General features: G+C 40.4%; 2 protein-coding genes and 1 long non-coding RNA gene across 8 annotated transcripts; 1 reads left to right on the top strand and 2 right to left on the bottom strand.

Moving 5' to 3' along the window:
• The first annotated feature begins 19,062 nt into the window (after positions 1–19,062).
• Positions 19,063–35,233, top strand: LOC147882040 (uncharacterized). 5 transcript variants are annotated; one of them, XM_087402031.1, is made up of 11 exons: positions 19,063–19,957; positions 20,352–20,485; positions 20,682–20,744; positions 20,843–20,932; positions 25,158–25,323; positions 26,275–26,467; positions 32,405–33,258; positions 33,388–33,473; positions 33,582–34,029; positions 34,404–34,469; positions 34,553–35,233. In XM_087402031.1, the coding sequence occupies exons 1-11, from the start codon at positions 19,424–19,426 to the stop codon at positions 34,658–34,660; spliced, it is 2,742 nt and encodes a 913-aa protein (XP_087258157.1). In that variant the 5' UTR covers positions 19,063–19,423; the 3' UTR covers positions 34,661–35,233. The 5 variants fall into 5 exon arrangements, with proteins under 5 accessions (XP_087258157.1, XP_087258156.1, XP_087258154.1 ...); XM_087402030.1 differs by having other exon boundaries at positions 32,405–32,527; positions 32,609–33,258; positions 33,388–34,029; XM_087402033.1 differs by having other exon boundaries at positions 19,658–19,773; positions 19,899–19,957; positions 33,388–34,029.
• Positions 35,234–35,878: 645 nt separating this feature from the next.
• LOC147882041 (uncharacterized) lies at positions 35,879–36,414 on the bottom strand. The gene is made up of 2 exons (XR_015543937.1): positions 36,307–36,414; positions 35,879–36,209 (listed from the first exon to the last, which is right to left on the bottom strand). It is a non-coding gene; the product is annotated as an uncharacterized LOC147882041 (long non-coding RNA).
• Positions 36,415–48,145: 11,731 nt separating this feature from the next.
• LOC147882042 (bidirectional sugar transporter SWEET5-like) lies at positions 48,146–50,194 on the bottom strand. 2 transcript variants are annotated; one of them, XM_087401990.1, is made up of 6 exons: positions 49,819–50,194; positions 49,632–49,668; positions 49,278–49,494; positions 49,001–49,162; positions 48,707–48,826; positions 48,146–48,474 (listed from the first exon to the last, which is right to left on the bottom strand). In XM_087401990.1, exons 1-6 carry the CDS (start codon positions 49,853–49,855, stop codon positions 48,226–48,228), a joined length of 822 nt encoding a protein of 273 aa, XP_087258116.1. In that variant the 5' UTR covers positions 49,856–50,194; the 3' UTR covers positions 48,146–48,225. The 2 variants fall into 2 exon arrangements, with proteins under 2 accessions (XP_087258116.1, XP_087258117.1); XM_087401991.1 differs by having other exon boundaries at positions 49,621–49,668; positions 49,819–49,839.
• Positions 50,195–59,163: the final 8,969 nt, after the last annotated feature.

The following is a 59,163-nucleotide window of genomic DNA, read 5'->3' on the forward strand; positions in this document are numbered from 1 at the left end:
CTCGAATAAGGAAGGATGGGTGTGAGTAGTTGATAAAATTACATCTAAAGTGCAAATTTGGTAGGGGATTTGGCTGACATTATCTCAAAGAAAGTTTGTGCTCAATCATTACATCTACTTGTCTCTAATTTATTTTATTTCTTGTTGGTTCCCGTCAAAGAAAGGTTTTGATCAGATAAATAGCCTTTCAGGACCTTTCTCTCAGTACCATGAGGTTTTTGATAATTTGGATTGACATCTTGCTACCAGACATCTCGCTAAAAGGAGCCATAAGGCTTAACAAAAAGGGCATCAAGGTCTAGGATGATATCTGGAATAGAGGCCATAGCAGATGGATTGAAGATGAAGTCCTCCAAGTCAAGTTCAGACTAAAGAGAATTTTGACCTTCTACTACTCTAGGAATGAAGGAACCTTTGGGAAAGGGATACCCTTCCATGGATGGGGGGTCTGCTTCAATCTTCTCTAAGAGAATTTAGATGGATAGGCCAAAATTTTTTTACCTGGTACTAATCTTTTTTGACCACCAAGCCTTTATAGTAGATCAACTCATTAAAAAATGGCTCAGGTGTGACTATGAAAAGTTCTAAACTCAAAGATTTGCGAGAATGTGGGACATGAGCATCCATGAGAAATTATCTTATCTGTTGTGGCTAATTATGCACAAGGCAGTTTGGATGGCAAGCCAGGCTAGGTGAGTTAGGTAGGGAGATGGATGGTGCAGAAAGTGTCAGACAGTACACGAAAACATTCATCATATCTTCCTTAACTACCCCTTCTCAAGGACCCTTTGGGATCTAGTGAATAAAACGAGTCACCCTTTTTCCATGTAATTTGCTTATAGGGCCCCTCCCAACTAGAATATCATTTGGAGTGTTATGTTGTGGAGCATCTGATACCAAAGCTGTGCTAAAGTTTTCTCTAAGGAAACGATTAACACATGCTCTTTTTTCACATTTGATGATGTCATCAAGGTTGTGGAGACAACCTCCAGTTCTTGGAGCTGCTCACTAAACAGTGCAGGCTTGTATGAAAAAAGAGAAGGAATTCACAAAGAAGCTTTGGAAGAGGCTAAGACGAGAGGTGGATATGGATCCTCATGCCATAGAACAGTCAGAGCCTTGGAGAGAAGGCCAAATCGACACCCTCCCTCGGACAAACACCGCCCCTCTCCACGCCAATGTTCCCTCAATGATTTCCCCACCTCAGAAGAGATTGGACCCACCCACACCGCTGATGACCTCTCGAAATGCACATCAACAGGAGAGAAGCCTAAAGTTCAATTCAAGCGATTAGTCTCCCAAAATGACCCTACAAGTGCATCCTATAATTTACATCACGAACCTGCTACTCCGAATGTTCCTATTGTACCTGCTACTGCTAATGCTAATGCTATTGTAGCTGCCACTAATCCTCACTCGACTCAAAGTGCCTTCTAATGGACTTCAAGTGAATAAGATTGAGGCATGTACAAAGTAACGTACCCATAAGACAAAGGCAAATACTGTGGGAGCATGTCGATGTGTATTTTTTGATACTCATGTATGAGACGCGATGGAAAACAAGAAAATATGCATGTCCAATGATGCAAGTGGTTTCTGATGGACATGATACTTTTCATAAGACTTAAAGTAAATAATATTAATTTGTGTGAAAAGTACCGTTCCCATCTAACAACTGATGCATATTTTTTGATACTCGGGTATGAGACGTGGAGGAAAAAAAGAAAATATGCATGCCCAACCATGCAAATGGTATTGGATAGGCATGATACTTTTCATGAGCCTTCAAGTGAAAAAGATTAAGGTGTGTACAAAGTATCATACCCATCCGACAAATGCACATGCTATAGGAGCACGCTGAGGCATATTTTTTGATACTCATGTATGAGAGACATGGTGGAAAATAAGAAAATATGCATGCTTAATGATGCAAATGGTATTGGATGGACATGATACTTTGCACGAGACTTAAAGTGAATAATATTAAGGCATGTGGAAAGTATCGTACCCATCAGACAAAGGCACACACGATGGGAGCACGTGATGCATATTTTTTGATACTCAGGTATGAGACGTGGTGGAAAAATAAGAAAATATGCATGTGTGGAAAAACAAGAAAATATGCATGTCCAATGATGCAAATGGTTTTTGATGGGCATGATACTTTGCACAAGACTTAAAAATAATAAGATTAAGTCATATGCAAAGTATCATACCCATCAGACAAAGGCACATATGATAGGGACATGTTTTCTTGATGCTCGTGTATGAAACAAGGTGGAAAAGAAGAAAATATGCATTCACAATGATACAAACAGTATACGATAGGCATGCTACTTTGCACAAGACTTCAAGTGAATAATATTATAGCATGTACAAATTATTTTATCCATCCCACAAAGGCTCATACGATAATATAGCACAACCTCAACAAAGCTATAAAACCATTATGCACAAATACAATTACCACATGCATATCACTTTGCCCACCACAATATATGAAAGCCTCCTAGATCGCATCTAGACAAACATACCACTACATCAAACCGCAACTAGAACAACATTTGCAAACCACTCCATTACTTTCATATCTACATAGGTTTTAATCCTAGTTACCACCAATCCCTAATTTGTAGGGCCTATGTGACTTTGCCACCTTGTTTTTTTGCAACAAGAGTTAGAATTTATTACTTAGCACCCAAAAAAAGAAAGTGTAGCCTCATTAGAAGGTAGGCAGTTCAAGTGGATGCTCAAAAATTTATATCTTCAGACTGACTTGCCTAGAGCTTTCCTTATCTCTACCAAAAACTCTAAAGGCAGCCTTATTAAATCTTCAAGCTCCCTCTACCATAATCCCTTTTATAAACCAACTTATTTCTATGTGGTGTAATGACACTTCTCTGAGTATTGGAAAAGTGAAATAATGGGTGAAATGCCCATGGATGGGAGATATGGGGGAAATTCCATTGTGCCATTCTAGGGTGGAAGTGTGCATGGGCAATACTGTATCTAGATGTGGGGAAGTAGCCTCATGTGGGAGTCTATGCATGTGGATGTGAGTCCATAGGTAAAATGTGCACTTATGTATCTCTATATGAACACTTGTACCCAAGTTTCTTCCATCTTTCTTCTAATTTCCCCATGGCTACACCTCTTCATCAAGCTTCATGGTTCACATGGTTGGGTTCTTCCTATTATAGTTACACCATGACTAAAGTCTGTGCTTAATTCCCAATCACTAACTGAGCTTCTTTAACTCACACTTGCTTCAACATCTCCAACTTGCTTGCCACTTGGAATAATTGAGTATGTTTCCAAGAAGAATTGCAATTACTCCGCTTGATTACCCAGCTTTAAGCCAATCATACCCACCAAGGGCATAACGACTTCTCATCCAAATGCAAAGTTGAAGGGCATTAGTCAGTCACCGCCTTATAACTATGGGATACACCCACAACGTAATTGTCAGTTTATTTTCCTAATTGTTTCTCAACTTGTTGGTTGGTTTGTTTGAGAACTTTACTCCTTGCTAGCTTGCCTTGGAGAATTACCCTTACTTGCATTACTTTTTGGAGGACATGATTTATTTGTTTTGAGTCCCACTCAATCTGGGGGATTGCCTTCTTGAATTGTCAAGATTTGTTTTTATGTTCTCTCACCCACACTCCAACCCTCTAGTAGTCTTCCTATGTGTACAATCCGATCATTAGTAGCCCTTGTTTCTTTCTCTTTTATAACCTTGTAGATGTCACATTTATCAATCTTGGAACTCACACTGGCTGTGAGTTTCTACTTCATAGTAGGTAACTATTTCCTGTACTTTGATCACAAGTTGTGGTCAAGTGGTGCTGCTATAGTTCATTGCTGCAAAATCTCTTTGCTTACCTCTTGTTTTCCCTTGTTGTTCATGCCAGAACTTGCTTCTCTAAGGAACAAATTCAGAGCTTTGTGTCTCTAAATTCTCTCTACAAGAGATACATCTGCTCATGGCGGTTGAGCTTGTTTTGATGTATTTGGAAATTCAAGGCATGCGGGGGGGGAGGTGTCAAGATTGAAGGAATGGAACATTATGAGAGTTTCCTTGTTATAAGAGTCGAAGGATTGGAGGTAAGAGGTTGCTTCTCCATGGTGGCCTTAGCTAACTTCCCCTTTCTGTACCCTAGTCCTTGGAGCTAGGTTGGTGGAGTTAGCCTAGCTCAGGGTCAATTAAGGTGAGTTACCTCCCTAAACAAGGCATATTGAGGTGGATTGTGGTTGAGGCAAACTGTGACTGAGGCGAAATGGTGTTGAGATGGCTAAGGTGACTACTTGTAGTGGTGGCATTGAGGCAAAGGGGCACTTGGAGTATTGAAGGTAGCTTCGAGTACTAAGGTGAGCAAGAGATACTATCATAGACAAGGCTGAGGGGAGCGACGAGCTACAAGCTATGGGTTGAGGGCTGAGGGACTGAGAAGCGATGGGCTAAGAGAGAGAGAGCCAATGGGTTGAGAGATTACTTGTTCATAAAGGATTTGTAGTAGTATTTATGGGTCCAACAAAGTCAATGCCCCACTTCTCAAAGGGTTGGTCGGACGTTACATTGATCAGGGGGGGACGTTACATTGATCAGAGGCATTTGATCTTTCTAGTGGGTTGTTTTGGCTTTTTGGCATGGGTCACAATGCTTCATAAACTCATCTGCATATCTGAAAAGAGCACTTTTTGAGCTTTGACCTTTACTACAAAATGACCTCCGATGATGCCTGAGTGAGCTTCTTCAAGTATTTCTACAAACTCATCCTCTATCATGCACCTCTCACTAAGCCATCTTTGCCCATCAATAGAGTTGGACCACCCTACGAGTTGGTATGGAGCTATGTTCTTGATACATCTTTTAGACTCTATCCTTGCTGAGGGGTTGATCTTGTGGAAATCCATTTGCTAGATAGTGACGTATTTCCTCCACCCATTCAAGAATCAAATCCACTAGAAACAAAGAGGCATCAGGTAGATCATCATCAACACTCGTGGATGGCTCTCCATTAGGGATCTTAGATGTGTGATCGACAAGAACATGCCTTGATCGCTTTCTACTGCGCTTGTGAATTGGAGCTCTAGAAGGATCAATATCCATCTAGGGATTCATCCTATCATGCAAGGTTTATTTACGAGTCACAATAGGGCTTGGTGATCCACGAAGAACACAAATTTGTTAGCCAATAGGTAATGCTAGAACTTCTTCACACCATATAACATGGCCAAACCCTCATGTTCCGTGGTTGTATAATTCATTTCTTCCCCATTGAGTGGATGAGTAGCAAAATACATGGGGTAATCCAAATTGTGCTCGCTAGGTTGTGCAAACATGCATCCAAGGGAAAAATTTTGAAGCATCAATGTGAATGTGGAATATTATGTCCCAACTCAGTGCCCTTAGGATGGGAGTAACCACTGCGTGCTTCATCTTCTTATAAAATTTTGACATTCCCTTGTCCAAATGAATACCACTAGAAAGTGGTATAGATGTCATGCAATATTTGCATAAAAGAGTCAAAGTATCATGCCCATCTAATACCATTTGCATCGTTCTTATTTTCTCCCAAGTTTCATACATGAGTATCAGAAAATATGCATTGGAAAGCTATTATCGCATGTGCCTTTGTTGACAGGGTATGATATACACTTTATAGTGGCTCGCGAGATGTTGCGTGTCTTGGAGCTGAGTAGGTACTTCTCTAAGCTCCAAGACACTCAAAGCATCTCTAAAGCTAGAATGTGGGCTTCCTTTACCTAGGTTGAGTTCTTCTAGTGCCTTGAAGAAAGCTACAAAAGTTATGCTCAATTATGAGGTGCTCATATGGTCTCTGGCGACTCATGGATACCCTAGCATAGGGAGATATGCAAAATGAGGAATGTCGAGAGTCGAGACAACCAAAATCAAAATGATAAGAGAGCTCAATGATGATGAGAAGTAATGGATGCTCTTGAGATCCTTGATGTGATCTAGGTGGTACTACCATATAATGACTAGTTTGGCAAGGCAGCTTCTTGGGCTTGTATGCAATTTTATATCCTCGAGGTATTTTTTGATTATTTTTAGTGCATTTAATTGCTAGTCGCATGTCATTAAATAGCAGCTTATTGAAGTTGTTCATCATAAGCATTTCCTCCTCCCCATCACCTGCCTCATAACTCTCCTCACTAAAAACTCACATCAATACATGGCAAACAAAAATCAGAAATAGGCAGAGTACTTGGAGTCTTGTTTTGCCAGTATTTTGAGATAGTGAAGCATGAAATTGATATCATGCTTCTACCAAGAGCACACCTCAAAGCCCACTTTCAAAGGTTCTATTGACATCAATCGCAAATACATGGGGATGCCTGAGGAAGAGGTGCTGGAGATGGACATAGAATATTTAAAGGATATAATTTAAAAGGAGAGCCACACGCCCAATGCCAAACCTACCTGCAAGCCCCCAAAGTATAATAAAAACACCTCAAATACCCCAAGCTCCACGTCTAGCCCCAAACAAGCGTAGCTACTTTTATTTTAAACTTTACTCTACTTTAAGAAGTACTTTTGTAACAAGAAATAAACCCAGTAGGGATGAGCCTTTGATAAAGAAAGTAACCCCTCCATTTGTTCCTTTATCGTTGTAGATTTTTTATATAGATAAACGTTTAATTCTCTTTTCTTTTGCCTTGCTAAGGATCTATGGAGAGTTGGGATGGTTTTTTGCTAATGAGGGCGGATTTCGTGAGCATATGGCCATTTTAGTTGTGTAGTTGAACATGTGGTTAGTGTTCTTAAGTATATACGGTTAATCATGTTTTTAATACTCTTTTGTCTTCATTTGCTTCATTTTTTGTCTTCATTTGTTCTCACAATGAGAAAGAGTACATTATATTACAAATAAAGAGAAGCAAGATACCGATCCCTGGGATCAGAATTGTATGTAGGTGGCTACATCCAATTTCAATCCTAGGGGTAGAGAGAGAGGGATGGAATTATAAAATCTATTCTAGCTATCATTAAATATGTCCAAAACAAGTCTTGTACTATAGCATAGATCTTTCATGATCTTTGTGAAGAGACCTTGTATGCCATGAAGACTATTGTGTGAGGAGCTCTTGCATGTCATGATTTCAAGATTAGGGGAGGAACGATTGTGTGAGGAGCTCTCTTCAAGACCGAGGGAGGAAAGATTGTGTGAGACGCTCTCAGATTGTGCAGAGGTAGAGAAGCAGGGTGACACGTTTGGGAGGGGATTTTCATAGTGATATTTGTTTAATTGCTTGTTGGGAGGTAGAGGTTTAATGCGGTAAGCCAGCCCCGTGTTAGATCATATCTTAGTACTTCTAATTTAGATGCAATGATGTGGAGAATCATACTGCATAATTTAAAATTTTCAATCTTGAAATTATAAAGTCCAACTGAGTGAAGCAATCATAAAAGAGAAAACCATCATATCTACGGATCGATAAATGCAAATACAATTTATTACTTTAAAATTGAAGTTATATAGAAAAGCCAAATGTATTAGAGGGGTAGTCAGCCCCTAAAGAAGACCCGGGTAATATACATCCAAGTTTTACTCTTCTATGTTTAAAATGAGACAACTATCATATCCAAGGATGGATAAATGCAAAGAAAATTTATTACTTAAAACTTAGTTTAGATAGAAAGGTTGAATGTATTAGAGGGATGGTCAGGCCCTAAAAAAGACTAAAGTAATATGTATCCAAGTTTTACTCTTATACATTTCAAATTGGTTTCACTCATAATCAAAAAGTGATTCTAAGATTGAGTCAAAGCAAAAAAAGAAACCGGTGAATTCAAAAAAATAGAGTAGCCAATATTCCAAGAGATCAAGTCTAAAATCTCTTATATTTAGTAAGAACTTGTGATGTACGCAAAGCTTCTAGGACATAGGCTTGAGATAGAGCATAGTGGGAGCCTTCAACTACATACTTCACAAACTGTGGGTTCTTATAATATTGAATGCCTTCCCAAAGTTCCTCCTGCAAGCAATCCATCTTGCAAATGACAATCTCGGGTCAACATTATGGAACACAAAGTTCCTCCTCCAAGAGCTCCATCTCGTGAATGACAATATTGGGTCACCAATCCATTTCGAAAGGGCTTCATCTTCCATAGGATAATAGTTAGAAGAAGTCTTGTTGCTATCATGGCTTTCCATCACCAAACCTAGTGACTAAAGTGAGTCCATAAGGGATGGCTGTGAGTAGTAGTGAAGAAAGATGACAGAGGTGGCCAAAAAGAAGAAACCAGAGAGAGAAATAATAGCCAAGGGAGAGTGCACTTCATAGTGGCTTCTTCATAATTGTTTGAACCCATTTAGAAAAAGTCTTGTTGTTGTTGTGGCTTTCCATCACCAAACCCAATGACTAAAGTGAGTCCGCAAGGGATGGCTATGAGTAGTAGTGAAGAAAGACAAAAGAGGTGGTTGAAAAGAAGCAAGCAAAGAGAGAACTAATAGCCAAGGGAGAGTGCACTCCACGGTGGCTTGTATGTAATTTAATTAACCAGTCACACCATTATGGATGCTCCTTCATGATTATTTGAATGGCACCACCTGGCTTGCCATGCGATCTAAGGGTGCATTGAATGCATCTATGACGTGGGAAATCTTGCTCAAGATTGCCCACGTCACGATCAATCTTGCCCATCCATATGCTCCTTCATGATTATTTGGACATCCTGGCATGGTGGCTCCTTCATGATTATTTGGACGCCACATTGTAGTTAATCACCTTTCACCATGGTTGCATGTGATTGCATGAACAGCTTGCATGCAATTATTTTTGGGGAAAAATCTTTCTAGTACAGTTAATAACAAGTCATCACCGTGTTAATAACTAGTTGGAAAATTTTTAGTGCAGTTATAACCAGTCATCACTGTGTTGGCTCAGATTTTGATTAATTTAATGTAGCTTATTAAGATGGCTCATGATTATTTGGATAGCACAACTGGGCTCCCGAGTCACCGCGGTGGCTCAAATTTTGATTAATTTAAGGTGTATTTAACAGTGGCCCCGAAACATGATTTGACTACTTTGCTCTCATTCGCCCTTGCTCTGGTCTTTTGCTACAGTCTCTCTCTGCCCCGAACCTTCCCTCACCATTCTATTTTCCTAGTAACCTCTTCTTCCCATAGATCATGGCCTACTACCCAAGAACTTTCAACGTCTAGTTTCTTGTAATAAGGTGCCTTCTGGATGAGCAAAGGCAAGAACTTGATCCCATGAAATGGGACTACAAGGAGATCATGTTGCATACCTGGTTGTTTGATATGAACATCATGGAGAGGGTGAATGTTCTACCCTTTTTCCTAGATTCATGTATCATGTCAACCAGCCATAAGCTGACTTATGATATAAGATTTTGTGCAGGACACAGCACGACGGGCTTGAAGGTGTATTGAGAGAGAAGAAAAAGATGAGGAAAGTAAGGATCACAAGAAGGAGTTGCTGAGCACCTATAACAAGGCAAAAAATTGTAAGAAGTTAGTGGTGAGACTGTTGAGGAGTGTGCGAATTGCTAGAGATTGGTATCTATCATCAGCCATCTTTAGAGGTCACTCGAATAGTCAGGAATTTAAAATTTTCCTGATATGTGGGCTGACTCAAAGAGAGGCCATATTTATTACTTCCATGTTTGCTCGACTTAGGACGGATTGACTTATGAGCAATGTGGTATGGTGACCTTTGGACTTACGTGGGTGGATCACTGATTCAGAGATTACTCTCTCTATTTGGTTTAGCCTGCCAGTAAAGTTGATGTGCTTCCTCACATTCCTAGTTTTGTTAAAGATCAATGGCAAAGGTATGTACCATTTGATAGGTTGGAGAATTTATCGCTTAGATTATCCCAGCTGTGGATTGTCACACCACCAGTTTAGCTTCTTCTCATGTTGTTGGGGGGGGGGGCAGATTCTGAGTCCTACATTTGTGCACAGTTGTTGGTCTCTCCACTGTCTCCTCCATCAGCTCCCCAAAGTCAAACGTAGCGAGCTGGGGTGGCCTTTATGAATATATTATTGTACAATGGTCTATCAGCTAATCGGCAATACAATTATCCTCTTTGCAACTTTTGCTCAATCAGCCTCATAACCACTCCGCAATGGTTGAGTGGTTATCCTCATCGGATGTTATCTTTTGGGCTCTAAGGCTCTCAGCAATTGCTAAGTTTTTATAAATATAATCTCTTTTGTCCAATTTTCGCTCCATGAGGCTCTCAACAATTGCTGAGTTGTTAATTTTTTAAAAATGTCTTTGGATGTAGATGTAATTGTTTTTGTTTGATTTTTGATTGATGAGGCTCTCATCAATTACCGAGCTGTTATAAGTTGTCTTTGGATGTAATCTCTTTTTTTAACTTTTTGTCTCAGTAATGGTTGAGGTGTTATACTCACTGGGTGTAATCTCTTTAAAGTTTCAACTTTAATATAAATAATACTTTTATCATAGTCATTGATGGTAGTGGTCGTTGTTGGTTGTAGCAATTAGTACACAAGGAAACACATTTTCCTTGGTTTTAGGATTAACTGCAATGGCTGAGTTGTTATACTTGCCGTGAAACATGAATAACAATTCTAACACATACAATATCACCAAAAATTGAATATGCATGGAAACTCATGAAAAGACAAGAGGCAATCACTGGGTACAATCTCCTCCCTCGAGGTGTGTGGCTCGTGATCCCACACCAAGAGTATTTATAATATTGAAATAAGTGGAAGGCTTTTAAGCACTCTCCCTTATCAAAAATGTAATGACCCTTGGCCATTTAATACATTACATAGCACTAGCATAAAACCATGGCATTTAGACTTTATTCCCTTGAGCTTGTTTACTCCCATCCGTCCATGTCATTTCCTATACTCAATAAACCAATCCACCATTAGTCAAATACTTAGCGCAATGATATACATCAAATGATTAGCCAATCATGCTAAGTAATGGTCTTTACAAACGACTACCCATAATGTGAGTATTTCCAAATGGCATCACCCATGATGCTTATTAATGGCACACATTTAGTTAGGCATCCTTGACTAAACCAAAGTATTAAATAGAACCCTCGCCACGTCTAGTACGATCCTATTAATATTTTACGTCGTTTTGAACAAGAGCTTTGAGAAATACTTTCTCGTAACATGCTGGGTGTAATCTCTTTTAAGTTTCAACTTTAATATAAACAATACTATTATCACAATCATTGATGGTAGTGGTCACTGTTAGTTGCAGCAATTGCATCCAAATCATCTCTAGCTTTCCCCAGAAATTTAGTATACTTGACATTCACAGTCGCCATGGGAACTGCAATGACCGGAACAACGGAACCTGTCCACCTCCAATTGGTGAAGATTGTAGAGTGGTGAACAAACCTCGTATTGTCGACGAGACGTGTCCCGTATTTTGTTATGATGATTCACTCAGCACACACCTCAGCACACACCAACAACGTGAAAAAGGGCGAATAACAGATACCAAACTCAAACGTCGCCCTGGAAATATTGGAGTGTCCTCCCCTCTTTCTGTGGGGGGTGTTTTGGTTCAATCTAGGCACCACCATGCTCCAGAACGGCTCCTGCGACATCTTCCAAGAACCTCTCCCTCTACCAAGGGATCTTCGTCAATGAAAATGGACCGCCTAGATTGTCGGGGTAGCCTCATTATCGGAACTAGGGGGTCCAAGGGTCCTTACGACCTCATTTGCATGCATGTCGTTGGTTAGTTATGTGATTCAACATGACATACGATTAATCTAAGCATGCATATGCCAAACCAATTCGCTAGGGAAGCATCGATCACCGAATCAAGCGTGTTGTAGCCTGGTATTCACAGCAAACAGGTCTGTGAATTTGCTATGGCTTGCCGTTATTGCGTGCTTGCAGATCGGTGACAAAAATCGTAGGTCGTGGTCGAGTCAAATGTTGCCTTGTGCGACAATGCAGACACGATTGGTGCGCCATGGGGCTTGACACCCACCCCGCATATGTAGAGAAATTTGTGATTAATTGTGGTCACCAATGTGTAACTCCCAAAGTGGAAGGATCTACGGGATACACAAAACACATACTCACGTGCATGCGAAATACAAAGAGATACAAGAATGCGAAAAGAGACACATCTATGAAAAATCCAAATATGTGAATAGATACATGAAATAATCAGAGACACTGGTCTCATGGGGATATACAACATGCGGTTGCAATCGCCATCCGCAAATGTTGTGAGTACTTGCACCTCTAGGAATCCACGCCAACTCTGCGATAACCCCGCGCACTGTTAATGCCTTAACAATAGACACAAGACTCAAAGACAATGACATTGCAAATCCTCGTACAACATTCAACCAATTCAAGTAGCTACCTTTGCAAACAATAGGCAAATGCTTAGCTATGCAAGGGCCCAAGACAAGCATTCTTACAACAGCAAAGCGGCAAAGCACTTCATCGAGGACTCGAAAAATGACAAGCAATGGATTGAGTGAACACACAGATTGCATCGACAAGATACAATGACATGCAAGTGCATCAATAGGCACAACATCGAGGCGTTAACAAATCAACGCCAGTAATGCACTATGGCAACTCAAGCTGACAAGGCTAGCTACACACGGTCGGTATCAAGATGACATAGATAGGCCGCAAACCACCAAGAGAAGCTGTAGATGCGAGACAAAGGAAGATTCTTACAACTATAGACTTGCTGAAGCTTCCTCAATCGGCACCAACAACGATGATTGGATGACAGACCCTATGCAAGCATTAGCTATAGGAAAGACTCGTCAAGTAGTGACAACTTCAACAACTAGCAGCTAGAGCAGACACATCTCATATGATAGCTGCCGCAACTGATCCACAGCTTCGACCACACATTGACACAAGGGCGACAAAAGGCAACACAAATGCACTGGACCGTAATACACAAAGGAAAGCACGTAAAGCGGCAAGGATGGAGGAATTGACCAATAAGACGAAATCACAGAAGCAATGACTCCACCGTGCTATTGTCGAAGAAGAGCACTACTGCACCATTGCGGTTCTATTGTAGGCCTTTCCATATCAAGGTCTCAGACCTTAGAAAATGCAACGTGGAAGATAGGGTAGTTAAAATTTTAATTGTCTTATGTTAAACTATGGTCATTGGTGGTCAATAGATTGCCACGTGCCACATAATCTCATCCTACCATGTCAGTAAGACATGTGGCATGGAAAGATCATCAATGTCAAGTAGGCACAACAATCTCTTGCCAAGCATAATTCTCACACAGCATGTGAGTGCACACTACCACATCATGAATTAGACCCCTCTTCTTGATCACAACTTCGATAAGCCATAACTTTCAATCCAAGAAGAATTTTCGTGTGATCCAAAAAAAAAAAAGATCGCCTTTTTGAGCCCTGCACTTGTAACATTAAAACCAATGTATGCAATTAGACACTACTAATATTGACAGAAATAAATTGGTAAGATCTTTGCAACAAATGACAAAGCAAAGCATGAATGCACAGATGAAAGCAAAAGTGCATGAGATGACCATAGCACAAAACATGGCATCCACACATAAAGCATTAAAGCCACATGAAGAACAAAGCATCATGCATCAAGCTAAATCAAACAAAGATGAGAACATCATTCACAGAATCTATTGAGAAGCAAAGCTTGCCACCTTTAGCCCATGTTTTTGTAAGGGTCACCAAATGAGTAGACCTTGGTTTCTAGGTATCAAAGCTAACCACCTGAGAAGTAGCTATTGATCATGTTGTAATACCGTACTTGATCACCTTAAGTATCAAGTATGCACTAAGTGGAGGTGATGGACCTTTATTCACATCTGCCCATCTTGTAGTAGCCCATGCATCATGGCACCAAGGAGAGATATGTTCCCATGTGCACATAATTAGAGGCAGAGGTATGAGCTGAGGTATGGTGTTATATGAATTAAAGTAGCCACCCAATAATGTGGACTACATGAGAAGATGATGTGGAGCAAGAATTACCACTAGGTGAGATGTAGATAAGAGGATCCCACCTGGGATGACTATTTTAAAGGCTCTCTCTATATAAGAAGCCTCTCTTGTATTGTTGATAAGGAAATTTGGAATACATTGACTTGAGTGTGCCGATTTCTCTTATGGAGTTTCTTATATGGTTTGATCCCCCTTGATCTTTTTGCTAATTCCGTGTTGCACTAAGAGAGCATGATCGGCATTTTCAAATCCATCACTCTCCTAAATCTATAGAATCATCCTTGTAGAAATGACTTTTGACAACCTAAATTTGAGCATCGAGCTCATGGCCTCTTCGAAAGTTGATGCAACCAAAGAAAACGTCACTTCTCTACCGGTTCAATGCAACCAAAGAAAACCTCACTTCTCTACTGGTTCAATGCAACCTTAGCATAACTATGTCTCCCATTTTTTAATCTTTAGACTCCAAAGCCAGCATCTAGCCTCACAACCTCAAGCGCCTGTTTTTTGCTAGAGGCATAATGTACCCCTTCTTGAACTTCCACTTGATCTTGATTTGGAATTACTAGCCAATCGCACATGGCCCAACAAATCAAGCCTCCTCTAGTTCACAGAGCTTCCCTAGCATTAGTGGCATAATAATATATATGCCCGATGCAATTAGAGGAACTCAATATGTCAAATGGGCAAATCAAACTAGGTTGGGGTCTTTATGGGGAGTTGGCTTCAAATGTTTTGGAGTTGCCTCTGGTTCCTCATAAAAAATGAAAACATGATTCATATTTGATTATGGTCAAGGAATTTGATCCCCTCGAGACAAATACGACTACACCTTATGAAAAATATCAAGGATTCCCACAGGAGAATCAGTTAAATTGATTTTTGGAAAGGATTCTTTTGTTCATGAAAATGGTCCCTATGTCTAAAGAAAACTATGCACTATTGGGTAGAAAAGTGAGCTAGGAAAAATATTTGCATGGTAAAATCCTAGGCACGTTTCTTAGAAATAGAAGAGAAAGTCCCTTAAAAAAATCTAGATTGGGCTCATTCTTGCATGACCTATTTAATTTTGACAATATCCAAGGATCGACAAAAAATTCCCACTGGAAAAACCAATTAGTATTGAAATCTCAGAGGACGCGGTGACTTGCCCTTATTGCACATAAGAGTTCAGATTTTGTAGATTTGTTATAATTTGTGGATACTCATCAAAAGGTGCCAAGGTTGCCCTTAAAAAAATACAGACATGAATCCCCATTGAAAGGACCTATGGTCAAATCTTATGATAGACAGTGTAGTAACTACTCAACTAGCCTTGCAATCACAATTGCAATCTAAGAAAGTTATCAAACTTCACTTGAGAGGTGCCTTGCCCCTTACTCCTATAGCCTTTATAGGATTTGGCAGGCCACAATCTCCTCTCTTCCTCATAACAATATCAAAGACATCATGGAAGAAGTGACGATTGGGAAGGCCACTGATGCCTTAAGCACCTTACACAATTTTGTTCAACATACCTTACAAAAACAGACAGAAACAAGAAAGATGCACATCAACAACAACAGAAAAGTAACCTTTTACAAGAACAAGTCCAATAGTGGAAATCCAATATGTCCAAGCAAGCAGAGCAATACAATCGACAGGTCAATGAGCTGGCAACCAAGTTATCTACCAAGTCCAAATCCTATGCCTTAATCCAGCCTTGATTGCACGAAATGCAAAATAAGTTTTTAAAATAATTTGGATACTATGGATGAGAAGAAAAGATCCCTACAAACTGAGACAATCTTGCTCGCAGACAATTGTAAGAAATGATGAGCATGGTGGATGCATGAGAAGGAAATGTTGACGTCATTTTTATTACCAATCAAGAATTGCAGGATATTCAAGAGAAGCTTATCTAGCATGGACAACTGATTTGGACAAACATAAAAAGTAGGTTGCACACTATGGCAAGCCAGCCACTTGAAATATATGGTAAATATGATAGTGATGTTGAGAAATCTGGTTTAATCCCTTGAGTCTTACTTGATCCAACTTAGTCAAACACTAACTTCTTACAAAACAAATGACCAGGTTGTTTTGTAGAACAATAATTCAGCGATCATTGAGAACACCATGTGCACCCTTTAGCAGGATTGTGAAAACATGGTGATAGATGACTCGATGCCTTTAACAAATGAAACTAATATTACTGCTCAAATAAATGACATTGCAAATGAACCTCAGCATGAGGTAATCGATCAAAATCAACTAGATGTTTCTACTGAAACATTTGTGTCCATTACTGAGAGACTTATAATGCATAATATGCATGCCCTATATCCTTTGGTGGATTCAAGTGCATCTTTTGTCAAAGTCCACCGGGTGAGCTAGGTGTTAGGTGTCATCCTAGCTGCCTTATTTTGCATTTTTGAATTCAAAATATAAAGAGCTCAGAGTTAGTTTAAAGTTAGTAATATTCAAGTTCCAACGGTCCAAAGAACTCGTGATTGACAATTTCAAGATAATGTTTCAAGAACTGACTCTATCTGCTATAAAGTTCCGACGATCCCAAGAACTCCTAATTGACAATTTCAAGATAATGTTTCAAGAACTAACTTTGTCAGCTATATGTATGGGCTTTTTCCCATTTTGCGGCAGATTTGAATACAAAACAATGTTTCTTTGTCCAGGATCCTTTTTCTTCTATAATATTGTTATTAACATACTCGTAGTCTGAATTTTGACTTGTCTTTTATGCACCCCACCTCTATGTTTAAGAGACTCTGAATATTGTTTCAGCATTACCATAGAATTTTGCATTGAAGGGAGTTGGTTTCCCCTTAACATTGGTGCATCTCTTCTCTAGACCTAATAAAATCACAACGTGGATACTAAAATAATAATCACTAGCAATGCAATGCTAGTTTTATAATGACTCTTATTGGACCTATAAATGTTCTTTTTGCAAAGCATGAGATTCTTATGTCAAGCACAAAATTTGGTCATTAGGAGAGAGAATCATTCCTCACCTGAGAAATGGTAGAAAGCATTTGCAAATGGGCCCCCAAAAAAAAAGATGGTAAAAGAAAGATCTTTCAACTAGGAGTAGGGCAAGTGGAGACAAACTAGGAATGTGGCAAGGGGAGACTTAACAATGCATTCTTGCCTTCATTGCAAATGCTAATATGAAACACTTGCTAGCAAGGCCTTGTGGTTTGCATACTGGAGCGGTCGGTACTCTTGTGGGCTGTAGTTTTTGTAAGTTGCATAAGAATGAGTGATCCAAACCCTCTATCCACCCCCTTGGGATAGTTTCTTTTTAAGAGACTACTAGTTGGTCTCTTTTTTACTAGACTACCCCACTTTTGAACATAGGATGTCCACATTCCTAGTCCAAATTTGTAGGCTTGTGTGATAGCATACGAGAAAGAGAGTAAAGTTAACGCATGTTGTGGATGGCGTTGGGTGAAATGCCATCCATCACATATTGATGATGTATGGGGGATGGATTGAAGTACCCTTCCACCTCATCCTGGCATATCTTGGGCTCCATCTAAGACATGGATGGTCTCTGCATGTTGTGCCCGTGTGTCAGAGTCTATTAAATGTTTTATAGATATATTGGGTGCCCCAATCCCCAAGTGCTTGAGCTTGGGTCCTCTTGGCTTGCTTTACATCTTTAATCTTTCTTTTTGCCATGGAGCATTGCAGCTAAGAGGCCCATCACTAATAAGTAATTCAAAGCAATGAATGTTTGAGCATATTCCCTTGGCCCTTTGATATCCATAGCCTTCTTAAGATCCATTGTCAACAACAACGTTGCAGATCTCTTACACTCAAGACTCAATCAAGACAATCATCTCTTTCCCATATTGCAACGCATTTGCTAGTTGTGAAGTTTTCTAGTTGATGGAGATCAAATCTCCGTTGTTCAATCATGGCAATCACCCTCCTAGAAACTCCAAAGCATGATTTTTTGTTAATATGCTGTGGTACAGAAAAGAGCATCTTTTGCAAAGAGAAGGTGGCATTATATGCATGGCCTAGAAAATCGTCATCATGTACTACGCTCTCAAAAAAGTCATTGAGAAATTCATTGTTTCTTGAGATATGGGACCCTCCTTTTGCTACATGTATGGTCCAAAGTCAACTAAGATTTTAGAATCTAAAAATGCTCACACACTCTTAGAAATATTTAGTTGTGGGAAAAGCCCAATGCAAGAAGCTTGACCAGGATTGTACTGAAGGGCCAAACTTGGGAGTGCCTTTAGGACTCCATTTTCTAGCAAATGGCAACTCAAGGTGAGCCATTTGTTGGGAAAAGGGGGGACCATACGTATTTCCAAACTTCATGGAAAGGAATCATTGAGAACTTCTAGAATTTATCGTCTGCACTACATAAACAACTTGAAAGGTGAACGAGGGACGAAGACGTCGTGGGTAAATTGAGGAACTAAACCAAATTGTGTCTCAAACTAAGATGGTGGATTGTTGCATTCAGGAAGTGACCACCTTGATCACTCACCAACTCGATGGGGCAACTAGAGTGGGTCATGATTGGTCATCCTCCACCCATTTGGTGAGACTTGAGCTCAAAGGGGGAAGAGGAGGTTAAGATTCCACTCACCCTCTTAAGGTTTGTGCACACGCTCTTTGAGGTGAGAGTAAATTTCGTGACTTGACTCGCGGGAGTAGCAAGTACCTCCCAAAACTCTCAGAACACAATTTTTTGAAAAAATTGCAACCGCCTCCCCACCCGGTGGTTGCCATGGCAAGCGTTCGGCGCTTGTGGTCAGCCATTTCCGGGTCAAAAAAATGCTCGGCCAATGGCTCGTGGTGGCGGTCGCCGAACGGTTGCCATGGATCGGGCACTTTTCTTCCCGGGAAGGCTTGCATGGGTGCTGATTCCCCGATACATTCCGGACCATCTCGAATCGCATCTGGTGCGTGAGGGGCTGAGAGAGAGCCAAGGGGGAAGTGTGAAGTGAATATATATATATATATACGTCTTGTACGTGGAATCTTTGTGTCCAGGTTCCGAAGGGTGTCCTGGATTCTGGGGCTCGGGCTGACGTTCAGATTCAGATTCCTCGACGGCCGTACAGTGACGGATCTCTGAATCTGGTGTCCAGACAAAATTTGCTCACCACCAAATGCTCCCCTGCGAGCCTTTTTGCTCCTCGATTTTTGAATTCCTTCATCTCTGGCTCGCTGATTAAGTCTTCCCGACGAAACTCCGCTTCCCAATCCCAATCACACTCCCCCAAATTCTCACGCCCAATCGCTAGCACCATCCCAGCTGTTCCAGAATCTCTTCACTCCATGGAAGTATTCAGTCGTGGCAATTTTGGGTCCTCCACGGCCGCAGCGCAAGAGCTTGCTGCTGCTGCAAGCTCAACCGGACTTTTGTGACGATGCTTCCATAGGTCGACAGCTCAGCTCTCGGAATTTGGATGGCTTGGAACACAGCGTTGAACATAATTTTGCCCCTTTTTCTTCTCATTCATCTAGTGTGGATGTTCTCAAGTTCATCTTGCCAAGTTATCCCATGCGAGCTCCCACCAGAAGATACTGGCTTTGTGCAACATACGAGCGATTTCTGGGCATACGATCGAGATTCGAAGAGCTGGGAAAGGGTCGATATCACCCAATTTCTCCATGGCATCAGCGCGCCAATCGCGTTCACAGACAAAGCGATGAGTTCAGATGCAAAACCGTTGGTGGAAGGCAATCCACAGTCACAGGATGCAACGAAGGGCACGCCATCACCTGTTTTGTCTGTCAGAAAGAGGCTGTCCATTCTGTACGTATCCGAAACATCTGTATGGTTTACAGGGGAGAGTGGCTCCATTTACGAAAGATCCTGGAATGGATTGCAATGGGTTTTCATACCACATGATTTGCATGTCATGGCTGGGTATGCGACAGGACTGATCACGGTCAACCGTACAATGCTTGCGCTATCAGAAGCGGGCTTGCTATACCAGGTTACCAACCAAAACCCAGCTTTCATTATTGCACCATCCTTACAAAAAAGACAAAGAGAAGAAGAGAAGAAAACTGTAACCTTTTCCAATCGTTAAGAGCCCGCTTCATTTTCCCCTTTCCATCGAACTCAAGAAAGAATTATACGCTATACGCAAATAAGAGAAGAAGTTGCACTTTCCACGGCAAGCTGGCCGCATCAGACTAGGAAAACACTCACCCTCTTTCTATTCACTAAATGAAGACCATTGAGACGAAACTGCCTTTACAAAGAGTATTTCGGCTACCCTTCAAAACTCATCGTTCGACCAAAGCAGAAGAAGCAACTATTTCGATTTGTATTCACTTTAAGTTATTTTAACGATATTGAATGCGGTTTGCCATTCCATGATCCAGCTACAGCTGGATGCGAACGGTCGGCCCTCTTGGGCTCATTGTGGACCCTGGTTACTTGCGTCCCCTGCAAGTGGCGTGGAGATGTCGAGGAATGCAACATTACTCCGACCAGGGGTTGTATCTGCTGACGGGAGGTAAGCAATAATTCTCACACCTGTGGCCCTATGATAATCGCTTCCGCCACAGGCCAAATGCGTAGCCTCTTCCAGAAGGCATGCCATGCCAAACTTTCAATGTGGCCTTTCAATAATTGTTGGGCCATCAGTCAAAGCTATTTGCTCAAGTCTACAATCATAGTCTTCTAACATGTTCTGCAATCTTGTGTCTCAGATCTGTATTTTTTACCACTTCTGATGGCTCCTTGGCAGAACTCTCTGCAGTGCAACCTATAACGTAAGTTTTGAAGAGAAATTTCTATGTTTCTGTGCCGATATATGCTTAAATAGATTTACTGTCTGGCCTAAATTAGTGATGTGAGGTCTTTTGAATAGGTGGGTAAACCATGGTCATCCTCGTGGTGGGGATGTCGCAGCTGTGGCTGATGCTGGCTTTACAAGACCAGGAATCGTTTTTATCGTAAGGTATTGCAAGAAATGCTTTCATTTTATTATAAAGCAAAAATGCATTTCATTTAATGGACCTTGGGTCCATGTGTGTGTGCATAAGTGCATGCATGAGAGAGAGAGAGAGAGAGAGAGAGAGAGAGAGTATATCAAAATAGGATCTATGGGACAACGAATGGTCCTGTATCGATAGCAAGTTCTACAGGTAGCTGTCAACATCATACTTTCATGCATTTGTGTTTGTGACCAATCTTGGCAAGATGCGTGCCCTCTCCAAGACCCCAATACAGTAAGACTTATTGTGCTGGAATAAACCATGTTATCTGCTGCACTGTAGACTCATGGGAAAAAGATTCTGTATCTTCAATTCCTCTTTGATAGGCTAATATTTTTGGCATACTACAACTACATGGTGTTTATCGTCAATGTAACCTGATAGTGGTAACTCGCATACGACAAATGCATGACGATCCTCAACATGACCTGATGGGCATATTTTGCATAGTCTGTTCTGGTAATTTTTGAAGAGATAGATGTTCTTGTTGACATACTCTATCTTGCTCTGTGTGTGTGTTTGGGGGGCATATTTTGCATACTCTGTTCTGGTAATTTTTGAAGAGAGAGAAATGTTCTTGTTGAGACACTCTATCTTGCTGTGTGTGTGTTTGTGTGCACATGCACTACACGTGTGTGTTTCATCAAACACTCCTCTCGGTGGTGGCACCAAAGATTGTGCTTCCAAACTTCCTCTTCGGCAAAGGTTCTTGTGGCAAATTCTACTTGGAGTTCTCCCATTCGGACAGCTTCTGGCTCGTTGTCATATTGCTCCTGCTACGTGTCGTGGATGTCAGTCTCCACGGGAGTCTGTGCCTCATATCCTTTGGTGTTGCCCTAAATCTTATGATTTCCTATTGTTGCTAAGACAAAGGCTTCTGGCTCGTTTCCCAGTGCTTGTTTTGACAAGCGTATCTGGCTATTTGGTTTTCATCCTGGAAAGCAGGGCTATGATCTTTTCTTTTACTGGGTTCGTTATTGGGTGCTATGGACTCTATGGAAAGACCGTAACCATCGAGTCTTTGGTGATCCATCTCTGGCTAGGTATCAGTTCTTCTGGGCATCCTTAAGGCAATCATTATATGATTGTCTACATGCGTGGGATAAAGATTATCTGACCTTCTTGTCATATAATGATATCTTTTGAGAGCTTGTAATTGGCTGTCCCTTTTATGATGGTAGCCCAAAAACTCAAACATGTCAGTGGCAACATCATAGGACTAAATGAATGAGATGCACAAGGGAACATCAGACAACTCTGTCAAACTCAATCGCTGAAAGGGCTTCAATCTCTTTTGATGATTATACAAAAGAGAGATGGAGATTGGGTTCCATAAATGGTTTAAAGACAACCCTGAGTTTTGAGGAAGGCGATGGGCGATGGGAATGACTCTCACCATGACTCGCCCCACTTGAGATGTAGCCCGTTGTGTTTGCAAAAGGTGTAATTCGAGACGCCATGGTCTGAAATCAAATGGGTGAGTCTAAATTTTAAAACCCTTGCTTTCGGTACTATAACCAACAAAAATGTGTTTGATTCCCTTATCATCAAGCTTTGACCTTTGCTTTTCTGGAACCAAAGCATATGCCACTGATCTAATGACCTTGAAGTGACTAACCTTGGGATTGTATCCATAATATGCTTAAAAGGGAGTATTATTGACCAATTCTTTTAAAGGACATCTATTTTGGATATATGGCTGTGGTTATAGCCTCTCCCTAAAATACTTCGACAACTTTCTATGCTTGAGCATACACTTGGTCATCTCCATAGTTGATTTGTTTCACCTCTTTGCAACCCCATTTTGTGGTCGTTTGTTATTGATATTTGATGCATAATCTCATGCTCCTTCAAATATGCCCTGAAATAATCAGACATCTATTCCCTTCCTCTATGACTTATTACTGTTTTGATCTTAGAAGAACTGGGTTTGATATTTTCCTTTCATGAGAGAGACCCATGCGAATTAAGAGAAGTCATTTATGTAAATGACATGTGGTAGTATTCATGCTTTGAACCTAGATGAGTCATCATGTGTAGAAGTTGCATCTACAGACTGTGCTTGCTCGAGAGAGATATCCTCTATTGTGGGACAACCAAAATCCTTGTCATCCTGCACAAAATTGGCATTCTCAATGGGAGGTGCAACAAAATTACTGCTAGAAGAGCCCTATCTCTTTTTCTCGTTTGCAATTTTTTTTTGACATTCTGCAATAAAATGACCAGGCTATCTATATTAAGTGCATCTGCCCTTTGAGACCTTTTCATATTTTTGTAGAGCTTTTGCATCACTCTTTCCCGTTGGCATTGTTTTTGCCCTTGCGCTGGATTGCAAATCTTGCTCAGCATGCCTAAAGGCATGAGAAGAATTGGAGAAATTGGAGACCCTTTCCGCTCCCTACAACATATCAAATCAAAATCAAATCTAATTCCAAAGGTCAAGCGACTAATCTAATGTAGTCTTATCTAATCTAATCCCACAGGTCATGTGACCCTTCAAACTCACACAAGTCACAAACCCAAAACTTTCACATGACCACACTAGACCTAGAACCCTGTTCACGTTGCAGACTTTGATATACTGCAACATGCATATGTTCCTACATATTGCCGCGAGGCATATTCAGCAGGTTTTCACCTAGGGGATGGTAACGTGGCTTTCATAGAAAAAGGCATTGCTTTTCGCATAGAGGTGGTATCCCCTGCTTACTTGGAAAGTTTACGCTCGGGGAATGATTGCTTGGCTTTCATATTGGAGGCATCACTCCTCACATAGGGACAGTATTCCTTGCTTAACTTGGGAAGTGGGAAGGAAGTTGTGTCGTAGGAGATCAAGCAACACCCTTCAAGTTTTCCGAGGTCAATGTGTTGTAGAGTACTGCCAGCATAGCATCATTGTTTGCAAATTTGGGTAGCCCCATGATGTGGACTTGTTATGAGGTGGCAGCATATTCAACCAGCTGCCACCCTTGTCAACATATGACTAGACATATGGTATAGAGGTTCCAGGAAGATCAATGAGCATCGTCAATTCTTATTGCAAGGCAGGCTGCCAGTTTTTAGATTATTTTTTTTGTACATGTAATAAATATAGACAAACAAATAGAGAGAGAGAGAGAGAGAGAGAGAGAGAATTTTAACATTTACGAAAAACTGAAGGGTCTTTGAGACTGAAAAGATACAATTGAAGCTAAGGGGTGGGGCCACAAAATAGGCACCCACACCCAAGGCGGTGTCTGAGATGATAAAATATATACATCACTTATTGCTCTGCAAGAGAAATAACCCTAAGGACAAGAGGGGAGGTCCCTGGCCATCGGCCGACTGATCAACTATCCATGCCAGTGACTTGACTTCTGTATGCTCTCTATGTAACGAGAGAGAGAGAGAGAGAGAGAGAGAGAGAGAGAGAGAGAGAGAGTCAATGTCCACTGGACCAAAATTTATGGGACGATGAAAATACTGAAATATATCATAATCTAAAATGGACTGCATCTCGATAGATCACTAGTCATCCTCCTATCAACTTACTAGGTAATGCACAAAACACAAGAGACTAAGCACATGCATCAGGCTGAGACACAGAATATTTAGATCTAGCCTTAAATTCTTTGACAACACCTCTTTCTTCTCTAGTAAACTGCCAAATTGCCCTTTTTCTAGGCTTTTCTGACTTCAACTAGCTCCCAAATCTTTGCTTTAATTGATTTGGAGTGAGTTCCTCTGCTATCCATTTATTTGTACCTTAGAGCTTGTGAGTTTGTTAGAGAACCCTTCTTTTGTCTAATTTGGTCTTGAAGGTAATATATACATGGTACATAGTCTAGCTAACTTGTGTAATGATTAATTCAATTAAAGCTCTTCTTACTTTAATGCCATATAAACCTTAGAAGGATGCGCTCCCAGAAGGTCTAGTGTGCTCATGTAAGGGCAAATAGGAAGAAACAGATATTTATGTTTGTAGATCTGTACTAACCGGTGATGTTGTTATCGAAAGAATAGATTTCATTGTAGATCTGGCTTGTGTGTCTCCATTGTGACTTGTTGCATGTTTCCATCTACCTCCAAGCCCTTGTGCTGGGTCTTAAACCATGGGTAGTTTGCACAGAGAGAGAGAGAGAGAGAGAGAGAGAGAGAGAGAGAGAGAGAGAGATGAGTATGTGAAATCTTAGATGCAATATGCTGCAGCCATGGTGGAGATCTCTATGAATTTGATCCCAAGATAAAGCCCTCATGGAAGAAACATACTAGAAAGGAGTCAATCATGCAAAATACTTTATTGGGTGCGAATAAAGGTGGATTCATCCATGGTCTGGTTGGGCCCAGTAGCATATCCCTGTTTCTACTTAGTCAGGTATGTTGATTCTCCAAGTCAGCATTTTACTTTGACAGCTAGGATTTCAATTTCAGTCAAAAAAAGTGTGGACCTTTCTGCAATTTCCCTGATTGATAAGGGTGGTGCAGGAGTATGACAGAAAATCACTTGGGTCTAACAGCACGTTCTTCAATGAGGATTCTGTATTATTAGCATGTCATACATTTCCATGAATAAGTGAATACCATCGAACCAACTCACAGAAAAGGAAAGAAAATATGAGGCAACGAAGACCAAGAAGGCCAGTGTACCATTTTCAATACTGTGCCTGAAGCTAGACTGTGGTTTTGTAATCCCACTAGCCTAGGCATTTATAGGGCAAGACCGTATTTTCTCCCTTTAAAAATCCTAACCTAAATAGTGCTTCCTTATTGCTAGAGTGGATTTATTGGAATGGCTAAACTCCAGCATTCTGTTGTTCGAGAACTAGATGTCCCATTCTTCATTATGGGAGCCCATTGTCAATATCTCGTGGTCTCCGAACTGCTTTGTTCTAATGCCCTTACACCTCTCCTTGTTTCTCGATTAATGACTTTTCCTATCCCACTCTCTCCATTGGTAGGTTCAATGTGCTACTGATTTGACTCCTATGGTTTGCACTATAGAAGTTAAATCAGCAGGTATAACCAATGCATGATTGGTCTGGTTCAAATGAGAGCTCAGTCCAAATAATAGCTCGATGCGTAGCTTTGTCCTATGCCTCCCTACTTTATCCTAGTACTCCTATATAGAAATCATCTTCATAATGATCTCTAGTAATGATTTATTGTGAATGTATAAGCACAAGTTTTGTTGATTGAAAATAAGATAGATGTAGGTAATGCCACATAGGTGGAAAATAGTGTTTTTTGTGAATTAAAGCTTGTTGTGGGTATTAAAGAGACAATCTAACCTGTTAATGGATGCCTTGAAAATTAATTAAACATGCAGGATGGTTTACTAGTTGAGAGGCGGTCTCATCAAAGAAAGTGGCAATGGCTGATTCATGTACCACCAGTAGGTGTACGTTTTAGTGCTGTTGGTCCCATTGCATCATACGGCAGATCAAGAGATGCCTATGTTTGTATCTTTTTGATAACAAACCATGGTGCTGTGTTTGAATACAGACTTCCCAAACTTACTGGTATGTCAAATGTTAGGACTCTCTCTCTCTCTCTCTCTCTCTCACACACACACACACACACACACACACACAAGCGCGCGTGCACTTTGTTTTTTTTTTGGGGGGGAAGAAAATTTCATTAAAGAAGTTGCTCGGTGCAAGATTGAATGTCCATTCTCCTTGGTCTTTTTCTTAGTTTGTGAGTAGTAGCTATCTCGCTTACACACACACACACATTTTTTTGTTTTTTTAAAAGTGAAAACTTTGAGTGCTTTATATTACAAGATAGCTATCCCCAAAAAAAACTGGTAAGCTGAAAGATTACATCAAGAGAAAATCTCCGTGTAGGATAAATATACATCATGATCTATGCAGTGAATTTGCAGACAATCGAAAAGCGATTGCTGCAAATAATGACAGAAGAAAACAAAAGTAGAAAAATCTAGATCACCAAAGACTTTGTGATTTCTATCTTTTGAGAGAGTCTAGAGTGCTCAATAGCAAACCCAGGTAAAGAACAACTCAAAATCCAGCTGTCGAGGATAGATCCCAAACAGCCAGAAAAGCTCACATACACAGACTTTTTTTGTGGGAATCACATACACAGACACACACACACACACACATGCTGCAAAGAACGACAGAAGAAAACAAAAGTAAAAAAATCTGGATCACCAAAGACTCTGTGGTTTCTATCTTTCCAGAGAATCTAGAGTGCCCAATAGCGAACCCAGGTAAAGAACAACTCAAAATCCAGCCGTCAAGGATAGATCCCAAACAGCCAAAAAAGCTCTCTCTCTCTCTCTCACACACACACACACACATGCATGCACGCATGCACACACACACACATGCACAAGCGTGTGGAAGTGTGCATACACACACACACACACACACACACGCACGTGCGCACATGTGCATGCCCCATCGTGTTTGTCATTGCTTGTGAATGGATCACCTATGCTGCTCTCTTCTAGTACATTCTGCATACACACTTTTCCTTTAGTACCTAAAGTGACTGCAAATCCCAATTCTTACACTGTTTCCAATGAAGTGATCTGCTTGAATTTGCATGGGAAGCCGTGATAGATTTCAATTTCCCACTTCATTCTGATTTTAGCTTCTAAGAAATACTGGTCCTTTCTTATCTGTTGTCTACTCTAGCAATTCTTTGTTGATGACAATGCCAAGAGGCCACTACATGTTTCAATAGAATGTGTATACTAGGTAGCCATGCTACATTGTTATTAGCCCTTATAGAATCACATTTCTGCAATCTTTATTTCCTCTAGTATTTGAAAATTCCCATAAATTTTTGTGTTAGTTGTGCATATCTTGTCATCGTCTATAGAGCTATGGCTTCATGCAAAATGTCAAGGAACTCTCTCTCTCTCTCTCTCTCTCTCTCTCTCTCTCTCTCTCGTCTCTCTTGTTCAGATGAAAGGAGCAAGGTTTTTCAATTGTGGGAAGTAGGGATTTAGGTTCAAAGCTCCTATCCAATGAGGTAGTCCAAACTAGGTTTTTTAGCTTCCAAAAGAAACAGTATATGCCAATACATTCACTATGTCAACAACATCAAGCAATTGGATCATTATACTACTTCCTAGGGTAATGACAAGGGATGGTATGAAGAAGGGTGTAATTTGCTAGGGAGAAAGCACTGAGACAAGACTTGGCCTCCATAGAGAAACTTAGGGAGTAGGTCCCAACCTCTCAGTGGCTTGTAGACAGATATGAGAGTGCAAAGCATTATCTATAGGCCATAGAGATCCATAGGGCAGAGCTCTCTTGAATTCTACTAGGACGCACTGGTTTCAGTAGGAGGATAGGATGACAAGGTAGTTTTTCTAGACCAGTAGCACATACTGTGCAAGAACCCAACCATATTTACTCAGATCCCTAGGACATTCTTGAGATGACCACCTCCTTCTATTAATAGTTGTTTCAGTCGGACAAGAATCCCCTCAGGTGCTTGCAGCTTGGGGTATTCACTCCTTCACTAGTCACCCCATCAAATACAAATCGGTCCGAGAAACCTATCATCCGCATGATGCCCTCCAAAAATGCCCATTCCACCTGTTGTAAGCCTTCTCTCAAAGTCCAAGAAGACTGCACTAGGTTTAGACTCCTCCCAAGCCCCCAATCCACTACCTTACAAAAGGTGAAGATGTCGTCTAGGATGCTGCATGTCTAGCTAAAAACCGTTTGAGTATCATGAATTTTGTCAATGACGTGGGAACACAATTGCAAATTCAAGATCTTATCTAAGACCTTGTAGGTAGTGTCTAGAAGGGTAGTCGGGTGCCATTGACAAACATCTCAATGGCCTCCCTCTTTTGGGATCAAACAAATCCAGCCACGAATGAGTGACTAGGGGAGAAATACTAAGTCGAATTTCCTGGAGGGTCATCCATACTCCCGAAAGCACTTGAACAAGAGCGGTGTCAACCCATCTTTAAGGGCCTCCAAGAGCTCCTCATCTATGAATAGGGCATCCACGTGTCTGCTGATGCACAGGTCTTGACCTTCTATACAAGATGCAATCAGATGCTTATTGGGAGTCATACGGGGTAGGTCTTCCCACTTTAGTGTGCCAAGGTTTCTCTCTTGCTTCGTTCTTATTCCTCTTCGTCGCAGAGGCTTTGGGGTAGGCCTCACACAATGATATGCCTCCTGATCTGGCAAGATGAATAGCTACTTGAATTTGAAGTTTGCAGGTTATATGACCCTTTTTGTGGAGAGTCTAGGGGAGTTCAAGATGCCCTAGGAGTGTACTATCAGGCATCTGGGGCCAAGATACAGGGGTCGCATGGGATAGCTCAGGCACTTGGTGCACCATTTCTTGTGGTTAGGATCGAATGGTATCTAGAATACTAGAGCTAGAGTCACTTGGCAAATGGTGATCTTGGCCAAGGGGGAGAGAGGACTTGGAATCATTGATCCAAAGATGTATAGAAGAAACTTGCTGGGTGAGCTTGTAGTGCTAGAGGATTGAAGCCCTAGAAACTCTTGCTTCGATGAGGTCTTCTCTCAGAAACTCCCTTGCATAGGAGGATGGTGGTAGCAGTCTCATTAGTGAATCTTCTCAGAGGCCCCCTTCACAAGGAAGGGGTCACCAATGATGAGGAGTTTACATACAATTTGGCAGCATTGTCTAGGGGACTCATTCAATCTAGACCTCAATGTCGAGAGGAGTTTGAGAGCCAACCCCTTCTCTAGCATCAGGAGTTTCAAGATCAGGAGGGATACATGCTAGGATAGTGGAAGCACATTGGACAGATGCAATGGGACGATGGATGGGCTAGTTCCTTTGGAGTAGAGAGTTGCCTTCCTCAAGAGATAGAGGCACACATGAGAGCTCTCTCTCACCAAAGAGGGGTGGATACGAGGATGCTGGAGACAGACACCACCATCCCTGAGTAAGATAGGGGTACCCATGAGGCCCTTAACACTTTCCACCCCATGCACCATGGGACCAGGGGCTTTACTCCTTTCAAAGACATTGGGCGATCCAAAGTTGGATGGGGAGTTGGATTGGGTGATCCAAAGTTGGATGGGGAGTTGGATGCTTGAATTGTAGTGGATTAGGGTGGGTTGTCTTGGTAAGGGTTAGTCCATTGATCCAATAGAACTTACTTTGGGGCAGGACTTGTCGCAATGGAAGCTTAGGTTTGGGAGGGACACCCCCTTCAAGAGGTACATTGGGATCTAAGCAAGTGGTTCTGGCCTTTTGGAGCAAGACAATAAGAGAGGATTACAAAGTTTTCCTTATTCTCATACACAACGCGCATCAATCGTCATCTTCAGCTTGATGCACCACCTTGATCCATTTCAGAGAGCGGCATTGGGCAGAGCAACAAGTGCCCCAAGAGGTCGTTTTCAGATTTGTGAGATTGTGGACTAGCCTCCGCCCACAAAAGATTACCAATTTCTTCTGGATGGTGGCCCACCAGGGATTGCCATTGTCCCATGGTTGGAGCAGATGCACATCGACAGGAGGTGCCACTCATGCACTATAGAGACCTTGAGACAATTTTGCAATGCCTATGGAGCTGCCCCATAGCATAGAGGACCTTGACAAGGGGGCCTCCCAATCATAGCCAGGATGCAGTGAGACTTCACCTGGGGCATGGCTGTGTGGCTATTAGAGGGGGTTCATACCTTTTCAATAGAGATGATGTTGCTAGCCTACAGGATCTCTAAATAGAGGGTCTTCCGGATTGAGGTGCAAGACGTGACTTTTCCTTCTCACCAACACCCTATGCCCTCACCTGAGGATAGTGTTTGGGAGATGGTGTCCAACATCATTGCTTGGAATGTTTGGGTCACCCATATGGTGATGGGAGGCCAATAGGTATCCCCGTAAACCACATTTTTTGCCATCTCATAGGATATTATCTACACCTTGTGTGCCATATGGGATTGAGAGATGATGGGTTCTAGGCTGACCGCCGAGAGGTGGGCACATTTTTGCAAGGCTTGGTCTCTAGGTGTTTTCTACACATTCATGGAGTGAGGCGTTCGTAGGTTGTATAGCCCCCACCTTGGCTGTCGTCCCTTGTTTCTACGACTTCCTAGGTAGTGAGATGAGTTCTGAAATAGTCTAGTCGACAACCAGCATTCATGTATTTTATTCCACGATCAGTGCCACACAGATAGTTGTTGGAGGGACGAAGGATTCGATTTGGAAGTAGATGAGAGTTGTAGAAGGGCATTGGTAATGGCTTCTTGGACATCTATAGCCCCTATCCTTCGTTGCACAATTTATTAGGAGGTTTTGATCAACTCGATGTGGAAATGTCTTACCAAATTATCTTCCATATGGAGGATGTGTTTTCCAAGCCATATGAAGTAGACTTTAAGGCTAGGATAACATCCCTTAACCTTGCTAGCATGTTGGGGCAGCTCATTAGTTGTGTAGGAAAGAAAACATGTTGAATGTATTGCTTGATATGAGCTTTCCAAAAACTGGGTCACTTGCACTTTTAAAGTTGGCATGAAAGGGGCTTGAGGATGAGGTCGATGTCTCACCTGCCTCTACAACTATTCCCAAGGTGAAATGCTAGGGGGGATTTGGTTGATTTTTTCCTCAAGTATTAATAGAATGTTCTTTTCTTTTTTTGAAAGGGAAGAGCGTTTTGGGGGGGAGGGTTGGTTCATCCAATTATACAGAATATGTATTTCATGTACAAAACAAAGTACAACAGAACAACTTTTTCATTGTTTTAAGAGACCGTATGCATTTGGACACCAAAAACATGTTAAAATTTCCAAAAATAATCTTATTTCTAACAAAAGCTCTTAGAACTTGCATGAGTAAAATAAAAAGTATTCTCAGTAAAAATTTAAGTGATTGACTGCAACGTTCATAAATGAGGCAAAAGTGAGCTTAGTCTTACGCTCAAAGGGAAACCCTAAATAAGCCGAAAACAAGACTTACGTTCCTTCCTTCCCATAAAGCGTGAGTACAATTCAGAACATGTTCATCTAGTCCTACTAAATATATATTTCATGTACAAAATAGAAGTACGATATAACACCTTTCATTGTTTTTGAAAGACCATGTAGATTTGGATACTGGTAGCTGTTAGGCGAGTGCACAAAAGTCTTCTTGTATTTAAAAATAATCTATTAAGGGCAACTAGGCTCAGATCAAGCATGCTGAGTTGAACCCGTTCTTGATTTGGGTGGAAATTGTACAGATGTGAAAGAGAGTATCATCGTTGCCAGCCATCTATGATTAAGCCTTTTAGTTGGGTACAAATAAGTTACAGCCACCTTGCAAGCAATCAGGGTCTTTCATGGTGGAGCAAAATAGTTTCAGATCTGAGAATCTAAGCAACATGACTTGGAGAGATATGCCTGTCATTCATTTTCTATTTTAAATGGGTACACAGCTTGAACTTTTGCAACTCTGTAAGTAATTGAGTCTGACATCCTATTGCATGAAAATTTCAGATGGGGAGCAGGGTGAATGGATCAACCATGAGCACCCTCTAAGTGCACCAGTGGCAAGATCAGTTGCTGGAATAAATCTGGCAGAGAAAAGGTTTATGTTTTGTCTAGATGATGGGCGGATAGGTGAGCTTCATTTGCCAGGACTTGGAGGTGAAGGAATTGGTCCATCTTCACGTACAACTATGACAAAAAAGATAAATGGAGGCTTCACAGGTGACTATGAGTGGTCTGTCCTAGAGGCTCCAGAAAGTGAAGGTGGGAATGCAGCTTATTGCACGGTAGAACGTGGCCCATTTCACTGTATAGAGGGGGTGAAACAGATGCACCAGCAGGGGGACATTGAAAGTTCAAGCTTGAATTTCCAGATAAGGAAAAAAGGTATGTCAAAGAATCGTGCACAAAAGAGCGATATGGTCTCCAGTATGATTGTGCATGACAAGAATGACATAACTTCTTCCAAATCTCCCTGGACCCTTGGGAGCGAAGGTCTGTTTCAGATGCGTACTATGCAATTCGGGAGATCAATATTCTTGAGTGGAAATGATGGAAATGTGTATGAGCGCTTCTGTAATGAAGGGAACTGGATATGGTTGAAGCATGAACATACCAAAAGGATCACAGCAATCCTAGGGACCTACAATGGTACTATCTTTGCAACAGATGCAGATGGTCACCTGCTAATGCGTGAGAAAGTGGATACAAACTTACAGTGGACAAAGTCTAGTAGTACTGAATGGGGCAATAATATTATATCAGGACCACCTTGGGATGGAATATTGGGTGAATTACGTAAGGTTACCGTACAAGATGCTCTCTTTTTTGTCGACTTAAGTGGCAATCTTGTAGAATTCACTGTAAGTTCATTGCTTTGGTATCACTTGTAGTACTGAGATTGGTTTGTTCCCTGATAAATTCTACATCACTGTCTTGATATCATTGTTTGACTATTATATTGTTCTTATGTTGCATACTTTGACATCCAGGTAGCTTTGCGCACTTTCCAATGGCAATATCATGGGCATCCCTTAAGCACTGGTGTTGCGTGCATTCTGGATCAGGAAGTGTTGAGGTATCGCCTCGTTTTTGCTGTAGGAAATGATGGAAAGCTTCATCACTTCAATCGTGTGACACAGATTTGGCATTCTCATAACCAGCCATCGTACATTGTCCTCTCCAGAGTACCTGGAACAGTAATAAGACCAAACTATCAGTCAGTTGTAGGTTCACTTTTCATGAGATCAGAAGATGGAAGCTTAGTTCAATTTTACTGGGATGTAATTGATGGCTGGTCTTGGATGGATCATGGCACACCTGATAATGGGATAGTCCTCACAACCTCCCCTGGCCCCAGTTTTGGGACTGGACGTGTCTTTATTATTGGATCAAATGGTCACGTATTCAGTAGATATCTAGTGGACAACCAGTGGAAGTGGGTTGATCACAAGTATCCACCCCAAGAAGCTGGAGCCTTGGTCCCTGTGCAAGGAGAGAGCAGCTTGGAGGATGCAGAAAATACAGATAACGTTGAGCAGAATGAAGGAGATTCACCAGATTTCGGGCAAACCAATCCACACTTGCCAGGAGTGAATGTCTATGTAGCATTTTCTGGAATATGCAAAGAAAAGGTGAGATTGGCTTGCTTAAAAGGCTGCCGACAATGCCAAAAACTGTGCAACCTGTGCAAAACTAGAGGGAAGCAAAAGCTTCATATCCGTGGTGGTAATGTAGATCAGGGCATCTTATGTTTCGAGTTTGTGATAAAAAGATTGGCCATGAAAAAAAATCAGGCATCAGAAGGAAAGGAGGGAAAGGCCCAGTTTGGCTGAGGTGTAAGGAAGATGTGTCTTTTGGTACTTGGATGATTATTAAAACTAATTTCTGACTTGGATTTGCTAACATGATAAGGGTTCACCTTCAACGACCTCTGATTCTTTTCTCATGATAATATAGCCTCATCTTTTGCAAATGCAACATTGTGACATGCCTCAAAATTTTGCAGGTGGCTCCTGTGCGACCTATCGCATTTTCCAAAAACTCTGTGGTCTTTACCCTCCAAGATGGCAGGGTAAGTAGAAATTCTCTCCTATCTGAGAGCTCTTATTTCAGAAAAGGTGATCTTCTCAATCTGATGGATGTTCATTTCTGCAGCTAGCTGAACTGAAGCAAACACAGGACGATTCATGGAATTGGACATATATTGTGGATACACCAAGCAGTTTGTGTCGATCCAGCTACTGGGCTGCTTCAACTTCCTAGTTGATAATGACTAGGGTTGAGAATTGCATGAAAGAACAATACATCAACATGCTTGAGAGAAATTGTGGATTTGAACGTTCAGAACTGCTCAGTCTTTGCAGCAAAGTAAATTCGTTGCACTTCTGCCTCTGCCTCTGATTGATGCCTTAGGATGACAGCATGGGCTGTCAGTTGTCGGAGACAACTCTTTTGGCGACAGATCTACCAAGTCCTGAAGTTAGGATGGCTTACTCTTGTTCAAGTAAGATCCCATGAGCAGATTGAGCATTTGCAAGACCGCATGGCTACATTGAGGATACTCTTCCACTGGACAATAGACTCTTAAGCAAGAGATATTTCAAGGCTGGTTTCTTTTGTGGTTACCATACCACAGGGTACCGTGCTCATCTTGATGAAGATCCAGTTTGTAAATGTAGAGCTCCGGCTCTCACAATTAGTTATAGCCAATGTAGATTGTACAACATAGACATCAACCATACAAAATCTGACACAGACAATTTCCCTTATACAAAATTCTTAAATAGACATTGTATATTGTACAAAATACTCAATAACAGTACAAATTGTAAACAAATCGCCTATGACATTTTTGAAGAGCTCAATAATTATGAAGAATTTCATTAGCTTATCTACAAATTCATGGCAGTTAAAACACGTGTAAATAGCCAAAAGCAAAGACTGGCACCAACGTCCAACATGAAATCTGAGATGAGTTAGTAAAGATAGCATCAAAAGCTTTTGAAAAGGTGACCACAGTAGGTGAATTGGGATACTTTCTTGCATTGTAACAGACACGGTCGGCCAAAACAAGGAGGCGAATTCTTCTGACAGTCTCAGCACTAGCAGCTCTTTGACAGGGTCCTGCACCAACTTCACCTTAAACTGGCAAGAACAGGGTCCATTATTGTGCTGAGATAGTCATTTTTGCATGGGCACCCTGTGATTCTCCTAGGAAAGAAGGGAATTCTCTATGCATTATATGGTTATGGGGGTTAAAGCAAAGTCACGAGCGAACATTTATGAGCTTTACTAGAACATAGAGCATGCTAGCTCATACTGCGAGCAACACAGAAAACAAGACACCTTCACATACAACACTTTTAATCCTGTTTTAAAATCAATCACCTTACTAGGCTATCTATTGGCATGAGGGCTTGGACCACAAAATTTGGCCATAGGCATGGCACCACACAAAAAGTATACGGTACTCATTCTCGCCATCTCTTGTTGATAGGCATAACTTGCAAACTTTGTCCTCCCTTGCTAAATCCTCCATATGGCTATTTACATTCAAAAGTTAATGAGAGCTGTTCCTTAGTTTGCATATGAGCTGTCTCTTAAATCGAGAGATGTTTTCGCTCAGATATACTAGCATATGGCTAATTTCTGCTTTTGCTCATGCCATATCTCGTCTAAGAACTAAGTTGTAAACATCTTTGACAAATCCCACAATATTCCATCTTGTTACACAAGGGAAGTCCAAAGCGTCACGATGACAATCGCCATCGGAAGTCACAGAGATGACCGCCATCGAGGGCAACGAAGACAACTGTCACCAAAGGCCACAAAGATGACTGTTGTCAATGTCATGAAGACAAGTTAATGCGAGGACAAAGAATTCAGTGAAAGGATAGAGTTTGGAAGACCGAGAGCCCACTGGGAGCCCCAAAGTGAAACATGTAGCCCACCGGTATCAAAACCAGCTGAGGGCAAGCAAAGCATCTTGGAGCCACCAATATTTGCAATGGAACCATATGGAGCCATTATGAAAGGAGGCTAGAATATTACTTGAGGAGCGCTAGCACATCCAAGTCACCAACAGAATTGGAATGAGGATAACACTCACCAATAGGAAGTGGGGACGTCTGCCTAGATGGGATTCTTTTAATCTTAGTCATAGGGCCTTCCACCTTAGGCTAGAAGCCTCACCTTCTTGGGTCTCCCTTAACCCTACATATACTTGCTCGCAGCCCAAGCTTCGCTAGGAATGTCACATACTTCACCCCCTCAATATATTTATGTCTTTGTAAATGGAGCATTCTAAGGTCCTCTAACTTCTAGAAGTTAATTTGGCATTTTATTAATAACTCCTAATCGATCCTTACACCATTCGATACCATCATAAAGCATCCCAAGAAGGATGCATAGCTTAGACTAAGCCATTTTAACCTCTAAGTTCCCATGTGAAATATAAGTTATAACTTTTAATCCATATCCAAGTATCAACATATTTCTTTCTCCTTATACACAAAGAAGAGAACTTTACGAATTTCAAAAGCAAGAGTCTAATTCATAGGCTAAATAGGATTAACCAAAGCTAGTATCAAGGGGACACCATAGACTATCCCAACTACCCAAACAGTCTATGGGCATCAATACATATACCCGTCAATATCAGATTCCACTTTCTCATGCCTATCCATATCTTGCGAGAATTATCCATTTACCTATAATTTTATGTCTTCTAGGGATATCAATAATTGGACTAATGTTCCGAACCCATCATGGTGGTTGCAATACACTTCCATTGCTCTTTTATGCATACATCCAAATAATCCTGAGTTAATTTCAATCAATCTAAATTCTTTCTAGACACGAGGAATCATGAAGTTTTTATAGTTCAAGTAGTAGTAGAGCAATTGAATGGATGTCTGGTCTCTTACTCAAGGGTGATCTCCAGGACCGTGCTAAATAACTTGAAGAATGTAAAGGATGACAAATCCTTGAAAATGACATCTAAGACGGCTAGAGTTGGATTACACCTAATGGGTACATGCGTCAACATAGTCTTTGCCAATTGAATAAGGAAGCTATGAAGAGAAGCCACCCATGCAAAATTTACAATGCAATAGGAGAAGATTCTCAGGGATGGTGTAAATGCCAAGATAGAGCTAGTACAAGCTATGGTAGAGGAGGTAGAAGCAAAGGATGTGCATAGGCATAATAGAAAGTTGAGGCCACCACTGAGGCCCAAGCTAGAGAAGCTTGAAAAATGGCCAAGAATTAAAGGTAGTGAAGGGAAGATACAAAGAGGCAAGTCAAGTACATGTAGTGGTAGCTTGAAGATACTAGAATGGATGCAAAACAAGTAGAGGTTCATATAGCAAAAATGAAAGAGCAACTTGATGCTCAGAGTGTAGAAAAGAAAGTCCTTTACTAAAATCTCTCCAAAATGTAAAACGCATTGAACGTTGAGAAAGATGATATTATAGTGTAGCTAGTAAGGGACAATGCCCACACTATAGCAGTGAGGCAGGAGCTACAAGAGAGCTTTAACGACAAGAAGGATGTAGCTCAAGAAGAGAGCAAGAAGGATGCATATCCAGTAGAAAGCAGCCAAGGTGGAGCACATAGGAAGAGTGGAGATGTGCAAGGTTGGAAAGAGAAGGAAAAATATTGAGAATACAAGCACAATGCCTTATAGTTGAATTACAATACCATTATGGAGCATGTTGCCATGGCTCTTGAAAAATTCAAGAGACAGTCTTCCATTCTTTCTAAAACCCAAAGTACTCTAATGGTCTTGTAAGAGACCCATGGTAAAGTTGCTAAAGACTTTAAAGAGATTTGAATACAACTAGAAGAATCAAGTAGAGCTATTGGCAAAGAAGCTAAAGGAGAACATCTACACTCTCTGTATAAGGCAAGAAGGAATTTGATTGTTTTATAGCACCTTTTGAGCTGTATATGTTAAATTTTAAATGAAACCATTATGGAGTTCTTGTATGTAATTTAGAAATGAGAACACAATTCTCCTTTGTACAAGAATTGAGAATCCAATTCTTCTTTATACAAGCTATTTTAGGATCAATTGCAGCCCCACAATGGTTGCAAGCTATAAGTGGTTTAGGACTAACTGCAACTAGCATAGTGGTTGTAAAAGTTAAGTGATTCAGGAATAACTACAACCAAGCTAGTTATATTATAGGATTTAAGATCTTTTTGACCACTTTTTAACACTATTTGAGCACTTTTTAGCATTTTTTAGCAATGCTTGACCACTTTTTAGAACTTTTTTAGCATTGTTTGACCACACTAAGTTTAGCATTTAATTGCAAAAGAATTGCAACCAACTCAATGCTTTTAGGATCAAGTGTAACTATCACAGTTGTTGTACAAATTAAGTGATTCAAGATCAACCATTCCCAATGCAATACAAAATCGTGATGGACAAACAAGGTTTTGTGTTCCCTATTATCCAATATAGAAATGGTACATGTGCTGCACTTTCCTAAACTCCTTAGAAGAATCAAGAAGATAGCTATACTTGGGGCATTTATTGTATATAAATCCTCTATATTGCATGCATTCAAGGCCTAATTTAAAAGTCCCTTGTGAAATTTTCATAAATAAAATGCAGCCTTTTCTAATTCAATCTATGAATACCCCCTTTAAGTGGTACCCTTCTATATGTAGAAATGGGCAAGAAAAAGACTTTTAAAATTCTTCTATTGAACCCACATGCTACTCTTACATATTTGTGAAAGACCACCCTTAGTGACTATATGAGATATGCACTGAAACTGTTTAGCTGTTGTTATATCAATGAGCACTTTGTATCTCATTTTATACTTGAGATGAATAATTTTCAGCAAAATCTATCATAGAGATAATTGTGTCTTGAGGAAAATTAGCAAGACATTTCCTATATTACTTGTCTTGCTAGCCATTAAATTGTGAAGCATGTATTTTGGGATGGTTTTAACCAAGTGATCTATAAGCTTCCTCGCTAAGTGCTCTTGTACAATACTATCCATCTTTTCTTTTCTACTCCTTTAATATCAACATGCTGAAATCTCCTCCATTTTATAGAAACAAGGTTGCCTTCCCTCATTTCATTTAAAGAGACATGAGACAGACATGTTACTTCACCTTCACACCACAATGAAATTTGCATTTGCCACGAATGCATTCAATGGAGTGCCACTCAGAGTCTCCCATTGCATAGAGCACTGGCTACCACTTAGACCTTAGGCTACCAAACTTGAACTCCCTTGCAACATATGACAAGGATCTAGGTGGCCTGTAAATTTAGCATTCATCTGCAAGATATAGGCTTCTACCTCCATGAAGAATGTTGTGGCATGACTACATATCTTAAGTCATTCAAAGCTTGCTAAGCCAGGTCAAAGTCTATATGTGTTTTGCAACAACTCACATTCCTATCTTTGAGTTTCTTGATATAGTAGGGCTTAAAATGCTCAAAGATTCTTTTTTTGATTGAAAGGTCAGGGTTCTCAATCACAAATCAAATAATAATTGAACATAAATTAAATAGCATAAATTAAACTATAAAAACATGTTGTTTCAAGTATGGCACTAAGAACATAAGTTAAACTATTAAAAAAACATAGTTTTCAACCATTAATTTTAAACTATTAAGTAAACTATAACAACATGCTTTTCCAACCACTAGGTTGGTTCAACCAGTGGGCTTGTTTTAAACCTACCCAATGGACTAGTGGCATGCTAAGAACACGAATTGAACTATTAAGAAACATAGCTATTTCAACCATTGGGCTGGTTGGAAAACCAATTTGGGCAAGGTGAGAAATTTCTTCAAACTATAACAAAACATCGCAAATAAGAAATTACCAATCTGGTTTAAGAGAATCACATTAACCTAGTGGGAAAAAAACTTTTGGCACACAAAGGTTGTCAGTTAAACTATAATAAAACATGTAGTACATGTGAAATATATTGTTGTTTAGTTTTGGTAGATTAATGATGCCATCGAAAAGTATATGGCTTGTCAATATAGCACTTGCCCCTTAAAGGGGACCCCTTAAGGGCTGTATGAACTTTTGCCCATGAAAAACCCATCACATGATGCAAAATCTATGCAAATTAAACATACACGTGACTTGGGTGTAGCAATGTGTATATATTTAAAACTGCTTCTCTTTCAATCCTCCTTCATCTATTCCAATTCTCCATGAAGAATTGGATACATAAAAATTTCTTTGCAATGATTCTATTTTCCTTCAAGGGTTGGATATGTTTAAATTTTTTTTTTATGAATCAAAAAAACTTTTTGTCAAAAAGGCTATAAAATCTTATTGATTTCTTGAAAAGACTTTAGAACATGTGCAAGGCTTGAAAGAAAATACATGTATGTCAGCATCTATGGTTAGATATCAAAAAGACTTTTAGACATCTCCAACTCATGAGCCTCTATGCTCCCTTCTAGTTGCAATCACTATGTTGGTTGTGTTTGCTATTCATTTTTGTTCCAATCATAGGAATTGTTTAGGACAATTGCATTAATTGATGTTTGGCCTAAAACAACTCAGTGATATATTGTTATTCCAACCAGTGGGCATGTTTAGGACTCCAAGCCAACCTGGTTTTTAAACCCAACATAGATGTATTTTCTCATTTTTTTAAATATGAAATTTTCTTATTTCTTAAAAAATGGTGAAAATTAAAGAATTAAACTATTACAAAACAAAAATATCAACGATCGACCTGCTTAAGGACAATCACATGAGCTCCAAGACAACTAGCTTATCACAATGATATTACTAACCTACATCGTGTCAAGAATTTGTATGATTTGCTCATCAAACTAGCTTCATCCTATCCCTTTCTACATATGTCCTTATTTCAAGAAACTCTTGTGTTCTTCCAAAAAAATATCACTTATCAATGACTTCCTTTGCTTGCATTTTGTTGATGCCCATAGACTCCTCACATTAAGATGGATCTACATCGCTTCCTCCTTTTGATGGAACATCTCTGATGTTGTGCATCCAAGACATTTCTTATTTATTTTAGGGGACACCAACATATATAATTTTACCCTCTTTGAAACTATTGATTTAAGCTATGCACCCCTTTCACTTTTTATAGTCCATCTCTCAAGTTAGAGAGTAAAATCACATAGGGGTGAATCTTCCGAGGTGTTGGTAGAGTAAAATCACATAGGCGTGAATCTTCCGAGGTGTTGGTAGAGTTGTTACTTTATAAATTTTTGGGTGCATGCTAAATCTTTTGAAGTATGTTGCTGCCTCAAATGCTCCCATCAATTGTGATACCATAGTTTGTGTTCTTTGCTCTAATGGCAATGTTTGCATGTGTGCATCTGCCATCACTGCAGTTGTTTTTCTTCACATTGTTTCTCCCTCTGCAAACATGTCTTCCATTGCCATTTTGAAATGATGTCATTTCTTTTCTCATCCCCCAATTGAATAGCCATCAAGCATGTTGATGGATCTAGCCCGTCCAAACCCTATGGGTTTTGAGCAGTGAATTCTTGGTTCAGACCATGATGACCAGTTGGATAAGGCAAAATTGGGCCTTAGAACCATGGAAGAGTGATGGGCACAAGATGAGGAAACATACGCAAGGCACAGGGAGGGATGTGAATGATAAATCTAGACATTGCAGGACCTTCTCTCACAGGAGTGGACCATCACCATCGCCTTGTTGACTAAAAATGAGTAGCTTTGTACCTTTGGACGCCTAGAGGAATCCACACTAGAAGGCAGTGAGCAATAGGAGTTCACTATGTACAGGGAGGTCTCCGCATAGCTCGCCACCTACACACTGTCCCCACGCATAATCCCCCAAAGTCTACAGATGCACTTTGATGCACTTCATGCACAAAATCTTATCTTTCACATTGATCTCACTGCCCCTCTCCCGCCTAACACACTCTCTACCATTCTTTGCCGAAATCTTGATCATTGTCACCCCGTTCTAGCTATGTTCTACTTTTCAATAGATCTTCAGCCCCACCACTCTAGCTATGTCCTACTTTTTACTAGATCTTTAGCCCGCTAGCTTATCTCTAGTCCATCCCTCCAATCTTCAGAGTCTATTTTCCCACCTCATTCTCTTAAACTTCTAGTTGTGGTGTCAAATAATCACTGAGTCCACTAATTATCCACAAGATGATGATTTGATGTAGCTAGCCAAGCCCCTCCCAAGCCCGAAGAACTAAGCCCATGGGTTTGTATTGTTGAAAGCATACGAGATGACATTGATTGGATGTAGACCTATGGTCGTGCTTTGGCAGTTCAAAATCAAAGCTATTTAGCTGCTTATCACTCCATGACCTACCACCCCCTTAGAATCATTATTTTGTTCAACAGGGTGCTACAAATGCTCTAGGACTCACAAGAGTCCCTAGTTAGCAATTTTGTTGTCAAGGTGGATGGTCAGGAAGCCATCTTAGTCTTCAACGCCACTGCCCCACCTGCGGATATTCCTAACCCCACTGATCCCACACACACCCCCCTTAGCCACCTGTCAATTCCATCTTGCCTCCCCTTCCTCGCACAAACCATCCCGAGTACTCCTCCAACACCTCTAACACTAGCACCACATAGCATGAGACCTACCAATCCATGTCATCCAATGCTCCTGTCCACCTACAAAACAAAGCCCTCAATATCTTATTGCGGCTGGCCAATCTAGTTTACAGGCCGATCGACATTTCGACCACATGGCATGCAAAGGAGAACCCCATGCCAAATGTTTATGATGATGTTCCTCCAGCACCCCCATAATCATCCCCAAAAGATGTATAACGCTGACCTCTAGTCCTTCTAAGACTTATCAGAGAGCACTCTCATGCATCACTGGAAGGCTCAACTCGAAGGCTCCTGCCTTCATATGTAAGAAATAATGGAAATTCTCCCCCTCACTACTTTTATCACTTAGTCCTTCAATGACTGGAGGTGGTCCAACCAAAAGTGCATACACGAGGGCTACAACTTAGCTCTATACATGCCTCTTCCCCTCACCGACACGAATGTAGGTCTCCAACCCCGCTTGCACATCCCATTTTTAAAGAAGGAGCAATTTTGGCGCTATTATCACAATGCACCCCTTGAGTGGCGAATCCATCCCCTCTATATGCCCTACCCATGGAACAATGATGGTCCTAGGCCCACTTCAAGGAGCTGAAAAAGAAGGATCCAAACATTATATACAACTTACCTCAATACAACTTCCCCAAGGAGATGACACAAGAAGGAATTGTCTTTCATCGTCAGTCATTCAATGATACCTACAACTCGGTACCTGACCCTGTGGTGGTAGCATCGGTGCACTTCAACCACCTTATCCTCATGATGCTCCGAGATCTCCCCACCCACAGTCGTCTAATCAACGACAAACTTCACAATCTTAAAAACAAGATTGTCTTCGACCTCGACATTGGCCCCTCCCAATTCCAAGACTTGCACCTATACATGACCATCACATTCCAACGTTTTAAGGCATGCATGCCACCCAATTCTAGAAGTACCGAGATTATTTCATAAGCATCACCCCACAGTAATTGGACCGCTACGTAGTACTCCAGACTCCACTCACTTCCTGCAGCGTGGTTGATCTGAGGACAACTCAATACCAACAAGAAGGGGGGCATGTTAACATCCATTGAGCACGTTTATGGATTTGGCCCATACAAATCCTACAGGTTTTGAGCCACAAATGGATCAGGATCAAGGTAGTCGCCGAGATTGCCCAAATTGGCAAGGATAACACAAGAGCCATTTGGATCCCGTATATAGATAACACAAGAGCCATTTGACAACAAAGGGAAGGTGGTGAGAGTCAGCATATGCCTTGCTGCCTTATGGGCACAAGTGGTTGTAACAAAAGGGGGAGAGAGAGAGAGAGAGAGAGAGAGAGTGGTACAAGGAATAGGGTTGCCCCTCCCTTCAAAAGGTGACTTGTATGAAACACCAAGTAGTTGACTTTGGTCTTCATTGTTGTGTGCAACCTTTAAGAAATACAAGCTCTCTTCTTGCTCATGTGTTGAGATTGAGGTTTGCTTGCTCTTCTTGTTGCCTTTGGTGTTTGCCATGATTCTCCTTCACCTTCCCTCTCCCTCCTCTCTCTTTCATGAAACCCCATTGCAATGATCTGGTAGGCATTCGAGTGAAGGCTTCACGATGCAAAGCTCTCACAAGGAGTAGCACGGGAGTGAGGTGCTCTGTTGGCATGCTTCCAACATCCCCATGACATGTATGTCACTGCCAAACAACATAGCAATCTACTCTTTGTGCCTTAACCAAGATTTTAAACTATCCTATCTCACAACCTCTATTTGGTTCTCTTGTAATCCATGACGAGTTGCATATTCCCATGGCAATTAGTGAATCATCAAAATAGAGACTGCCTAGCTTGTGAAGAGACTGCCCATGACAATTAGTGAATCATCAAAATAGACACTGCCTCACTTGTGAAGAGAGCAAAAAAAGGAAGATGATGACTCCAAGTTACCCAATAAGCAATGAAGGTGATACAAAAGGATAGTGTGCACTAGAAGGAGGTATAGTAAAGTATGACAGGATGTAGGGAGACGTGATTTGTCATGTACTACATTTAATATTGCTAAAGCAAGAGCCATGAAAATTAGAAATCCCATGCAACATATGTGAAATTTCAACCACCATATTTCCTCCCTTTAGTGATACATGTCAGTAAAGTGGATATACCAGTTTCTTCTAAAGTAAGTGTAATGTGGCGTAAAATGTTTAAAACTAATAGAAAGGCCAAAGGAGGGCCAAAGGGCATGCTAAGGTGTTTGATGCTATGGATTATGAAATGCAATGAAATTTAACATGCTTATGGGACTTATAGCAAAGAATCGCATGGGAAAAGAAGCAATGAAAAATGATAAATAGTGTTGAATTTATTCAAAGATCTCACACATGCATGAATTGAATATTTCTAATTCATCCATTCTAGGATAAATAAAGGCAACAATATGGTCAAAGTTGAATGTTTTAAGATTACCATGTACTAGTTGGATTCCATTTTTGAAATCCTTTTTAGTTTTCAACTAGTTAATCAAAAGTTATGCCCTCAAATAGGTATGCATCATTTTCAACACAACATTGGAGTCCCCTTAACCATACCTAATTTGCCTCCAAGAAAAAGTACACATTCCAAAATGGGATTCTCCCTTCATGCATAAGGTTGGGAGGAGGTTAGAGGTGAGACAATCGCATAGTATGTATCATGTTTTAGGATTTAGGTACCATATACAACAAGGAGAGATTATGAAACAAGGGAAAGATGTTGAATCGACTCATTTTATTTTAATTTCATTTGGTATACCCATCAATAATTGAGCCATACAATGAATTCCATCAATTGGAGAAAAAGTTTTTAAAGGGAAACATATAAGAAAAATATGTTTAAGACATCTAAGTTGAAAAATGCAATAACCAAAGTTTGCAAAAAAATTCACCAAAAAATCAGATGCAACCCCACCAGACTGAGATGACAATTGGGATTTTCCATCCATGCAATTCTTTAGGTTGGTTAACATGCTCTTGGAGATCTCCCTTGAGAAAGATACATAGCATCCTTTCAGTTACTCTACTACTGCTTGAACTTGCTAGAACTTGCAGGTTCCTCTCGTATCAGGAAAGAAGTGAATGGTGTTCTTCAGCACATCTTCAAGGTCTATTGGCAAGCTCAAAATCTTGACTCCACCATCTTTACTAATCTCATGTCTCTTCCACCAATTCTCGAAAAAGTGTGCTTGCGAACTGCCTCCAAAAATTCCTAGAGCCTTTTCAATCACACTTTCATTGATGGTAATCTTCTGACCTTGACAGACTAGTTGCCCCTCCTTCACGTTCACCTCCTGCACCATCCTGGTGAATTTTTGAAGAGCATCCAAATTGGGGTTTTTAATAGCGAGAGAGGAGCTCCCATATGTCATGGGGAGATTATAAGTCAAATGGTTCAATCCATCCCAAAATATGTGCGTACAACTTCACGGCCAGTTGGCAGGATAAGCAGTTCGGGATGTGCCTTGCCAATTTTCCCCATGACGCTATTGTCTATGTCATAGATTTTTCTAAAAATTATTCATTTCAAGAACAAAATATCACAACCGGTATCAGTAATATCAATAACCCCTATTTGTTGCATCACTTACATCAACACCTTCATTTATTTTCCTTTGTGATCCCATATTATTATTCTGAATACAAGACAAGTCTTTTATACCATTGAACGTGTTGGAATTGCTTTTAACACAAGCATTCTCTTCAAGGTGAATTGCAACATCACTTATCACTTATAATATTAGAAATGTTCTTAATCCCTATGTCCATGTCACTATCATGCTCTTGACACCTATTATAATTTCTTGATTTAGAGCTCTTTTATGTCATGCTTTTCTTTTGGTATACAGTATATTTCAAGTTGTGTCTTCCACCACATTGAAGAAAAGTGCCATAGGAAAAGGTGATATAAAGAAAGCTAGCTCCCATTTCATAATAATATGGACCTATAAATGTGTGAACTAGCATGCATTGCCTTTGGAATGATACATTCACATGTCAACTTAATTGCTTCTACCATACAAAGAAAGTTTTAGCATAGCCCAAGCTTGGATCTGCCAAGTTCCAATTTCTAATACTCCCTTTGGACATAGGCACAAGTTTGATCAGACACTCTCTCTTTTCGTAACCTTTCTTTTGTCCATATGACACTTCTCCCCATTGACAAGATCACAAAAGTTGAGATAAATTTTTTATTTATTGGTGGATCCTTCACCTTATCTACCATATGTCATCGCTTCCCTATAGTGGTAGCCAAGAACATCTACTTGTAATTGCTTAGCATCTTAGGTTGCATGCAACGGAGCAAGGTCCTTAGAATGTCTTAAGGATGTCTTTGTATTGAGGCATAAATTGTCGCATAGGACTTCTGATTGTCTTTATTAAGTCCCATTGAGTCATAAAAAGCTACATTCTACAACTAGCTTCTATCTAAGCCATAAAAATCAATGGAAAATTTGGTGACAATTTAACCTTGTGAAAAGATGTATTAAAATTAACATACTCACACTTAAAGAATAGTTCAAGCCATCAAATTGTAAGAGACAAGATATCTAGCTACATCTTTAATCACCTTTTCTTCCAATTAATCTCTCTATAATAGAAATGAGATTTTATGACACAAGAATTCTAGAGGATAATAGACTCTCTCTTCTAGGAAATATCATCTAGTCATTACATGCATGGGATTTGTGAAAACCAATTGGGAACATCGAGAAGTAAGCAAGCACACACGTGAGATGGAACTACATGGTTTCCCATGTTATTAACAAAAGATGTTACAAGAGGCTTGAAAGCTGAGAGTCGACGACGCGTTTACGCTTCTACGTTGAAGGTATGATGCAAGAACCGAAAAAAAGGAAGATGATCATGGATGCTGTGTTAATTTGGCTTAAATAACGAATAACCATATTCGTAGGAGTAAGATATGTGATAATCTAGCTGCGCTTTCGTATAGAAACATACGAAGTAGTGCTAAGGTTTCATCTGCAGTGAAGAGGTGGAGTTGTACATATACATGAAGATATATATATACTGAAACTCCCTTTACAGTACATAACTCTCTTGCAAAAACTAATTAAGAGTAAACTAGAGCATGAGTATTGATAGAGAACGTAGAGGAAGGATTAAATTAACTTAAGCAAAGGCATTCCCAATGTGAGATTAGCTTGAGCTTCTGGCATGATGCTGATTTAGATTTTGGCTTAAAGAAGTTGATCAGACTTCGGCCTCCAAAGTGATCTTTGATCAAACTTGAGCTGACAGAACATCGTAGTTGGAGAGCGGCCTGTTGTTTTGATGGGATCTGAGGAGACTGGAGGGCTGCTTGATTTCCTCTAAGCTCTTCTCCATGGAAATATTAACGGGGGCCCGCGCTGCTTTCGATTCTTCTTTAGTTGCCTCGCCCTGTTGTACCTTTGGCGGAACCGCATGCCTGTACATAACGTACAGAGAGAGCTGTACCACGCCAGATAAGCAGCCAATCCCATTCGGTATCTGCTCATAATACCACAAATCGAGGTTAGGGAAATGGGTGCCCTCTTTGCTTAAATTGGTTGAGATTCCCAACATCCTTCACGCACGGCTATGATCAACTTGCGATTTCTTATTCATCGAGTCTATGGTGGTTCTTGGGTTTAAGCCATGTAAGTCATAAAGAAATCGCAAGTTCCTTGTGGCTGCTGATGACCTTTTACGAGGAAAACAAGACTTCTGTTGGGTAACTTACTCCCACGAATATGTCTTTGGACACCAACGAGTATGCCGACCACACCGCACTGTTGAGGAAATTGAACAACGACAACGCAAACGGCATGTATTCGACGCTTCTTGTGCGAATGACGAGGCCCTACAAACACCGAAAACGTAAAAGAAAGTAGGACATTTATGAACTGTGGATCAAATCAGCAAATGCCATAGCAAGGAGTTAGCGTTGTCATGCTTGAAACAAGAGAGTATACAGAAAGCCGTGTCGGCAACCTTTGATTGTTCAACTTCGATGGTTTATGCAATCTTTACGTACCATGACTGAAAGTGGAGCAGAGTACATCGCGATGGCCATCACGACGCATAGACTGCCGACCACCATTTGACGTGAACTTAACGAATGCAGAGCCAATATAGTTGTTAAGATGACTGCTATGTACAGTGTGATAACTGCGACGAGATATCTCGTCATTTGCATCTGCGAAAGAAAAGAAGCTGCAAATTGATCAACAATCTCATGACTGGCAAAGCAGTTACCATCACTGATCATACGTGGAAATTCTTGTCGAAAGCGAGGGACTTGGAAAGGGCACCTTGTTGGTTCTGTTAGCATATAACAAGAACGCTGAGAGATAAGCTACTTCCATAGCAACGCCAAATCCGTTAATGGTTAGTATGAGCAGGCCGTTGGGCTTCACAATGGGCATGCCATAGAGTACCCAGAGCAGGCAATTTAAGAGGGTGCACACGTACGGGAGGCCCGAGAACTCCTGCGTGGACTTCATTTTGAAGATCTTCAAGAAAGTTGGCCTGAGATGAAGCAACCACACAAGAATTTAATGAAGGCTCAAAACCAGACGCCTTGTCCTAAGAACGTACAACGTACCATCAACAGCCTACGGAGAAATATGAAAAAATTACGTAAATGTATCATACTAGTTTCTTACGTAGGGGCGAGGAACAACGCCATGGCCGTTGCATTTCCTGGAGTGCCAAAACATAGTAGCTGCCAGTTAGTATAGAAATTATGGAGTTGTATGGAAGCAGCTAATTATTTTTGTTGCGTTGTTTACGAATCTGCTTCAAAAAGAAGAAACTTCTGGGTTCTGAGGCTGTGCATCATGTTAGGCTTACCGATTATGCCCAGGATAAGTTTGAGGTCAATCTGCATATTGAAGACGGGCCTGTACGGTTGTGAGGACTGGAGAAGGAGCTAAGTACGATGAGAGGAGCGATTGGGTGATGATTAATGGGACGGAAACTGGATGAAGCGAGAGGGGTTGATGGGCCGATGGATGGGAGGGAGGGAGGGAGGAAGGGACGAATTTAACGGGGGAAAGGAGGCGGGAGGGACGAATTTAACGGGGAAAAGGAGGCGGCGCAATATAAAAGTGTGAGATGAGATGGATATTGGAATGGGAAGCATTTGGGAGATGGCGTGGAAGGGATTGGTGCAATAGGAAGAAGAAGAGGCGGAGGAGAGGGAAGAGGAAGGGAGGGAAGGTGATAGGAGGGACTTGAGGTTATCTTTTTATATTCTACTCCTCAGTCAAATCTCTTTCATCTCTAACTCTCTTGCGTTCTATATTCTCATTGTACTCTTTGTAGCTGTTCGTATTGTAGTGTAGTGTCCCATATTATGTTTCTGTCCATCCTTTACTAGTACTCCATATCCTGTCCATCATTTACGAGTACGTACTCCATATCCTGTCTCCCTCTACTCCATATTCTATTTGCTCTCGATTAAATCCTCTATGCACTTTAGAGTAGAGAGAGTTGAAGGGAGATTAAAAACTTGCAGAAGACACATGTGTCCATCATTTAGTAGTAATCCATACCGAGATCCTGTCTATTGTTTAGGAGTAATCCACCTCTACTCCACGTTCTATTGCTGTCGATTAAATCCTCTACTCAAGATAACGTCAACTGAGCACTTGCCACCACAATAGTAGAGGGAATGATGAGCAATCCTCTGTTGTTCGTATTTGTAGTAATCCATAGTCTGTTTCTATCCATCGTTTAGTAGTTCTCTCTCTCTCTCTCTCTCTCTCTCTATATATGTTTTTTTTTTCTCACACACTCACACATTCATGACCGTCTACAAACCGTGGCCTAAACTACCACGCAGCAGAGGAGTTTCCTAATCAGATGGGCAACGCTCAAACGGCCTGAGCTACCGAGCTACCACTCCATTCTCTCTTTTTGGTTAAAAGCTATCTCTTCTTTTGTGAGAGTTCTCTCCCTCTTATTGTGTTAAATGCTCAAATCTTTTCTCTCTAGTATTGACGTACTGAAAATAGGCAAACCATATACAATGCAACTTCAAGTCTTTGGGATCTCTCGAGTGTTCACGACGTACTGAAAACATGCAAACCGTGTACAATGCTAGTAGAGATATTTCCTTTTTGCAATTCGCCAAAACCTTTCGTGTTTTACTTATGTTACATTCGAGTGCGCTCTGTTTCTCTCTCTCTCGCCGTCAGGGTGAGTGAGTTGCAACTACTTTTGACCGCGCTGCTCCTTGTGCTCCCAAAAGTGCTTCATGGGCATGAAGCCGCGCGTGAGAAAAGATGCTTGCGAGAGAGAGAGCGTTTCGCTCGCGTTCCACCTACCCTTCGCCTCTCGCCCCGCCCTTACAACCCGCCACTACCCAAAATATATCTATCACCCTCAGTTGCCCTTAGCCCAAATTTCTCAGGAGACGCATACGGACAGAAACCCGTTCACCAACTCCCTCGCTCTCAACCCACCCCCCTTCTCCACTCCACAATTTGAACACGCTCTTCCGATGACTCACTCTCACATCACGACTCCATGCCTATTGAAGAGTTGTTCTTTGGAGAAAAAGAGCCTTCACTAAAATTGCCTAAGAGGATTCTACTACGTGCCCCAAACAATGTTAAAATGGCACACATGCTCGCTTTCTACTTTGGTTTGGGATTGTAGTGTGTGCGTGCGCAAGTTCATGCCTCAATGCATGCGCGTAGGAGGCGTGTATGCATGAGAGAGAGAATTCTAAATAGCCATGCCCAATTGGACTATAAGAGTAAATTTCCACCACCAAATTATCATTAACTATAACTTAGGGCCTTAGCACATGGATGGGGCTAGCATGGATTTAGGATGGGAATCTTTTTGTTATCATTACTTGGCTAGTACTAGAGTGTTTTATGAAACTCTAAAGTTTTATGAAGCCATGTGGCACGTTCGAAGCCTTTAGATCAACTAACCTATTACTAGCTACTTACAATTAGCTACTTACAATATATAGTTAGCAGCACTTGAGGTTTTATGAAACTTTAAAATCATGCATAACCATGTGGCACATTCTAAGCAGTTAGATCAACTGACCTATTATTAGCTACTCACAATAGTCCATATAGTTAGTAGCTGGCCAAGCATTCTAGTTACTCCCATCCTAGAGTAAGTGGTCTAAGATGAATCTAAAATGGGAGTAGACACTTTTTCTCCCATCCTAGACCATGGCCTCTAGACCCTAGCAACCATAATGGGTTTCCCTTTTTTAGGGATTCAAAGATATAGAAGGATGACATGTGTCCTTGTCCCCACGTGGTCCCCACCTCTAAAACACATGAAATGATGCCATGTGTCCTCTTCCTCCTAAACCCATCCCTAGTTTTTTTTTTTTAGCACATGGTGGGATGGGAATAGCACATGGTGGCATGGGACCACTTGGGACCACTTTTCGCATTCCCGTCCTACTTCTTCCCATGTGCTAAGCCCCTTGGAGCCCTCCAAACAAGGGAGGAAGCTACAAGGGAGAATGTGGAAGGAGGGTGGGGCTAGGCTACCAAAGTGGAGAGAGGGGAAGGAGGGTGACTAGAAAGGGAAAAAAAGAGAAAGGTGGATAGATAAGTGAATCTTTGGCAAGGTCCCTTAGACCACTAATAGGCTCAAAATACACATGCAAAATAACATTAGCTCTCCTCCCAAGTCTCCACTAAAATACTCATGTAACTAGGCAATGCTAGGCTTCATGTGTGTCTCGAATATGTAGCTTCATATATGTCCCCTTACTCTTTGAAAATAACTACATTAATCAATTTGTGGGGAACTTTGAGAGATTAGTGAAGAGAGCACTTGCTTTTTTTTCCTGCAATTTTGACTTTTCCTCTAAGTACATCCTTTCCTTTATCTTTTCTAGCTTCCCTTTTCTTTCAAAAGAAGACGACTTTCTTTTTATGCTTTGTAAGCATATCTTCTAAAATTTCTCTCAAATTTTTAAATAAAATACAACATAGGTTTATATATTTATAATAATATATGTGATAGCCTTATCAAAATATCACTATCGAATTTCTCTCAAATTTTTAAATAAAATAAATGCATAAGTTTATATATGTAAATTAATAATATATGTGATAGCCTTATTAAAATATGGCTATGCATATAAAATAAAGCTCTTTTGCTAAGAGGGTCGTGAGATCATATCTCTATAGGGCATGTGTATATGACCAGCCTAGTCCATGAAAGGAGTCTGACACACCACAATGCTTTCATTGCCAATTGCGGGAAAAGGTTTATTCCTCCAGCTCTTCTGATGAATAAGGCCACTCCTTATGCCACATGTACATGTTGCAACCATGTCATTTCCTATTATCAAAGGGCTCTTTCGCTTTTGGGTCAATGTCCTCTTTAGAGTTTGATTTATTGGTTTTGAGATTTTAATGAATGGCAACATGAATCTCTTTGGCAGATGAGAGTTCTCCCACATCCTTAGTCGCCTATGTTCCACTATAGAAAAGACACACCCTGTATTGCCATCAAAGAACGCAAGAGCTAATTTCTTAATTTTATTTGTATGTTAAATTTTGGACCACTAATTCATGTTGCAAGGTGATATTTCAATATTTGGTTATTCAGTTTGACATGACGTTACTCTTCTCCAGCTATGATAATTTTTGGGTCAAGGAAGTTTTTTTTTTTGGGCAATGTAGAACTCTGACTAACAAAAGTCGGTGAGAATGTTCACTATGTCTTCCTTAAGTTTTTGTTTTCTTGGGGCTCTCTGTAAAGCATGCATCTTACAGTAATTTTCATAGTTTTTTGTTAGTTTGGCACCACAAATACACATTACAACCAGTGTGTCACTCTATTTGAAGAAAAAGAAGGTGACGCTTTCTTTATGAGATTTTTCTATTCTTATTTGCAAGGTGAGAAATTCGTGGGAAGTACACCTGATTTTTGTGATTGTGCAAACACTCCCTTCCTTCATGGCCAACATCCAACCATCATATACCACCTACCTTCCATTAGCTGCACATTTGTTAGCTTGCAAATACAATTCAATGCATAGACCATCCATCTAACTTAAAAGCTTATTTTCTTCCAATTGTTTGCTAGTGGCTATGGAACATTGATTTGTGGTGTATCATGAGGAATCTCCCAACAAATGCTCTAACTCTTGAGATTGACCATGAATAAAATTGGTGTGAGATGGGGTTTGGCCGTTCTATGGCAGATTTATTTTGATGTTAAGAGACGATGGCATAATGGACTTGGGTTCATATTGCTTTCCAAGAATTTGATTTGCCTAAGCTATGGTCAAAGATTTAGGCCCAATTCGAAAAAAAGGGTGCTTCTCTGGATTGGGTTCCAACTCTAGCATCTCCTTTTCACCAAGGGCACATCAACTTTATTTTTATACCAACGGGCTTGCTCATCATCACCAAAGGGCTGGTTGTCATCAACTTTGAAGATTCCATGACACATTTCTCAAAATTTGTGTTAGAGTCTCTTTGATCAAAACAGGTGATCAAAACGGATGTTTTGGTATTATCAAGAATAGGGCCACTTTTTTGGTGGTTTAGATGAGTTCTCTAGAACAACCTTGATGGCCACATTCCGATGTCATTCGACATAGCTATTCGAAGATTATGCATGCTTAATCCTGCACAAAATCAGTTCTTTGGAAATATGCCTTTAAATGCAACCTACTATTCCAACTTGGAACACACGTTGCTTGCAAAAAATCTACTTGGAAGTCTGTCATGATGAGGACATCAGAGATCCATTTTCACAACATGAATCCGCTACTCATGAAAGTGTAGTTGGAGTAACATTTTTCCTTCCAAGCCAATACTGAGAGACATGCGGACCTAAATATTGCAACAAAGGTCTTGCTCAGAGTGTTACGGGGGATTTTGTAGGTCTCCTCTACTCTATAGCACATGTTCAAAAGATCCAAATAGAGTCAAGAATGTGACACCCATCCTTGGATTATGCATCTTTCAAGCTCGATGATTGTGTCAATGTTGAGGTAGAAGGTGAAGAAGTCGACAAAATTCCTACCCTGCAAGCTCAGCCAACATCTCTAATTGGTAAGGCTTAGCCATACAAATCAGGCTTTACCAAGATTTTTCCCATTGATCCGCTCTCCACACTCCTCCATTCCCCCCCATCCTTACACTGGTTCCTTCTCCCACAATTCTAACCTTCACCATCTCCAGAAGCTGGGTGTTTGGCTACTCTCCAAACTTAAAGATGTCACTATGATGGCAATGATCCTCTCTACGCTACCTGCAAGGGTGGCTTGGTGAAGATGATCACCCTCCCCGATGGGTGCATCAAGAACAAGATAAAAATCGATGGGTGGCCATTGGCTTGCAAGGAAAGATTTTGGCAAGTAAATCCTCCCTTGCATGTTAGATTTTCATAGTGGATGTAAGCTAATTTTCCAGTATGGGCATCGAATAGCACTAGCAACAACCGTTCTATCATCTTCTTCAAAATTGAGCCCGTGCATATGGCTAAGAATATAAGATGATCCTTCTTCCTTCATGACATTGCACAAGGGTTTCTCAACATAACTCAAGAAAAAGTCCTTCTGCTATCTAATAATGCCTTCCAATTTGGATGTGGTGGAGGGTCATCCAACAATTGTTTACTAAAGTGCGAGCCAAAAATTAGTGTTATGGACGATGAATTAGTTTTCCCAAATGGATCCGAAATGGATCCTTGGTCTGTGTTCTGCCTTTATTTTAGATTTTGAATTTTTCATCCCATTCTCATAGCTTTTCCCCTCAGCCATTCTGCTGTTTTGCAAATTTGCCATGAAAATACTGCATATTCACATCTTTTCCCTAGCTGTGTACACAAAATTTTAGGGTATGTTGCTAGAGATATTGGATGAAGGGGTGACAAAAATGGAGGTAGAAATTGTCATTCAACAATATACCAAGGTACCCAAATAGGATACATGCAACATGCGATCAACATAAAACGTTTTGGATAAGTCTAGTGTCAATTGATAATCACCAACATACTGAAAAACATGGTGCTTGACTGATTCAATGGCAATTATAAGATACCCAAAATATATTGCACCAAGCTATGTTTGAGAGAGAGAGAGAGAGAGAGAGAGAATGTAACTGACTACATAGAGAGGGTGCATTGACAAGTTTGATAAAGTAGAATCAAGGCAATCCACTCTTGGCAGGTTGAAAGAAGAAGCTTTGCGATTGAGATGGTGTCCATGAAAATAGAGTAGGATGAAGGGGAGAGATAGTTGTTCAAGTGATGATATCTACTAAGAGTAGGATAATGAAAGGTGATGGATGTTTTAAACTGAAACATAGATGGAGCGAGAGAATGAGGAGAGAACACAAAGCCTGGAGAGAAGATTAACAAGGGTGGGTAGACATGACAAGTAATGGCACAGAGAATGGCAAGTGAGAGACAAGTGGGAGTGGATGCAAGGGTAGTGTCATGCTTTCATATCTACGCTGTCTACCCACCCTAGAGATCTACCTTTCTCTTTTGTAATAAACTAATCTTTTCCATTCACTAAAAATGTATTTTTGTTACTCTATAGATATTAATTCAACTAGCAATTGCTATAAAAAAAAGGAGCATATGACCCAACTATTATAGGTAAATTTTCAAGATCTGAACTCAGCAAAGCAAAACAAAAAGCTGAGCAGAAAACAAAGTTGAAAGCAAAACTAAAACCAAAGCTAAAAAGAAAGGGGTATAGTCTGAGAGGAAGTGTGCCACCTCTTCTCATAACTTTTTTGTTTACAACTTTGTTATTTTTATAATCTCTTTACTTTTTGGATTCTTAAAGTTTTATTACTTTGGGTCTTTTTAAAAAGAAAGAGCTTTCTATTTATAAATTGAATATGTAGTTCAATTTTTAAGCGAAAGAGATTCCTATTCATCAATTGAATATGTAGAGTTCTATGTTTACAATGCATTCAGAACCTGGGGTGCCAACTCAATATGTAATATGTTACTAACCTCATCCAAAATCTAGGGTATGGGAGGTCCATATATAATATGCATGGATTCCCTTTAAAATTTTCAAATATGCAAAGGAAAAATATGAAATTTTCATGGCCCCCCTCCCACAAAATAAAAGGTGTGTACCTTGAAAAATATGCAAGATTTCAAGATTTGTACATATTTTTCATAATATGTGAGGCCCAAGGGGGGGTCTTTTGGATGAGGGGGGGTAAAATAAAAAATACACTAAAATATGAAAACCCATCTCCTTTCAAATTAATGTAACTTTTTCATGTGTGACCCAAATTTCAAGGTGTAAGGACATATTTGAAGTTCTTTTAGTGTAGAACACAACCATATTAATTTGAATAATTTCTACTCATGGCATATAATTAAATTCATCTCATATTCAAGATTTTGATCGGTTTTCTTACTAAAGGGAGTTGGTGCCCCAAGATTCAGACTTAAATTGATGATTATACTTAGCTACCCTTCTCTTTCTTAATACAATTTCTTGATTGTGAGTGAGAGCTAGGGAATCCAAAGAAACGAATGGTCACGGTGAATGCACAATCAATGAATAATGGTGACAAAAAAATGACCATGGATGAATGCACAATAACACCATCATTCATGTGATCATAGTCTAGTTCATAATATCTCAAAGGTCACAATGATGATTACTTCCATGATCAAAGAGGACTCCTTAGCTCATCTAAGCAATCCTTTACTTATATATATGTCGGGCTCCAGTTTTCTGAAATGTAGTAGCTAGTGATTCTTATACTAAATTTAATTTTATTTTTAAACTTCTCTATCTTTTTCTCATTTTCATATCACAACTTTAAATTTTTAATTTTGACTTGTAACGTATGTGAACCAACCTAAACAAAACCCTACACATTCATATTTGTTCACGAGTATATATAAAAATCAAATTTGCATGTATATTATATAATGTATTGACAAGTGTTACTTTTTAATGTTCAAGATGGCGTTCTTGCACTTTGTGCTTACTACGCTTCATGAGAACTAGCCCACTAATTGCATTGAAGCAGTTGGGATGTGATGCATGCAATGGTACATGGGTGAGGTACAACTCAGGAAGGTGGATGCAAAATTGATGTATAGATGTATGCTACATGAATGGTTGCTAGCTGCGGATTCTAACAAGAAATGGGGGCTTTAGAGGTCCCCTTGATGGTGGCAGAAAGGGTTTAAAGAAACCTAGCAAGAATGCCAGGCCAGCAACATATGTAGTTTCTTACTTTGGAAATTAACTCATCAATGGTTGCCCGTCTGTGCTAAATTGGCAAAGAGATTTCAAGTGAGCCTCACCTATCCTTTGTGTGGGAAGTCTCTCGAGTGGATCCAACATCTGATGTGGAGATGCCTAGCCATAAGAGGAGTATGGTCTAGAGTGGATACAACCATTCGTGCAACCGGCCTGATATCAAAATATTTTATCAGAGGTAATTGAAGACTAGTTCTACTAGGTGATACGTATGGGCTTCCCTCAATGATGAAGGCATCATGCTAGCCATAAATGAGAGGGGCTATTTGCAGTTCTATTTGGTTGGTCAGAAACTAAGTAGTTTTTAATGAGGCATAAATGTTGGTTTTAGGGAAACCTTGATTATAAGAACTATCCAGTCATCCCTTATTGACTCCTCTCACACCTTGATAAGTCAGTGCATAGCTAATCCGGCTCTCCTTGAGTTGGAATCTACTACTGGTGTTTTCAATGTGATCTTTGAGTGTAGGCCTAGGGCTCTTGCCCATGTAATGAGCCCATGTAATGGGCCACGTTTTGTATGGGGTTTTTTTTCCCTCTTTTATTAAAATTTGGCTTTTTGAAAAAGAAAACTATAAAAAGTCAAAACACTATTGTTTGCTATTTGGATATAAGATGCCTTATTTTAATGTTTCTAGCTAGCAAAAGACTATAGTTTCTACTAACCATAAACGTTAAAATAACACAACTTTTATGTCCATGTGGGTCATTAGGAAAAAAGGGAGCTCATTTTGGGGCCCTGTAAGAAATTCACTATTTTCTCTTTTCTCTCTCTACAAAAGCAAGAAAATATAGATACTTGCGTGAGAAATGTCAATGTGAAAAGAAATAAATATATTCTTTCACATGCTTTACATTCAATGTTCATATAAGAGCAACACTTTTCTGTGCAGAATTTGGTGATTCTGACACCGCAGACGCGTCCGAAACGGCCCAAAACC

This window comes from Dipteris shenzhenensis, chromosome 30 (assembly GCF_047967505.1).
Source record: "Dipteris shenzhenensis isolate YYH24624 ecotype China chromosome 30, Dip_SZ_1.0, whole genome shotgun sequence".
NCBI lineage: Eukaryota > Viridiplantae > Streptophyta > Polypodiopsida > Gleicheniales > Dipteridaceae > Dipteris > Dipteris shenzhenensis.

Excerpts from the sequence above, each read along its gene's own strand:
- LOC147882040 (XM_087402028.1), top strand. The coding sequence starts at position 19,424 with ATGGCTTGGAACACAGCGTTGAACATAATTTTGCCCCTTTTTCTTCTC. Across the intron at positions 19,958-20,351 it reads AAGCGGGCTTGCTATACCAG|CTACAGCTGGATGCGAACGG; the intron begins GTTACCAACCAA and ends TCCATGATCCAG. Across the intron at positions 34,030-34,403 it reads CTGGAATATGCAAAGAAAAG|GTGGCTCCTGTGCGACCTAT; the intron begins GTGAGATTGGCT and ends AAAATTTTGCAG.
- LOC147882042 (XM_087401990.1), bottom strand. The coding sequence starts at position 49,855 with ATGCAGATTGACCTCAAACTTATCCTGGGCATAATCG. Across the intron at positions 49,495-49,631 it reads GCGTTGTTCCTCGCCCCTAC|GCCAACTTTCTTGAAGATCT; the intron begins GTAAGAAACTAG and ends GCTTCATCTCAG. Across the intron at positions 49,163-49,277 it reads ATGCTAACAGAACCAACAAG|ATGCAAATGACGAGATATCT; the intron begins GTGCCCTTTCCA and ends TTTCTTTCGCAG.